Source organism: Misgurnus anguillicaudatus, chromosome 2 (assembly GCF_027580225.2).
Source record: "Misgurnus anguillicaudatus chromosome 2, ASM2758022v2, whole genome shotgun sequence".
NCBI classification, from domain to species: domain Eukaryota; kingdom Metazoa; phylum Chordata; class Actinopteri; order Cypriniformes; family Cobitidae; genus Misgurnus; species Misgurnus anguillicaudatus.
The window spans coordinates 2,980,084-3,052,172 of NC_073338.2; the positions used below are offsets into that span (position 1 = coordinate 2,980,084).

At 36.5% G+C, this 72,089-nt stretch overlaps 3 protein-coding genes and 2 long non-coding RNA genes across 6 annotated transcripts; 3 read left to right on the forward strand and 2 right to left on the reverse strand.

The window, feature by feature from the left end:
• The first annotated feature begins 5,240 nt into the window (after positions 1 to 5,240).
• Positions 5,241 to 8,878, forward strand: LOC129435321 (uncharacterized). Its single transcript, XM_073870980.1, has 4 exons — positions 5,241 to 6,080; positions 6,472 to 6,777; positions 6,971 to 7,130; positions 8,275 to 8,878. Exons 1-4 carry the CDS (start codon positions 5,982 to 5,984, stop codon positions 8,430 to 8,432), a joined length of 723 nt encoding a protein of 240 aa, XP_073727081.1. The 5' UTR covers positions 5,241 to 5,981; the 3' UTR covers positions 8,433 to 8,878.
• A 1,091-nt stretch (positions 8,879 to 9,969) lies between these two features.
• LOC129441422 (uncharacterized) lies at positions 9,970 to 21,515 on the forward strand. Its single transcript, XM_073871747.1, has 15 exons — positions 9,970 to 11,215; positions 11,893 to 11,978; positions 12,123 to 12,200; positions 12,304 to 12,514; positions 15,151 to 15,226; positions 15,319 to 15,677; positions 15,828 to 15,904; positions 18,940 to 19,028; positions 19,155 to 19,352; positions 19,460 to 19,546; positions 19,635 to 19,888; positions 19,979 to 20,107; positions 20,208 to 20,342; positions 20,849 to 20,975; positions 21,114 to 21,515. Exons 1-15 carry the CDS (start codon positions 11,201 to 11,203, stop codon positions 21,329 to 21,331), a joined length of 2,139 nt encoding a protein of 712 aa, XP_073727848.1. The 5' UTR covers positions 9,970 to 11,200; the 3' UTR covers positions 21,332 to 21,515.
• Positions 21,516 to 21,534: 19 nt separating this feature from the next.
• Positions 21,535 to 29,166, reverse strand: LOC129441470 (uncharacterized). Of its 2 annotated transcripts, XM_073871748.1 has the most exons (7): positions 28,612 to 29,165; positions 27,113 to 27,789; positions 26,351 to 26,396; positions 26,163 to 26,254; positions 22,714 to 22,824; positions 22,317 to 22,593; positions 21,535 to 21,903 (listed from the first exon to the last, which is right to left on the reverse strand). In XM_073871748.1, exons 1-7 carry the CDS (start codon positions 28,624 to 28,626, stop codon positions 21,697 to 21,699), a joined length of 1,425 nt encoding a protein of 474 aa, XP_073727849.1. In that variant the 5' UTR covers positions 28,627 to 29,165; the 3' UTR covers positions 21,535 to 21,696. The 2 variants fall into 2 exon arrangements, with proteins under 2 accessions (XP_073727849.1, XP_073727850.1); XM_073871749.1 differs by lacking the exon at positions 22,714 to 22,824 and having other exon boundaries at positions 28,612 to 29,166.
• A 7,881-nt stretch (positions 29,167 to 37,047) lies between these two features.
• Positions 37,048 to 40,768, reverse strand: LOC129441471 (uncharacterized). The gene is made up of 2 exons (XR_012371370.1): positions 38,490 to 40,768; positions 37,048 to 38,283 (listed from the first exon to the last, which is right to left on the reverse strand). It is a non-coding gene; the product is annotated as an uncharacterized lncRNA (long non-coding RNA).
• A 7,615-nt stretch (positions 40,769 to 48,383) lies between these two features.
• LOC129441473 (uncharacterized) lies at positions 48,384 to 49,289 on the forward strand. The gene is made up of 3 exons (XR_008643444.1): positions 48,384 to 48,678; positions 48,888 to 48,928; positions 49,045 to 49,289. It is a non-coding gene; the product is annotated as an uncharacterized lncRNA (long non-coding RNA).
• Positions 49,290 to 72,089: the final 22,800 nt, after the last annotated feature.

The following is a 72,089-nucleotide window of genomic DNA, read 5'->3' on the forward strand; positions in this document are numbered from 1 at the left end:
CTCCGTGTAGCCCGGTCACAGGGGATGTTGGATTTAAAAATATTTATTGAGAGCTGTTACTTCACATATTATTTGCAGCATTATCATAATATGCTGTATATAATATATTGTGAGAAAGCTGTTATATGTGAAATCAGATAGTGTGTGCACCCATATACGGCCAAAATTAAATGATCCTCATTTCATAACACATCTGCGACGATTCGACTGTGAGATTGGTAGTCGAATCAGGCTTCTCCTATCGATGCATCGAATCTTCGACTATTCGGGGTCACCCCTAATAACTTAAGGTGTAAAAGTGAGAAAAGAAATGCTATTAGAAGAATATTATAATCAAATCAGAGCAATATATACAATGAAGATATTTGAAGATCAAATAATATCGATTGGAGAATTATTTTGGATTGGTAGAAAAAGAAAATGCTTGACCTCATTAGGAGGGAGAGAAAAAGTACTTAAATATGATGGAGACAAGAAATCACTACAAAAGAAGGGTATTTAGAATCCTTATAAAAGGATGAACACAACAATTAATCATAAATTATATGTAGATTCTGTTGATCAACCAAATGGGTACCATATTAGATAAAGGGATGGGATTAAGCTAAATAAGGAATTTAATAAAGTTTTGTCAAAATAAAAATACAGAACAAATAAATTATGTACAGTACTACAATCAAAAAGTAGATTATTAAGTTTACAAATAAGGCATTAATTTATCTTAGGATAACAACTAGATGCAGCCATTAGAAAATACATGATAACATATACTGAATCAATTTTAATTAAAGGTTAGTGGGTAAATGAGGCGTAGGTGTCTGGTTAGAGAACCAAATGAAAGTTAAAATATCAGGATGATGGAAAAATTTACTTGAAATCAACAAGAATGTTATCAGGACTTACGTTACAAGACAGTAATGAATTTACAACTAGTAAACGAGAATTCAAGCACCTCTGATGAGGATGGAAAAAATTAATTTAAATTGTTATCAAGAATTATTATGCATGCTTTACTCAGTTGTATTATTGGTTATTTCCATTTACTAGTTTTATTTGAATTAATTACATTTATGTGTGTATTATGCAATCTTTACTTAGTGTATTATTGGTTATTTCCATTTACTAGTTTTATTTGAATTAATTACATTTATGTGTGTATTATGCAATCTTTACTTAGTTTATTATTGGTTATTTACATTTACTTGTTTTATTTGGAATACTTTACTTTCATTTGTGTTGCAATCTTTACTTAGTATATTAGTGGCTCACATTTTCTTATGTTATTTGAGTTAATCTACATTTATTTGTGTTTATTATGCCATCTTTACCTAGTATTATTATTGGTTATTTTTATTTACTTTGTTTATTTGAATCAACTTACATTTATACATGTTTATTATACTTAATTTTTACTTTTTATGATTCAATTCAGTATCAATTAGTTATATTTACTCGTTTTGAATTTGAACATTAATCTTTAACATTTATTTTGTGTTTATTATGCATACTTTACTTTTGTTTTTATTATTTTTTACTTGGATTCATTAACGTTGACTTTACATTTACGACGATTTTCATATACTCTTCATAACTATAATGATAACTGTAAGCGCAGAACCAATTGCGCACAAACTGTTTAGGGCTTAAGTTCTTTTACTTTTACATTCAAGACAAATTGAGAATGGAAAGACGTTTGTTCTTAATGTCCATAGTTCGAAGTGCTGTGGCATAATTTGGTAATTGGTAATGTATAGTGGCTTTCTTTAGCCACAAGATAGTAATAGGGAGACACTGAATTATGAAACAGCACTCCGGATTAAAATAAATAAACAGGAAAACTGAGGCTAGGTAAGCCTCAGAGCGGGGATTATTTTTTTAAGATTAGATTCTTTATTGTCCCCAGAGGGATAATTGTTTTCACACAGTCAGGTTGTCCAGGACAGCATACATTACAAATAATACACCCTTATACAGCAGATGACAAATAAACCCTTATTCCCACTTGTACAACAGATAACAAATAACAAATAAACCCTCTTCCCACACATGACAGATAACAAATAACCCATCCTCACACATATAGAAAAACATATGGAAAACATAGACATCTAGACAAGAATAAACATGACATGGGCAATATACAGAAATACCAGTGAAATCTACATATTCTTATTTAGTGCTATGATAGCTGTGGGGACAAAACTTTTTTTTTTTGAAATGGGCCTTTTTCCAGTTCAGTACTTTATATCGGCGGCCAGATGGAAGTAAAGTGAAGAATTGGTTAAGGGGGTGGTCCGGGCTGCTAACTATGACACGTGCCAGGCGTGTCATAGCTAGATCATTTATTTCTGACAGGCAAGGGGTGGGGAGGTTGATTATCTTGGATGCTGTGTGTGAGATTTTGAGTAGTCTGTTTTTACTGGTGACAGTAAGCAGGGTGAAGAAACAGGGGGAACAGTACATTAGAATGGGTTGGATGATGCTTTTATAGAGTAGTAAAAGGAGATGGGGGGCCACAGATAGTGCTTTCAATTTGCGGATGACATAAAGCCTTTGCTGTGCACGTTTGTGTGTGGTAATTGCATGTTCATTGAAGTTGAGTTTATTGTCTATAGTGAGTCCAAGATATTTTAAACTGTTGACCCGTTCAACTGTTTTTCCTCTGATGAGTGTGCAATTGAGTGTAGGTGGTGTTTTGGATGTGTGTATGACCATTTCCTTTGTTTTGTCAGTGTTTAATTGGAGGTAGTTGTCGGTACACCAATGTGAAAACTGTGTTATTGACTGCTGGTATGCTGTAATGGAATTGTTATCACTGAGTAGGCCTACTATGGCTGTGTCGTCTGCATATTTGTAGTATGTGGTGATAGGGGATGTACTGCTGCAGTCATTTGTGTAGAGGGTATACAGAAATGGACTGAGAACGCAGCCCTGAGGGGCTCCAGTGTTGGTAATAATGTTTGATGATATAGCTGTACCTACTTTAACTGCCTGTGGTCTGTTACTGAGGAAATTGTATATCCAGTGAATGTATAGTGGAATGATGTCCAGGTGTTGAAGCTTCTTGATGAGCTGGTGCCGCTGGATGGTGTTGAATGCAGAGCTGAAGTCAACGAATAGGACTGCTGCAAAGTTGTTAGGTGTCTGGAGATGGTGGAGGATGGAGTGGAGGAGGCATGCCACTGCATCTTCCGTCCCCCGTTTCAGCCTGTATGCAAACTGGTGGGGGTCCAGTTGTGATCCGACGGTTTGCAGAATAAGTTGAAGCATGATCTTTTCCATGCACTTCATTATTATGGGTGTGAGTGCAACTGGACGGAAGTGGTTGGGCTCTGACGGGCGGGGTTTTTTGGGTATTGGTACAACGATAGAGGTCTTCCAGAGGGTGGGCACAGTAGCTGTTCTGCATGATTCCCAGAAAATGGAGTGAAAAACTGGGGAGAGCTCCATGGCACAGAGCTTTAGCACCCTTGCTGGGATGCCATCCGGCCCTGGTGCCTTACCAATTTTGCACCTGGCCAGTTGCTGCTGTACATCCTCCTGAGTGAAGGGAGGGTGCTCGGGTTCTTCCAGGGGGAGCGCCTTGAGTAGCTCCTCACAGTTGGTGGTATAGTCCTGGGTGTCAAACCAGTTGAAAAAGCTGTTTAGGGAGTTGGCAAAGTTCAGTGGGTCTGTCGTAAAATTGTGTTGTGTTTGTTGACCGGTTAGTATTTTTACTTTCTGAAATGCTTGTTTTGTGTTCATATTACTAAACTCTTCCTCTAATCTGTCTCTATATTGCATTTTGGCTTTAATAATGTCATTTTTTGTCTGTCTGTTTAATATCTTAAGTGTTGCCCAGTCCTTTAGCTTGAATGTGTTTGGTTTCTCCTTCAGAGAGTGTTTGATGTGGGGAGTAATCCAGGGTTTGGAGTTTGTATATTTTGTGACTTTTTTCACAGGGATGGTGCTTTCAATGCAGAATTTGATATAGTCTGTGATTAGTGACACTTTTTCATCCAGACTGCCCTGGAAAATGTCCCAGTCTGTGCATGCAAAGGAGCCCTGTAGTTGTATCATTGCATCATCCGACCATTGAGTGGCGATGTACGTTTTTGGCTTGATTCGTTTCAGTTCCGGTTTGTATTGCGGAAGGAGGAGAATGACGTTGTGGTCCGATGAACCGAGTGGCGGGTGAGACCGGGCTCCGAAGGCGTTTGATATATTGCCGTAGCACAAGTCCAAGATGTTATCCTTTCTTGTGGGGACATCCACGTACTGATGAAAAGACGGCAGGACATCGCTGAGTCTACAGCTGTTAAAATCGCCCAGGATAAACGCAGGAGCCTCGGGATATTCAGCTAGCATGGCGTTGGTGTTGTCAGCTACTAACCCTGCTGCCGCGTTAGCGTTAGCACTGGGTGGAACGTAAACACAACTGACGATCACCGTGGGAAATTCCCTGGGTAAATAAAAGGGACGTAGGGTCACCGTTAGCATCTCCACGTCTGGTGTGCATATCCTTTTGTGGATTTTGATGTTTTCACACCATCTGTTGTTGACGTAGATGCAGATCCCACCACCTCTCACTTTGCCCGACTGACGGGTCCTGTCAGCTCGTACGATGGAAAAGTTATCGAGACTGACCTCGGACTCCGGAACTTCATCGTCTAGCCAGGTTTCTGTGAGGGCGATGATGCAGGCGTCCTTATAGGCCCTCTCCACCAGGCATTTGGCGTGCAGCAACTCCATCTTGTTCCGTAGAGAGCGGACATTCGCCAGGATGATGGAGGGGAGAGGGGGCCTGAATGGACGCCTCCGGAGTCTTGTTCGCACACCTCCCCGTCTGCCTTTACGTCTCCGTTGGATCTCTGGTGGAAGTGCAACTGGTGGTCTTTGGTTGCTGTGCGTGGAGGCCCGGAGATGTAGGAGATCTGCCCGGCTGTAGGTGAGTGATCCCGTGTCGCTGACTATTAGTGCCAGCGCCGGGCTGTTGTTGGTTATCCATAAGATAATAAATATGATGGCAAGTATTTTGTGTAGATCCGGCATTGTAGACATTAGACAGACAATAGACAGACAGGACACGGTTGACACTAGGACTAGGACTAGACTCACAATACGTGAATTAGAGACTATACAAACAGACCGACGAGAGACCGAGTGACGCTGCCGCCATTGAACACTGACTGACTGTGTGCCGTCGCAGCAGAGCGTGCGCCGAAAGCAGTCTGGTCTAGCAAACTAACCTTTCTATGAAGTAGTTTATTTTAATCCAAAAATGTGCATCATGAGTTTACTAATATAATCCAACTATGCAGTAGTCTAAAGAACCATCTGGACCAGCTGGGTGTATTCAGGTTTCAGGGTAGTTTAAAGAGCCATCTGGACAGGCACAAAGAGTTTTAGTATTAGCAAACAGCCAAGGGTCAAATAGGTCATGGGAAGGAGCCATTGGTCTTAGGAATGTCATGTGGTTCTTTAGATTACAAATCTTATATTGTTTTGGCCATGAGGGGAGGGAACCAGGACCTGTATATTTGCCAGGCCCTAGCTTGGAGGGTCAGACTGATTTGGAGATTCCTCCCAGGCCGGCAGACTGGTTTTGGGAGGATTCACCGGGCGGCCTCTGCTTTTTATTTTGTCCGGAAAATAAAAGTCTATCTCTTGAAATCAGAACCTAAGACTGAAGATTGTTTCATTTGAGGAAAAGGAAAACCACAACAGTTGCTGATGCAGTAATCATTAATTAATTGTTTAGTTCTTCATGAGTCATATATTAACACATGATTGTAAAGTATTACCAGGCAATTTCAATTGGAAAATTCTTCTAATGCACTGAAATATGCGGTCCCACAATTCACCTCAAAACCAGTTTGTTATTTTGATTTTATGTCAACCCTTATGCTTCTTGGTCCATATGTTGTGACGGTAACATTTTCTCCCTGTGTTTTAGACTCAGAGTTGTTGACACCGACTCAGACATTGAAGATTGTCCAGAAATGGTCGCTCCACCACCCCCAAGAAGGCTTCTAGTAAAAGGACTGGGGAACCATCGAGGCACTACACCCGCTACACCACCTCCACCTCATCTTCTAAAAGTCAAGTCATCTTCATTTATATACATTTTTACAATACAGATTGTTACAGTGAAAATAGGAAATTAATAGAACAGAGATTTAGTTTGGCTGTAAAGTAGTTCTAAAAGAAAAAGCTATTATTTCAGCTTAAGTAAGTTTTTTTTTTGTTGATTGATTTCCATTTTAAAAATGATTAACTTAAAAGCTTACACGGCATGGTTTTCAACAAACCCCCTTTACATGCATGTGGTTGATTTAGATGATTCAACGCTTTGGGACAATTCTTCCTCTTCTATTGCAGTGAATCAATTGAGTTTTTCCTCAATGAGACTAAAATGCACTGTCTGATGTGATGCTGTAGTAGATGGTTACAGAGTTATAATTTTCTCTCATCTTATTTTACTTCTTACAGGAAGCTCAAACGCCAGTTCGCAGCACTCCAGCACACACAGGTTCTACTAATACTCCCTGCAGACCAGTTCAGCCCAGTGGAATGGCAGTGAGGGATGGAATGTTTGTTCGTGTACTGACAATACTGGAAGAAATTAAAGAGTGTCAAAAGGTACAGGGTAGCATGATAAGGTGTCTTATGCAGCAGAGAGAACAAAACTGTGTGGTTCCTATCTTGCCTGAGGGAGCCTCCTTTCCATTGAAGAACTTTACCGAATTGGATGATCTGGAGTTGAAGCTCTGTGAGTCTGACTTCCAGAAAAATTTGGTACGTTTTTTTACTAGGGGAGTGTGATATGACTAAATTAAATCATTAACAATTAAAATGCCTCCATAATCTGCCTTTACAGAGAGATTGTTAGTGTTGTGATCTAGTGCACATTGATTCTATCAGTTGTAGTTCTATGGCTAGTCTAGGGTCTCCCATGAAGTAATCATCTTTCTTTTCATCTCAACTTCAGGTCTCAGTCCTTGGGGACATTGGAGGGAGGAGCCTTGATGAATGTGTCCGTAGAACTATGGCGTTTTTGATGACAAATGATCTTGCCCGTCAATTGAACCTCACAGGGCGACATGGAAAACGTTCGTTCAGGAGTCTACGTCTCTTTGATACTTTGCATGGTATATACATTTGAACATCCTTCATTTACATAGATTAGTAACACATAAACAGTTTGGGGTCATTTTGTGTCAAATCAACAAGAAGTTCCCAGCTCACTGTTGACTTTGTTAATTTTGTTTTCTGATGATAAAAATTATTACTTAAAGGGAATTCGTAAGATTTTTATGGTTTTTTAGATTACATCTGCGAATGTAAATTTGATGTACAAAAACCAGGGTTCCCACGGGGTCTTAAAGCCTAAAATTCTAAACTTTAAAGGAGTAGTTCACCCAAAAAGGGTTCCCATTGACATGACCATAGTAATATCTTTCCTGCTATTAAAAGCCAATGGGACCCATTTCAGGGTGGACTACTCCTTTGAATTTCAGGCCTTAAAGGGATAGTTCACCCAAAAATTAAAATTCTGTCATCATTTACTCACTCTCATGATGTTACAAACCTGTATACATTTCTTTGTTCTGATGAATACAAAGGAAGATATTTTGAGGAATGTTTGTAACCAAACCTTTCGTGAACCCCATTCACTTCCATAGTAGGAGAAAACAATACTATGGAAGTAAATGGAGTCCACAAACAGTTTGGTTACAAACATTTCTCAAAATGTTTTCCATTGTGTTTATCAGAACAAAGAAATTTACACAGGTTTGTAACATCATGAGAGTGAGTAAATGATGACAGAATTTTCATTTTTGGGTGAACTATACCCTGAAAACGTCTTAAAAACAGCCAGATTTCCATCCGAGGCAACGGAAAAAAGCTTTTACCATTGTTCATTTCCATAATTGCTGGCTGCAGAAAGTAATTAAAGTAGCAAAAAAGTATTGAGTCATAGCCTAAAAAGCGGAGCTCTACAGGGGTCTCCAACATGCCACTCACCAGCTACCAGTCGCTCGCAGGCCATCAGTAGCTCGTGGCGTGATTGGAGGTAGCTCACCAAGGGGCCGTTCACATATCATATTTTTTGTGCGCTCAAGTTCATTCACTTGTTTCATTTCTCTGTTTGATATTTCAATGCACAATAAAAACATGTTTATGTCTTTGCAAATTAACTTTTTACATATTAGGTGTATTGTTCTCAATATAGTGGTGTATTGCTGCAGTAACACCCTTTGCTTAAAATTAATTCATTATTTTGGTTCACAGGTAGCCTGAAACAGAACACTTTCTTGAAAACTGTTAGTAAGAAAGAGGTGGAGACAGCCCTTGGTAAATGGTTCACAAATGCTAGGGACAGAGATGGCAACCGTGCCTTGAGAGCCCAGCGAAACCTTGTGCAGAGAGCCGCACAGTCAGAGGTGTAAGTTACATATTTTATAACAAATAAAGGGAAAGCTAAATTGTTTATTTTTATACAATCAGTAGTCATTTTTAACATCTGTTAAGTTATCCCATTAGAATCAAATATTCCACAGCACTGTGGTTTTTTTTTTTTTTTTTTAGGGGTCAAACTGCAAAAGAAGACCCTTAATGTATTTGTTAGGCGCCAATCATCGAAGGCGCATAGGCACCTATTAATTTTGGTAGTGTTCTGTTGTTATTAATGTTAGGGGCAGGCCCGGAGTGGGTAATCGGGAGAACCGGGAGAATTCCCGGTGGGCCGCTTCCCTTTTGGGCCGGTCGAGTTTTTTTTTTCTTTACATTTGTCACGTTAGTGAGTCTGTCTTCTCTTAAATGACACTTCACACGTTTCGCATTGACACTGCATCGCGCAGCCTCTGTATGGGTTGTACCATGTGAAGGAGTTTTCCCCTCCCCTGATATTATGAGTTGGTTCGGTCCATAGCGCGTTTTTTCCAAAACTTTTCTCCGGTAGGCTGGGCTGGCCCTGCCGTAACAATACGCGTCTGAGAGGAGGAGGGCGTAAAAAACAGGTTGAAGAAAAAATCCATTGAAGGATGATGCTGCCAAATGTGTCAAACTTACAGATTTAAAGACTTAAGCTGTGTTCCAATTCAAGGGCTGCACCCTACTAAGCATGCGATAAAAGGTGAGCACTCGGTCTTTCAAGGCGCTCAGAAGTTCGCAAAGAGAACTGAAATGAGACGGTCTAACCTTCGGAGGACCCATAATTTGCGTCAGGACACTCCGCAGTCGAACCAATAGAGCGGCAAGATACTGACATAGGATTATTATTAACCAATCAGATGTAGGTTAGTTGAACAAAGAATGCGAGCCGCCAATAAGCTCAAAGAAGAAGAAGAAGAAGAAGGTTAGTTGAACAGCTGTTACACGGATTCAGACACGAGCTGCAGCGGAAGCAAGCAGAAGCACATTGACCATCGCCAATGACATTCTTTGTGTGATTGTAAGTATTTATTTTATTTAATTGATATCTATATAAAATGTTTGGTATGTACACTGGTTTGTTCAAACGTATGTATGCGTCTCGGTAGTGTCGTTTTACGGAGGCGTAGACTAACCGTTCTGTACCATGGTTCCATACAACAACGATGTTTTATGCAGATTAACTTTTACCGCCGATCGCTGAATAAATACTAATAACGTTAGGTCATACACAAAATATGTATGTGTGTCGTCTTCATTTCTCTTCCATCTCCGTCCCAGCCGGTTGTTCTGGTAATATTTCATTAAGTGCGCCCACTGCACTTAAAAATTGACTGTTTTGTGCTTGTAGCCATTTGCATATGTTAGTTAATGTTCTCGTGTTTTTGTGTGTTGATGTAACTTACCGGGTATAATCTCGATAGCACCCTTACGAAAATTAATCATGGTTTTATTGTAGTAAAAGTGTACTGTATTAACCAAGGGTTTTTTTGTTGTATTGATTACTATCAGCAAAACTATGGTTTTTGAAAACCATAGTTTTCAAAACAATAGTTATTTTGTAGTTACCATGGTTTTACTACAGTAACCATTTTTTTTAATGTAGAAAAACAATGGTTAATTTTTGTAAGGGCAGGTGAAGTGATACCTTGATTTATACTGTGTTAATTTTATTTTAACCCCTTTCCTGATGTTTTTCTGAACCTTTATACTTCTCATGTTTGCAGATAATGCATTGTACTGGAAGCAGGTGTGGGGCCTGCTTGGATGTGTAAAGACCATGGGCTTAAGACCTCAGAGCCTGTGTTTTTACTGGAGTTGCCTCGCCATCCTCTGCCTCTACGACTAAAAAAGTGCAAAACAATAGGTTTAGGTTCTGCACATCACTGATTGAAGAAAGATGATTTGTAACTTTCAGCTGTCAAAAACACATGCTACATATACACCGTGTGCAGAATTATTAGGCAAGTTGTATTTTTGAGGATTACTTTTGTTATTGTACAACTACAGAGCTCTTGCTCAATTCAAAATGTTAACAAACCCTCAAACCTGAACATTTAAGTACTGAAAGTGAAATTTTGGCTTTCTTAAGAGAATATTTCTATGTACATCATTATTAGGCAACTATTAGTGTGCAGAATTACACTTTCCTGAAGCAGTGGTACAGGAAAAAGTTTGCATCTTTCATGAAGACTTTTTTATGCAAGACAACGCACAAGCTCCATCACATGCATCAAAGTACTCCACTGCATGGCTATGGAGCTTATAATATGACAAAACTATTTGAATTTGAATTGTGTAAATTTGAATTATTTGCAAGTGTAATCTAATAAAACTGAATTTTAGGTGGTAGTTGAAATGGTTCTGAATTAGATTTTTTTAAACGAATATTTATTATTTGAAATTTAACAAATTGAAATGTTTTTAGGGCTGAATTTTATAGACATGTATTTTCAAACAGCTAGTTTTTTTGTTCTGAATTCGTATACTGCAAATATTCAGGTAAAAAAAATTCAGATTCAAGTTTTCAAGATGAAGAAAAAAGGAACTTCAAATTCAGTTTTCTAAAATTCAATGTCAAAAATTCAATATCAAAGATTCAGATCTAGGTCACAGGTCATCCACAGGGATGAGTAGATGATCTCAGAAAAGTCGAACTTGACCCATACTCCCAATAGGTGGCGGTAATGCACCTTAAAGTTGTGTGCCAACTGCCTTTAAAATAATAAGAAGAAGCAGCATTTGTTTTCCAGCGCGAACGTGGTGGTGTTTGGAGAGTCTGATCATGAATCGCCCGGAGGTAAGTGATTCTTTAACATAAATGAGTTTGTGTTTATATGTTAGGTTAGCGTTCTTAGCACGTGAGACATTTGTCTAAGCGGTCTCTGGTGTTTGTTTTAAAGTATATTTTGTGTAAAATTAATTAGAACGCCACCGTTTCTACTAATTGACGTTACGCGAGCGGCGCGACACAACACAGTGCTTGAAGCGACTGTGGCAAAGAGCTAGGACTAGGTCAGAAATAGGATGGGGAATCCGTGTGCTGTTGGGGATTTCACGGGTCGCGTTGCACCGTTCCCGTCCGGTCTAGACTGCGTCGTACATGTAAGCAGACGTGACTTTTTCACGAGACACCACTAGCCTTGTCAACCTTCCACTGGGAAGGTCCATGGCTGTGAGCAGTAGCGGAAGTTAAACTATTTCGTCTGTAATGTTAGATGGCTGCACAATATTATCACATGAGATTTATCGTCCAGACTTTAATATTGAAAGTACAATTGCATTATGTAAGCTTCTTGTAAGACATTTAAAGGCTAATTCACACTCCGAACTGCAACAATGAGTTGTCACAGACCGTTGTGTTCAAAGACTACCATTATTACCCTGCGCCCCGAACTGATATCTAGCTAATAGCAGTGGACTGTTAAACCAATAATGAATGAGATAAAAATTATTCTGCTTAAACTGTATTTACAGGACAGTGAAGTTGTAAGGTCAGCCAGGCACTTGTTGTCATTGCTGACGTCTGGAAGTACAGCTGGTCCCAGTCAGGAAAATGCCAGGTTTTTTGTGATTATTTTTTGATTGCATTAAGGATAGTTTGTGAGAAAATAAAACCCTGTTATATAAAGGAATTTGTGCATGCATGGTTATGTTAAAATTACTTAAAAAGTATATGCATTCATTTCATGATTCCGCCTCCATAGGCAGCACCCTGTTCAGCAGCACCCTGTTCAGCAGCACCCTGTTCAGCAGAGGGCCACCATCCAAACTGAGATGACCCGGTTTTGCAATTACTTTATTTTTTATTTAATACTGACATAAAGAAACATCCCATTATTTGATGGTAGTTGTTTTATTTTTTTAATTGTACTTTTTTGCCAACAGATCATTTCCTGTTTTTTTTAATAAAGGACGGGGTAAAAGGCGGATTACTTCAATAACCACTAGCAAACCCGCTAAAATATTGCCTGTGAACATTTATTTGCTGCCTCGCCTCTTTGACCGAACGCCTAAAGAGAGTGAGCAACTCATTCACATGCAAGCTGGGTTGGGCCGAAAAACGATGCATTTAGAGGAAAATGCCACCTATGAAGAAGTAAGTGTAAAGGATGTCTCTCTAGCATCTTTTAAAATTGTCTTTTGCTAAATGCAACAGAGATTAAGATTAATTCATTAGTACATCTGTAGTCCGTATACCCTTAGATAATTTGTTTTCTCGTTTTTGGCTTCTAAATGGAAAAACGAAGAAACCATTCATTTATCACACATTCAACCCTTCTCATGAACATAAACAAAGGCTGTCTTTTTATATTTTTATTTTCATCACACTTTGTTCTAATCCGACAAATGGAAAAACAATAAAACCAAAATGGATAAACAGCTTGAATATTAGATCTCTACATGGTTTGGAATAAAACGCGCCTTTTTGATGATTGGTCTACCAAAATCAAGCCGTGTTGTCATCAGTTCTTACTCTGCTCCACACATCAGAAGGAAATATAGTCATTTGATACAGTTGTACAGATTATTATAGTTTATTGCAAGTTGCAACTATATTTAATCTCTTTCTCATCAAACAGCAAGACTAATAAATGTCTCGACACAAACCATACCTGAACAGAGCTTTCTTCTGTGTACATTATATTTATTGCCATCTAAAAGATTTAAAACCGATTTTATAAATGCAAGAATTAAATTACTCAATAAAATTAGTTTGACACTAAAGTCAGTTTTAACCAAAGGCTTGGTGGCATAGAAGCAGCATCATTCTGAAGTTGCTTTTAGATGTATTTACATAATTAATGGTACTGTGACAGGTCAGTAAAGGCTGTAACACTTTGCTGCCATGCTTTTCTCCCCTTGGTTGGTAAGAACAAAAGTGGATGTTCAAATGACATTTTCCGGTGAACAGTTGCAGTTCTGGCTCCTCCCGTCTGAACTTACTGTACAAGAGATGTACATTTTCATCACGCGTTAACGCAGTGGTAGTATGCTCATGTGACACTGCAGTTTTTCGCAGTCATGAACGTTTATAATTTGCGTGTATAAATAAATGCATAACATTTCATTTGTTTGCTGTTCTGAGCATGTACACACGAAGCGCGTGCAATCTACAGAAGCCTGCAGCACGTGAGTACTGTTATCTTATGCGTCTTATTTGGCTCAAACTGTCAAATACACAAATTACATAAACACAGTTGGTTCTGTCTAAAAAAGTAGGCTAGGGGTAGTTGTGACAGCAGATGCAATGTAAATTAATATTTAATACGATAAACTAATTTCATTAGGGCACACAAATGTGTATTTATGCAGAAGAAAGCTCTGTCTATGCTATATCCCCCAGTACGGTTTGTGTTGAGCCATTCATTAGTTTGGTTGTTTGATGAGAAAGAGATTAAGGGGCGGTTTCTTGGACGGGGATTAGACTAGTCCTAGACTTAAACACTTTTAAGAGCTCTCCAAACTGAAAACAACTTGCACTGACATATCTTAAAATACATCAGTGCCCTCTGTTTTACTTCAAAATGCACACAGGTAATGTTTTTAGTAAGGCATGTTTGTTAAAACTAGTTATATTTCCAAATTAAACTAAGGCCTAGTCCTGGATTAAGCTAATCCTAATCCGGGAAACCGCCCCTAAATATTGTTGTTATAGTCCTGACTACTACAGATGACTACTATTTTTCTGTTGCGTGAAACTGAGAACTGATGACGGTACGGATTGATCTACACTGTTCACAAAACCTGCAAAAACGACAAGTAAATAAATATACAAATGGTAAAAAAAAATATATATATAATACATAAATCCACATATTCCTGCAAAAAAGCTATAAATAATGAAATGTGCTAGGAGACAAATAACTAAAACCAATGTTGGAAATTAAAGAAAACAAGTTAAAGGAAATTCTAAACTGAAAGGTTTAATTTTTCCTTTAAGAAATTTATTCATTTTTGAATGTATCTCCGTATTTATTTTTCCTTGGTGCAACATGCAAATAAAGGGTGTCAATGAAACATCAGAAGGCATTCTATATTCCACCATTGGCTGACAATATTGAAAATAGTAGTAGCTATGCTATCTGCTGATTATATTGTCTTTAGAGTGGATGCATCTATACAAGCTTTAGGTTAGTTACCAGCTACATTTGATGTGGGTGTAGATCCATTTGTTTGCTAAAAAAAGGGCAGTAAAATTATTTCAGTTTTGATATTCACTGCATATATGCTTAGGCTGCTAAAGGGGCCATCTGCAAATTCCAGTCACAGTCCAAAAATATAAATGTTCAATCATTCATTCAAATAAATGATATTTGCAAAATTAGTAAATGCCTTGTGGGCAGGCTGACTTGCTGTACATGAGCTTCTGCCACTATCTCGCTTTTACAGTAAACTTTTAATATAACTTTCAGCCAATGGTTACACAGAGACCGGATTATGTTTGATTAACACCCTCTTATTTGCATGTGCCTAGGAAAAATAAAAATATGGAGCTAGATTAAAAAATGAATAAACGGTTAAAAGGAAGAGAGAACTTTCAGTTTAGCATTTCCTTTAACATTTTTTCAAATTTCCCCCAACATGTTTTATTTATGAAATTATTTATCTCCTTGCCCATTTATGTGGAGATAGTGGATTTCTGTATTTATGTGAACACTTATTCCAGTGTGCTAAAGTGACAATAAAAGCTTAATGATAAGGCTACCCTGTTTGGCGTTTTTGTATTTTTAGATATGTGCCCAACTGAAGGAGATGTACCCCAAATTTCAAGAAATAAAGGGGGGTTGGCTTCTCTATAAATCTTCAGGTAATCACCAGGGACAAAACATTTAGTAAAAACTGACCCTGATCTCAAAAAACAGATAGCAATTTGTATTTTTTATTTACTTTTATTTTAAGGAGGATGGGGCTCTCGGAAGCTCACGCTTATTCCACCGGATGAAAGTGGGTACAATGCCAAGAATTTGAAGACGGCAACAAATGGATTTAAAGGGGTTATTTACATTGCTCCACTACAAATGGAACTTAACACCTCTGCTCTGCCACCTGAATCTGAATCTTTTAATGAAATGCCAAAAGAGAAATGCCAGAGATGTGGAGTCAGTTATCCACTTCTGATTCTGACTACACACATAAATACCTGTGCGACCAATGAGGATGCTGAACAGACTGGTGATGAAGCTGAACAGACAAATGATGCTGACCAGACAAATGATGATGCTGACCAGACCAGTGATGAAGCTGAACAGACCAAACAAGTAACGTATATTAAAAATGGTTAATTTAATAAATAATTTGCAATTTTAGTAGAGTATAAATAAATATACATGTTTGCGTGTTTTCTATAGATGCTTTTTTTACTTGATATATAATATTCTATATACCTTAATACTTTTTTTTTACTTTAGGCAACTTGCCCAATATGTCAAAAAGAAATGTCTCTCGATGTAATAGAGATTCATGCAAGTTTTTGCATGGGTGACAGGTGAGAAATTATTTTATTTGATAGTTTATTTTTTGATAGTGCAAAAAATACTTATTTCCAGATGAATCAGTGAATGTTAAACTTCAAAATTAACAATGATCAATATTATATCAGCATGTAACATTCTCTGAGAAATCTGTAGGAACGTATCGCTGGTCACCAATTGGTCTCACTTGGCTCTTTTTAGGGGGTGCTTCAGCCCTGTATTAGGCATAAGATCAAAAATTCATTCCCAATGTACATGTGCAATGAACTACTTAATAGTGAGAATTGGACTCTAAAATAGTTCCTTTTTTAAATCATACACTTATTGGGGGCTGAGCCCCCCTAAAATGAAAATCATAGAATCGCCTCTGCTGTTCACATAATGTATACTTTTATTGTGTGTGGTGTTAGGATTGTCTCAGCTCCTCTTCACAACAAATATCAATTGAATATAAGAAGTACAAAAATAAATTAACTGACATTATAAGAACAAGTAAACAGTTATATTATCAAAAAAAACTATGTGAACATAAAAACAATATAAAAGGAACTTGGGATGTGTTAAATAGCTTAATTAAACAAGGATCCTCAAAGCTGACATATCCTGATCATTTTATTGATGAAAATGGTGAAGATTACAATATGAGGAATGTAGTAAATAAGTTCAACAATTTTTTTGTAAATGTTGGCCCTAAGTTGGCTGCTGATATTTCAGGAAGCGGGGTCGAAAAATCAACTATTGAACGGAATCCCTTGTCATTTTTCCTCTCAGCTACAAATGAGCAGGAAGTGACAAATATTGTGTGGAAATGTAAAAGTAAGTCCTCCACTGACTGTCATGATATCAGCATGACATTGATTAAAAAAGTTATATTGAATATTGTAAAACCATTAACCTATATTTGTAATTTGTCATTCCAGACTGGCTGTTTCCCACGCAAAATGAAAATTGCTAAAGTAATTCCACTTTTTAAAAATGATAATACACATGCTTTTACTAATTATAGACCAATCTCTCTCTTGCCCCAATTCTCAAAAATTTTAGAGAAACTCTTCAATTCTAGAATTGAAGAGTTTCTCGAGAAACATCATGTAATTAATGATGGTCAGTATGGCTTTAGGACAAAGAGAACTACCTCTATGGCAATAATTGAAGCTATTGAAGAAGTCACTAATGCATTGGAGCAAAAGAAGTATGCAGTTGGTATTTTTATTGACCTAAAAAAAGCCTTTGATACTATTGATCATTCAATTCTATTAACAAAGATGGAAAGATATGGAATTAGGGGGCTGGCTGGAAATTGGTTAAAAAGTTATTTAACTGGAAGGTCACAGTTTGTTAAAATGGGTCAGTATTTATCAGATACTCTTGGCATTTCTTGTGGTGTACCCCAGGGGTCAGTATTGGGGCCAAAACTGTTCAATGTGTACATAAATGATATGTTTGACGTATCAAAGGTACTTAAATTAATTTTATTTGCAGACGACACAAATATATTTTATAGTAATGATGATTATAATGAGCTCGTAAATACGGTAAACAGGGAACTAAAGATAATAAAAAAGTGGATGGACGCAAATAAATTATCCCTGAACATAAATAAAACTAAGGTAATGATGTTTGGGAGTTGCAGAAAAATGTATGAACAGAAAATAAGTATTGATGGTACCCAAATTGATCTAGTGAATGAGAATAAATTTTTAGGAGTAATAATTGATAGTAAATTGTCATGGAAACCCCATGTAAGATATATAAAAACAAAAATCTCTAAAAGCTTATCAATTATAAATAAAGCAAAACTCTATCTTGATAAAAATGCACTCCGTATTTTATATTGTACCTTGGTATTACCGTATTTTACTTATTGTGTTGAAGTGTGGGGAAATACTTATCAGAACACAATAAACCCTTTGATTATATTGCAGAAAAGAGCTGTGAGGATCATTCATAAGGTTGGTTTTATAGAACATACTCACAATCTGTTTACGCAGTCAAAGTTGTTAAAATTTGATGATCTTGTACAATATAATACAGCAATGGTCTTATACAAAGCATTTAATAAATTATTACCCCCTAACTTACAACGTTTTTTTAAAACTCCAGTGCGAACTCATAATTTGAGAGGTTTTGGACATGTTTCCATACCGAGAGCCCAAACCACACGTAAATGTCACTGTGTGTCTGTATGTGGAGTGAAACTTTGGAACAGACTGGACTTGCTATTAAAGCAATGCAAAACTATTCATCAATTCAAATTCTTATATAAACACTGGATCTGGTCAAAATATAGAGATGAGGGTCTTTAACTTAGATTGCTGTTGTACTCTGTCTCATAGTGTGAACATGTGCTCAGTGTTTCCTTACCATCGTTGCTATATTGTCCATTACATTGTTGGCATTGTTTACTTCTATTATATTGTGTCATGTGTCTTATAGTGTTAACATGTGCTCAGTACCATTTACCATCATTAGTATATTGTCTTTTATCATTGTTGGTATATTGTCTATTATTATCGTTGGATATTATCCGTTAATCATGGTTTGGATTGTATGTTTATTATTTTGTTGGAAACAATTGCTGTTATATAAACTAATTTGTTATTGTGGTAACGCCACCGTGATATATATTTTTTTTTTTTATTATTATTTTCAATCTGAGAGCACAGTAAATATGAAGCCTAAATATTAATTACAAATGGTGACGTAGGGGTGGGATTAAATAAGTTGTCTTCTTCCCACTCCCTTTCAGGCAGAATATGATTATTATATCTGTATATTTGAATATTGTATATTTGTTTGATTGTTATTTTTTTTTTCTCTCGTCGTTTTTTTGCACTATATGATTTACCATATTGTCTACTGCCTGGAATAAAAAAATCAAATCTAAAAAAAAATATTGTGTTTTATGTTAAAATTATGAATGTTTAATTTAAACTTTTTAGGTAATTCATTCTAAAGGAATTTTTGTTATTTTGTTGCACACAAGTATGGTTATGAAGTATGTGTATTTTATTATAAGTATACAACCTCTGGAATTAAATCTGTCTAGGGAAGAACCATCTACATCTGGATTTTCTGTGCCGCTGACGTATACTGCTGAAGCTTCAAATGCAGCTAAAGCCACAAGCATGAGTCCTGGTATGTGTTTTTTAAGTTTTGAAATATAATTTATAAACGTAACACATTTCTGAGATGTAGGCTAACACTGAAGTGTTGGAGTACAACTAGCTTCAACTGAAAGTGTTGCTTCTATGCGTTCTGCAGATTGGAAAATTGAACCAGACAAAAATAAAGCAGCATCCTTATACACTAAGGAAATAATTCGCCAACACGAGACTGGAAAATCCCTCTTGATGGCCATGGATGTGAGAATGGACAAGGAAGATCAAGACAGAGAACTTGTTGCATTCTACAAACAAAATGGCATAGAATGGGCATGCCCTGTGAGGTGCAAACTCCAAGGTTGTATTAAAAAAATATAAATGCATTTATTTAGTGGCATTCTTAGCTGGTTTTATTGGCCATTTTCTTTTCTTTATGGACTGTTGATTTGAATCTGTTACAATCAGGGGATGCTGCCATAGGTGAAGGTGTGACAAGACACTTCTTTTCAACTGTAATACAGAGGCTTCAGCATGGTTTCAATTTTAACATGGGTATGTACTATTTTTATGGAACATTGATTGGCATTTTGTTTCATCTTTAAATCCACAATGTTAATTTAACCCTATTATCTTAAAATAGGAAATACTGCAAGGACCTGTCTCTTTGAAGGTGAACCAGGCCATCTTGTTCCATCATCTTCACAATTTCTCATAGAGAGTGATCTGTTCCTAGTTGCGGGACGCATGATTGGACATGCATTCCTACATGGTGGACCTCGGCTGGCTGGAGTCAGCCAAGCAATAGTCCATGTACTTCTAGGGGGTTCAGCTGAGACTGCTACAGTGCAAATCGAAGACTGTCCTGACCATGATATTCGTGAAACCATAAAACTGGTAAGTACATTGGTAGTATAATCAGTAACTTAAACAATTCATAATTGTTGCGTTATTTATTTTTCTTCATTTATACTATTCTACATGTAGCTTGATGGAGAGGCAGAACTCAGTAGTGAAGAATATCAAGCTGTCCTTCACCTGAGTCTTGCTTGGGATCTTCCTGGCCCAACCAAAGAAAACAGGAAGTGGCTTTTTGAGCGCCTATTATCACATGCGGTAGTGCTCTGTTATTTTCTGAGCTTTTAGTTTTAGCATTGCTGTACTGTAGCATTCTTTTTTCATGTAACCTAATAATCTAAAATATGCAATACTATAGGTCATTGGAAGGAGATTACGGCAGTTGAAACAAATACGTAAAGGACTTAAAGAAACCAGAGTGTGGCCACTGTTGATTGAAAGGAAAGATGTGGAAATCTTTCTGAGGGAAAATGAAAATTCACTCACCCCATCGGTAAATTTAATTGTTATAAGGTGGTGTGTGTATATATATTATACAAATGTACAGGTGAAACTCAAAATTTGAATATTGTGCAAAAGTCAATTTTAGTAATTCAATTTAAAAGGTGAAACTTATTATATAGATTCATTACATGCAAACTGAGTTATGTCAAGCCTTCGTTATCATTTAGATTATTATGGCTTACAGCTTATGAAAACCTTTTCACAATTTTTCTAATTTTGAATTTGTGCTTTTTATAAGCTATCATCCAAATTATAACAAATGAAAGCTTGAAATGTCACTGTGCATGTAATGTGTAATCTATATATTAGTTTCACCTTTTAAGTTTTATTACCGAAATAAATGACATTTTGCACGATATTACAATTGCTCTAGTTTCACATTTGTATGTATATATACATAAACATCGTTTTTTTTTTAGGTGTGTGTGTCTATCTATATAAATGTATATAAATAAATGCAGACCTGTTGCAACAAAAATATGTAATTGTTTCCAGATGCTGCTTCAATGTATCTGCTGGCCCTCGTATATCAGTGAGAATGATGACGACAACGACGACGAAGATTGTTCGCTAGAAGATAGACGTCGCATCTCGTGGTATTTGCGTCACTTCATTGAGACGGGTATAACAATTTTTTAAATACATTTTCCTACGGGGTTTTACAATTTGAGTACAATAAAGCATGTGGTAAACTACTTGATTAAACTTTTTTTGTTTGTTTGGAATGACTTTTGGTGAGTAATTGTTTTGTTTTATTTAGCATCCAGCTCAGACCTTAAAAACTTGGTGAAGTTTTGGCTTGGGTGGGAAGTGCCAGAAGGAAATATGGTAGTGGAAGTGGTTAACTCTAAGATGCCGAAGTCCTCCACTTGTTTCAATGTGCTACGCCTCCCTGCCCACTACATGGATTACAGCAATTTTAAGGATGATCTCCTTATGTGCATTGGCACTTCAGAATATGGTTTTGGCCTTGTTTAGATCTGTGAAATCCCAAACCGCAATGGTAACACCATATCTATAAATTAGATACATTATTAAAGTTTGTCCTGTTTTTTGGACATTGAAGTTAAAGTAATACGTTCATGTATTATTGGCAATGGTAACACCATATCTATAAATTAGATACATTATCAAAGTTTGTCCTGTTTTTTGGACATTGAAGTTAAAGTAATACGTTCATGTATTATTGCAGTTTTATTTTGGAGAAGGGTTAAAAACCCATTACAAGAGTTAACACACCTGCTCTAAAGCAATCCATAGTTATATGTATTCAAACATACACATGTAATTGTATGGTTTAATTTTCCAGCAAATAAATTCAAATTGTTTCAGCAGTTAATGTGTCATTCAAGTGCTTGGCAAAACTGCACTGCAGCCATGTAAATGTCTATCCCATAGAATTGTGATGGTGACCTAGGATCCACTGTCTCCTTCAGTGCAGTAAGTTGCTCTGGTGTAAGTGGACATTGTACAGTCGGAACGTTAACACCAACGTTTTCATCAGGAGGCAACCCACTGCTTTCCCAATCAATCTCGGCAATGTTCATTTCCTGGGTATACAAAAGACATTTCATGTATGTGTGTATATGTATACATGTACATGTGCATATGAAGAGTTCAGAGGTAAGTGCCATCTGAAATTTTCTTCTAAAATGATCATTTTGACTAAGCTTGTATGTTTAAGTTCAGTAATTTCACTTAAATGACAAATAATAGGTAATTTGCATTGCCATTTAAGTGTAATTACTGAACTTAAATATACAAGCTAGATCAAAATGATCATTCTAGAAGAAAATTTCAGATCTCACTTAGAGGCTTTTGCATCTGAACTCTTCATAACTATTTTAAATGCATCTATAAATGTTATGCATTCTCAATTCCTATAATAGTTCCAAATAAAACATTTGTATGATTACTGGAATGGTAATTAGGTGTAAACATGGCTGTACATTTGCATGAATACCTCTTCGTTTGGGGGATCATCAACTGGATAGTGAAACTGACCCAATTCCCAGAGCTGGTTTGGAGACATGTTGTGTTCTGTTCTCAAAGGGTGATTATCCCACCCATCTCGGAAAAAGTTCAGATCATCTTGTAGCCTGGGTAGGACTGTATAGTGGCAACAGAAGGGATGTGTTTGGTCTGCAATATTAAGGTAGTTGTCCTCCTCAAGATAGTGTAGCACATTATAGTACACACTGGTCACTGCAGTCCACACATCTCTCCACAGTCTCTCTATTCTATAACAAAGCATTACAAGAAAACACATAAGCAATTAGGTGGTTCCATAAAACACTTGAAGTATAAAACACAGTGTTACATAGGAGATATCTCTGCCACACAGTACTTTCTTTAAATACCTTTGGTTGTGGACACTTTTTCCTGAAATGAAACTGCTTGTCCCTGTTCCACGAATTGTGAACATTAAACGTGCAATGTCCACATTCTCCACCCCATGGTCCCCTCTGACCCTATAATGTTACAAAGTTGGTCAATGTTTTAATACTTAACCCAGTCCTCATTTCCAAAGGTTAATTTAATGTTCCTGGTGAAAATGCCTAAATGCCTGCTTGTTACATATGTGCAGTGTTGGGAGTAACGCATTACAAAATATAATATATTACAGTAATATATTAGTTTTTGCTGTAACGCAGTAATATAACGCATTACTCGTAAAATTTTGGTAATATTTTACTCGTTACAGTCTTAGTAACGAGCGCGTTACAACAATGCATTTCAAAATTAGACCGTGTTATTTTAAATTTTTATTTTTGACCAATGCGCGCGACCAGCATCCACACATGAAAAAGCTGTGTAAATGGCTGCGTCCCAAACCGCATACTTCCATACTATATAGTGGGCGAAAAGCACTGCTTTTCGTACTCTTTGCCTACTATATAGTATGGAAGTAGGCGGTTTGAGACGCAGCGTATGTCTATTTCCACGTGCTGTATGCAACAAGTTCTTTAACTTTGTATTTGAAATGCGATTTGGACGCGGTGCGCGTCAAATATAGAGATGTTTCTTAAAGAGCCGAATCTGGGAAGTCCGCGGCTGAATAACATTGACTAAAGTGGTCGCAATCAGGTCCGGTAGCGCCGCACACGCATAATTTTGCGAATAAGAGCACTAAGTAAGAGCAACAGAAAGTTTCTATCGGTCTCCTGTGCTGCTTGAACCTCAGAAGTAAAGAGACTTTTACATGTTGCCAGTAAAATCCATATCACACCAGCAATGACAAGGTAAGCTTTGCTATGATTACAGTCCATATACATAATAGATTGCTAGGCTATTCCTATGCTATCTACAGTTTTATTACAAACAGCAACCTAAACTACAACATAACATTAGTGAAGACTTAAACATGGTTATCTAAATAGTACATTTAAACATCACTGTTTAAAGTTTTTACCAGCCTTTGTATGGGAACCTATATTCATTGTTTGGCAAAAAGCAGTGCTGCTCTGTTTGTCTGTTTTATTAAGCAATGATATGTTAGCCTACATGTAATCCTATTGGACTGAAATGAGCTGTATTCCTTGAGGCCTAATCCTCCAATAGGACTTTTTGGATAAGTTGTGTCAACCCAGTGCATGCCAGGTTTGTGCTGTGAATCTGAATTAAAAGTGATCAAAAGAATAGAAATGAAAAGAGGTTGCGTGTCTTACCATGTTATTAGGCTATAGGTTGCATTATAGTGGGCTCTTTTGTGTTTGGTATGTGTACCATAATTTACCAGACTTTTACCAGATCATTTGTCTATGTTTATGATTATGACAGTAATTGTTACTGTATTTTGCCATAAGTCTTCACTCAAAGCTCGAGGGCCAACACATAACTTCTAGATTTATAAGCAGCAACAAACTACATTTTAACATTTTATAATGCCTAGTCATACTTCTGTTCTTTTGATGAAAGTAACTCAAAAGTAACGCAAAAGTAGTGTAACTCATTACAGTTCAGAGACAGTAATATTGTAATGTAACTAATTACTTTCAAATGACAGTAATTTGTAATATATAATGTATTACACTTTGGAAGTAACTTGCCCAACACTGCATATGTGCATGGACAACATTTAACATCACTACACCATACTTCTGTAAGGAATAGGCTTTATGCCCAGCTGCACTACTTCCTGAACTTCAGCCAGCTCCTTGTTTCCTGTCTGACATTATTGGACAAACAGATTAATCCAGGTGTGTCTGATTATTGTTGTTGTGACTACTGAGGTCAGGCACACCTGGATTAATCAGTTTGTCCAATAATGGCAGACAGGAAACAAGGAGCTGGCTGAAGTTCAGGAAGTAGGGCAGCTGGGCATAAAGCCTATTGACGAAAGGCTGTTGAATTATTAGAAAAATAATCCACAGCAGAGGTATAATGGCCATTCCGCTTCGTGACTGCATTACCACCTTGGGTGTGCTATATTTTTCTAATAATTATTCAGCTTATACAATCGTCAACCAATCATATTCAAGCATTCAACGGCCCTGTAGCATAAACTTTAACAACTTATTTATGTGCTATTACGGTTGTGGGAGACCCCAAATGATGTTAAAGAAGTGACACCACAACACATCCACGATGGATAACAGATGCAAATATACACACACACTTGTGTTACATTTGTATTATGTTACTGTCAAACTACTAAATTAGCATTGTAATGTTATACTTATTCAAATTTCTTTTTTTCTGAAATGCATTAACACATATGTTGAAGGGGAGGGGACATGTTTGGTTTCTCAGAATTGGGCATTTTCCTTTTATTTTTTTATTTTATATTATTATATCATTCTGCTGAAAAGAACAAAATGACTCAAAAAAAAAAAATTGTTCATTTTGATGAACGTGTTTCAAAGATCCGAGTCAGTGAAATGATCCGAACTTCCCACTACTTATTGTTATGAGATCCTCTCAGCCCGTGCAATAAAGCATATTCAAAGGCATTGCCTGAAGTCTCTCCGAGTTATCTGCTGTGCAGCAATTTAGTGGGACACTAAAGACCTTGGCCCGGTTGCATAAAGCACCTTAAGTGTAATTTTCCCTTAAGTTGTTTCCTTTAAACTTAAGGGTGTTGCAGAAAAACCCTTAAGTTTTTTCTGTTGTGTCTCCATGGCAACAATAGTATTTTATAACAACAAACCGGGGTCACTGTCATGAAACACTTAACGATTACTCTTACCTAAGAGAACCGTTTAAGGGATTATATGCAAAACTCTTTAATTATTATCTTACAGAAGTTAAGGGGAATTTACCCCTTAAGTGTCATACTTAAGGAATAAACTTAAGGTGCTTTATGCAACCGGGCCCTTAACCATAGGAAATAGTGTTCATAAGGTGTGAGACATCTTCTGACTCTGCAGTGTTAATTGGTCGTGCACTAGACGACAAACATTGTTATTTATTAAATGCCCCCATTTAATTTAAAGGGATAGTTCACCCAAAACTGAAAATTCTGTCATAATTTACTCACCCTTGAGTTCTTCCAAACCTGTACAAAATCCTTTGTTCTGATGAACACAAAAGATGATATTTTGAATGTTTGTAACTGAAAGTTAATGGTGCCCCAAATTTTTTTATAGTATTTTGCACATAGTAGTACAAAAATAATATGGAAGTGAATGGTGCCAGACGACTGTTTGGTCACCAATATTATTCAAATTATCTTCTTTTGTGTTTAGCAGAACAAAATAATTTATACAGGTCATGTGCATACTAGTGGGGAAATTTCAACCACAATACCCCACGATTAATGTAGTGAATATGTATAAAAAAATCTTTATTACTCTGTACCAAAACTTACCTGAGAGGAAAGCCATATCTTTCCACAGACTCTTGGAAGAAGGTCAGTGCTGTTAATGCTGTATTGTTTGTGGCAGCCCCAAGGTACATTATCTGTAAAATTTGAAAGTGTTAGTTATGTTTATCTGGTACCCTCTACATAATTGCACTGTTTCTTTACACTGTACAAAAGAAGAAAAACAATATCACCTTTCGCGAAAAGCCATCCACCCCTCCAAACAAGACGATGTTATACCTAAAAACACAGGCATTAGACCAGGATTCTCAAATGTGGCTCTTGAGTTCCACTTTCCTGCAGAGTTTAGCTCCAGCCTTGAATAAACTCACTTGCCCATTACTTTCTAGTAATCCTGAAAACATTGATTAGCTTGTGTAAATGTTTTTTTATTAGGGTTGGAGCTAAACTCTACACCTGCATATCATTATTAGTACGTTTATTAGTCTTTGCCAGTTCGCTTTGCAAACAAGCCTTGCATGACCAGTCTAATGTGCTGAAGTAATATGTGGCGCATTTGAGATGGTACAAGACAGGCATTTGTTGTTAAAAAGTATATAATTATTTTTTTAGAAAATTACTGATCGTTTCACTAGATAAGACCCTTATTTCTCGACTGGGAGACGGACATGGGCCTTCAAACCATTGGTTTAGATTGAAGCCCATTATATTAAGAAAAATCCTGGAATGTTTTCCTCAACAAAAAAAAAGACATGGACATCTTTGATGACATCAGGGTGAGTAAATTATCAGCAAAAATGTTTTAAAAGTAAAATAATTCTTTTAAGATTTTTTTTACAGGAAAAATACAGTGTTTAAATATGTCATTTTGGTGAACAAAAATTACTTTTAAGGGATGAGTTTCAATAAATGATTAATTACAGGGGGACTTTACAAAAGTTTCCATCTTAAGACAATTGAGTTGAAAATTATAAAACCTTACACAGAATATTTACCTTATTAATTTGTGATTCGTGTCAATGTGCATCAATGATTTGGGACCTGGGACTGAATATCTCCTCCGTACAACACAACCCAGCTCTGTCATCCTGGATAAAACTCCCAGTGTGTCCACTCGATGAAGTGATGCCCTCACCCGCTCATATTGTACCTTGTGCCCTTCAGATTTCAAAGCTCCCTTCACTATCCTGTACCCAGAGTTTGGCATTCTGGACTTAATAGAAGACACTAATGTGTCTAGTTCACTGTCTGTTAGCGAACTATACAGTGATCTAACTGATAGGTTGAACTCTGCCAGTCGTCTATGTACAGTCCGTTCAGATACCCCCAGAAGAGAGGCAATGCACCTCACTGGTAAGTTCATCTCAAGCAAACTGGTGAGATATTCACAACCAATGACTGCTTTTGGTCGTCCACAACTACCTTGTTCAAAGTGCGCTGTCACAACATGCGTCTCATTTCTTTGCCTTTCTAAAGTAATTGCATGGTGCAGACCGGTCAAACCTTCCCATATATCAACAGGAATGATGACCTGGGGGGATATGGCACTGAGGAACACCAACTCCTGAACACATATATATTCTAAAAAGTCCAAATCCACAGGCATCCTGGCAAGTGCATGCTCCAAACGCGAGCGAAGTCTTTCCCATATGAGATCTAGAAGTATCTGTTCCTGTAACAATAAAGGCTTAAGTTAGCTACAGTGCCAGCACTTGGGTAAAGGACTGCATAAATTACATTTTCAAAATAGTTAGTGCTAATGGGGGACTTCACTTGGAAGACTTAGTAGCTAACCATGTTGTACATAATTTATTAAACATTTTTATAAGGGCAGTAAGTTAACTGTATCATTCAGGACAACAGATAGCCATTGTTTGAACACGACGGTCTGTGACAACTCATTGTTGCAGTTCGGAGTGTGAATTAGCCATTAAATGTCTTACAAGAAGCTTACATAATGCAATTGTACTTTCAATTTTAAAGTCTTGTCTACTGACTGATGACTGACTCGGTAATAAAGACTGTCTTTGCAGTAGGGCTGGACGATAAATCTCATGTGATATATTGTGCAGCCATCTAACATTACAGACGAAATAGTTTAACTTCCGCTACTGCTCACAGCCAAGGACCTTCCCAGTGGAAGGTTGACAAGGCTAGTGGTGTCTCGTGAAAAAGTCACGTCTGCTTACATGTACGACGCAGTCTAGACCGGACGGGAACGGTGCAACGCGACCCGTGAAATCCCCAACAGCACACGGATTCCCCATCCTATTTCTGACCTAGTCCTGGCTCTTTGCCACAGTCGCTTCAAGCACTGTGTTGTGTCGCGCCGCTCGCGTAACGTCAATTAGTAGAAACGGTGGCGTTCTAATTAATTTTACACAAAATATACTTTAAAACAAACACCAGAGACCGCTTAGACAAATGTCTCACGTGCTAAGAACGCTAACCTAACATATAAACACAAACTCATTTATGTTAAAGAATCACTTACCTCCGGGCGATTCATGATCAGACTCTCCAAACACCACCACGTTCGCGCTGGAAAACAAATGCTGCTTCTTCTTATTATTTTAAAGGCAGTTGGCACACAACTTTAAGGTGCATTACCGCCACCTATTGGGAGTATGGGTCAAGTTCGACTTTTCTGAGATCATCTACTCATCCCTGTGGATGACCTGTGACCTAGATCTGAATCTTTGATATTGAATTTTTGACATTGAATTTTAGAAAACTGAATTTGAAGTTCCTTTTTTCTTCATCTTGAAAACTTGAATCTGAATTTTTTTTACCTGAATATTTGCAGTATACGAATTCAGAACAAAAAAACTAGCTGTTTGAAAATACATGTCTATAAAATTCAGCCCTAAAAACATTTCAATTTGTTAAATTTCAAATAATAAATATTCGTTTAAAAAAATCTAATTCAGAACCATTTCAACTACCACCTAAAATTCAGTTTTATTAGATTACACTTGCAAATAATTCAAATTTACACAATTCAAATTCAAATAGTTTTGTCATATTATAAGCTCCATACTTTTTTAGATCGCTTGGATTTACCTCAGGCAACAGTCTCAGATCAACAACTCATTAATAAAAACTTTACAGAGGAAGAGGTGCTGTCTATAATTAATTCACTGTCGGCAAATAAATCACCAGGCCCAGATGGGTTCTCGGGAGAATTTTATAAAAAAATTTGGCCACAACTTAAAGTGGTATTTATGTTAATGATTAATGATTTCGCTAGTTATAACATTATCCCTGCATCTATGAAAACAGCTAGAATTTCTGTTATTTTGAAAGAAGGTAAAGATCCTCTGAGTTGTGCCTCATATAGGCCTATAAGTCTACTTAACTGTGATTATATAATATCTCTTGATGCCAAAAAGGCTTTTGATCGGTTAGAATGGGATTTTTTGTTTTTAGTATTAGATAAATTTAAATTAGGTCATAAATTCATTCAATAGATTAAAGCAATATATGATAAGCCAAATGCAACTGTTTGTACTAATAAGGTGGAATCTTCTCTACTGTATTTAGGAAGAGGCACCAGACAAGGCTGCCCTCTTTCTCCATTATTATTTGTTATTGCTTTAGAATCGTTTGCTGAGTTGATTCGAAATAATCCTATGATAAAGGGAGTGACCACTGGTATACAACAACACAAAATTTCACTGTATGCAGACGATACTTTACTGTTTGTCACTGATCCTTTGTTAACGTTTTGGCGGATATTTTAAAGTTCTCTAAGATCTCAGGGTATAAGGTGAATTTACAAAAATCTGTTGCTTGCCCTCTTAAAGCAACACTAAAGAACTCTGGCGCTTTGCTCCCCCTACAGGTTAGAAGCGTAATTGTTCATTACCACTGTCGTAAATACTGCAGCATAGCTGGCTCTGATTGGATTGTAGGTCTGCCGTAAAGCAAGTTTTTGTAGTTTTCACTCGAACTACAGGACCGCTACCCGACGGTTGGAAACTTCTTTAGTGCGGTTTTGGCCGATAGAGGGCTGCAAAGCGAATGTGAAAGTGCCATTCACCCTGTTTTGTGTGGATGAACCACTGAAACTTTTTTGGAAACGTTATTTTAAGGTAAAAAAAACTCTTTGGTGTTGCTTTAATATTCAAAATGAAGAAAATGTTAGGAAAGAATGCCCTATTTCTTGGTCTGTAACTGGTTTTAAATATCTTGGAATACAAGTGACACCCGTTTTGGATAAAATATTTAAAGATAATTATATTCCTTTACTGGAGACTTGTAAAAAGAAACTTCAGACCTGGTCTGTTCTTCCACTATCTCTTACTGGGAAAATTGGGGTTATTAAAATGAGTATACTTCCTAAGTTTATTTATGCTTTTAATATGTTACCATGTTATATCTCTTCTTGTTTTTTTTAATTACTTAATCAATGTTTAACAAAGTTTATATGGAACAATAAGACCCCACGAATTAAGTTATCTACTTTAACAAAACCATGTCAAAAAGGGGGCTTAGGACTTCCAACTTTTCAATGGTATTATTGGGCTTGCCAAATTAGAAATATTATAAGCTGGAAACTGGAAAATAGTTCCCTGTGGGTATCTTTGGAATCAAAATTATGTTATCCTTTGGAGATTACAACAACACTTGCAGTTTCTGATGAGTGTAAAGGGCCCCCCCCCCCCCTCCTTACAAACCACATTGAAGGTTTGGCAGGATTGTAATAGGTATTTGAACACAAAAGGTCATATGTAGTCAGGGGGCCAATTCTGAAAAGGGCTTCCGTTAAGACTTTTGCGGACATGTTTTGGTACAAGCTGTCACCCTATTTTTTTTGTTAGAAGACACCTATAGGTAAGAGATTAGGGTGGTTGTCAAGCTGAATTATTATTTTTTTTACTTGTGCAAGCGATTTCAGGACAATTTTTTTGGTTTCCAGCTCATCTCGACAATCCAACAATAAATTTTAAAATCTCCACAACCACAAGGCCCATATACATAAAAATGGTATCAAATGAAAGCAAACACTCATGGGATGCCTGCTGAAGTGTCAAAATGAACATTTATTGTACAATTTAAGAGAAAACAGAACTAGAACATGAAAAAAACAATCTCCGCCTAAAGAGAACCAGTTTTCAAAGTGAATATCAGCTTGGAAACATAACATAGTATCCCAAAAGTTCTATCTATCAGTACCCCTATCTATGGGAATGAGTCAAGTCAAGTTTAAAGCTTGTAGGGAGAGACAGTGCAATGATGCACAAGTTATAAAACTTTAATGTCAAGCCGAAATGTAGAACTGTAGATGGTGGTCTATGGTGCTATTTGACTTCATTAATGAACCAGGTTGTAACACATACTATATTTAATTGACATATCACTATAGTTAATTATTCTATCCTAACATAACTGCTCTCTCACTTCTGGGGTTAGGGGTTAGTAACTAGTTAGTAGTAATACATGGTAATGAAGAGCAGCTCGAACATTAAAAAGTAAAGTTTGATTTAAGTTCAGATTTAAAGACTTTACCGCATGTCTGGATTTTAAACTTTATACATACACACGTGAGGAAGATCTTCATTTATGTCTGGACATTGAGGAAGCATTTATCGTTACCTAAGAAGAACAATGGAGGACGCACTGGAGGAGGATATTGGAAGTAAGTAACAGTTAATTTATACTATTTATATTTGCTATCATGTAATATGCTCATGGCTTGTGCAGTTCAGCCTACGCACAGTAAGCATCAGCAGACGACACGCTTCGGATTGAAAAAGTTTTGCATTGTTTACAAACGAGGACGCGATCTCATGTAATGGCGGATTTCACTGTTGTATGCTGTACAATGTTAAACACAGTTATTCACTTATATACTTCATGGCAACTTTCAGTAAGCCTGCACTGCTGTATCTTTTAAAGGGATAGTTCGCCCAAAAACGACACTAAACCCATGATTTACTCACCCCCAAGCTGTCCGAGTTGCATATGTCCATCGTTTTTCAGACAAACACATTTTCGGATATTTTAGAAAATATTTTAGATCTTTCTGTTCATTAAATGTAATGTTACGGGGTCCAGCAATAGTCCACGACCTTCAAGTCCAAAAAAGTGCGTCCATCCTTCACAAATTAAATCCAAACGGCTCCAGGATGATAAACAATGGTCTTCTGGGGGTGATCCGTGCGGTGTTGTTGTGGAGATATCCATATTTAAAATGTTATTAACGTTATAAACTACCTTCCGGGAGCGCCGCCATCTTAGACTCAGGAGTATTAGCGTAGTGTACGCACTTTTCTTAGTGACGTATGACAAATTCGGAGGGCGGGGGGACAGAGCACCAGCAGAGAAACTCTGTACGCTGCGTAAGCGCTCATCCTGCATGCGGATGACTCTAAGATGGCGGCGCTACCGGAAGGTAGTTTATAACGTTAATAACATTTTAAATATGGATATTTCTACAACAACACCGCACGGATTACCCACAGAAGACCTTTGTTTATCATCCTGGAGCCGTTTGGATTTAATTTGTGAAGGATGGACGCACTTTTTTGAACTTGAAGGTCGTGGACTATTGCTGGACCCCGTAACATTACATTTAATGAACAGAAAGATCTAAAATATTTTCTAAAATATCCGAAAATGTGTTTGTCTGAAAAACGATGGACATATGCAACTCGGACAGCTTGGGGGTGAGTAAATCATGGGTTTAATATTGTTTTTGGCCGAACTATCCCTTTAAGTGTGTGCTGTAATATGATTCCATGTTTACATGCTTATTTACAAACAAGTACGCGTGACCTCCCGTAATGGCGGATATCTGTTACATGTTGTACAGTGTTAGACACAGTTATTCACTTTCGTATCCTTCATGGCAACTTTGAGTAATGCTGCACTAGAGGGATTTGCTGTAAAATGATTCCATATTGTTTACATGCAAGGCAATTCCATACATTGCGCTTTACACGCGACACCGTTTTTATGAGTGCCGCGTTACACGGAGACGCGAGCCCGCGCACATGGCCGCCATATGCAATGTGTTTTTAAAGTTCATTCGCGCTTACAGAAACACGTTTAAAACAGAAGCTAGACGATAAGGGGATGGGCATCTGAAAACAGCTTTTTATATAACTAATCACTGCAGATGTTTATCTGAGATGTTCTGAATTTAGTTTGTGTACATGATAGTTTATATGAATGTACTATCAGTGATATTTACCCATCAGTTATATATGTAAGGGTATTTCTGTGGACAATTTATGCTAACAGCTGTCCATAACTCTATTACAGGTCTGCATCCCTCTCATCAGTACAGAAACTATGAAGTGGAAAAACACTTTTTGGAAATAAAGTTATATGGTAACATTAGCCACATGACCAGCTCTGTTGTTTATCAGTTTCTTATACAAGTTAAGTTTTTGAATTGAGTTTGTTTCTAAATAAACTGAAAATGTCCTACTGACCTTCATCTCTATTTTTATTATATTGTTAACTTCTTAATAAACCTCAAACAAACATGTATACATTTGTCCTCACATTCTTTACTGTAGTTCCCAACATTCCTGCCTCATTATGCAGCTCATTATGCGAGCCTTTGTTTGCTAGCTGTAAATCAATCCTTTCTCGCATACGGCCCCTCTAAACAAAAACTGTCTTACAATTTCTAAATCAATATATTGGTTTATGTGAATGAGTAAGCAGAATGATTTTCACATCATTTTAATGAGAAAACTCTTGACGATTAGATTCAGTTTAGGAAAGTCTTGTTAAAACATGTTTAGTATGGGTTTTGTGGACTTATATCAGTGACTTAAATTTTTTTAGCTTTTTTAAAAACCATGCATAAACATTTTTCTCTCAAAAATACAAACATGTACATACATGTAGCTCATATAATATTTTAGCCCAGTTTGTGCTGAACGCAGTGGTATGAGACACTTGCCATTAATATGTTTAAAGCAACTGAAAAAAGACCAAATGTAAGAGCATGTCAGAACCTCTGACAGTGTCCCAAAATGGTCGGACCCCAGAGGGTTAATGTCCTAATGATCAGCATACTTATTTGTATGTCCCACAGCTGACATGGAACGTTATTAACCTGTTCGGGAACTTCATTTTTTTTTGCTCTAACCGGTTCAGGAACGTCAGTTTTAGGGTAGAATTGAAAACCGGAAACTTTAAAATACTGCTTCTGTTCGGAACGAACCAATTGGGAAAAAACCTGTTCAAAGCCCTGGTTTGCAGACAAACTGTTCTTCATGTGCAGCCCCTATGTGGGCAACATTAATTGTAAAGCGCTTTGGATGGCCATAGGTCTGTTAAAAGCGCTATATAAATGCAGTCCATTTACCATTTACCATCATGATTAGAAAGTTTGGTTCAGACTGTTCACTCTGCTGTGATCATCTTCTCTGGATCTGCTGCCTCATGTCAAATCACAGCTAGGCTGACACAACAGTGCCCAATGTGGTGTGGTACTCTTGTGGTATTTATTGATTATTATTTTTTAATGATCATGCTTGCACATAAATTGGATTATATTGCACATTTGCCCAAAATTACAGTAGGACATAGAAAATGGAAGCACTTTGGGGGGGGATCCGCTTTTACAACTTTTAAGAATATAATGTTAAAATGGTCAAAAAAAACATTTACTAAGCTGACAACCTGGCTAGAACACATGTTGAGGGGTTAAATATTAATACTGGATAGGTTGTATGCTTGTACCAAAAAGTGTCCGACAAAGTTTTAATATCAGTTTTGGCCTCCTGACTAATGTGTAAAAACTCTCCTATTGCTTTTAATTCAGATTTTTTTAGCACTCTCTCAAACTGATTTTCGAAATTGGTCACTTCAAGGGTTAAACATTTTTGCACATATGTTTGATGATGATTCTGAGTCTGTTAAACCTTTTACTGCTATTTGTGTTGAATATAAAATCCCTAGAACAGATTTTTTTAAATATTTGCAGGTTCGTCACATTATTACATCTTTATTTAAAAAGGGACAATTTAGATTATATCCTACTGAATTGGAACAATTTATTACTTCTGCTACTACGAGGAAGATATCTTATTTGTATAAAATCCTGTCAAATAGTTCCCAGAATTCTTTTTCTTTTTTAAAAATAAATTGGGAATTTGAGCTTAAAAGGAAATTTAGTGAAGAAGAGTGGTTAATTTTGTGTAATGATTTGACCTTACCCTTGAGTGTCAATATTAAAGTTAAAGAAACTAACTATACATTTCTGTATAAATATTATATAACCCCAGTGAAGCTTAATAAATTTAATGGCACACATTCACCTACATGTATGTGTAAAAAATGTGGAACTGAATTAGGAACATTTATGCATTTATTCTGGTATTGTAAAAATGTTTTCTCTTTCTGGGAGAAGATCCATAAAGTAATTCAAGATATGTATAACTGTATTTTTGAGCTATGCCCTATGTTATATTTACTGAATTATGATTTGGAAAATAAGTGTCCTTTTATAAGAAAAGATGTGTTTACAATGTTTTCTTATTTTGCAAAAAAATGTATACTTACTGTATGGATTTCTCAGTCAGGACCTAGATTGGATCAATGGTTGGAACAGATAATAGATTTTTTGCCCATTGAAGAAATGACAAGTAAACGGCATTCAAGACTGCAAGAGTTTCATTCTATATGGGCATTAGTATTAAATTATATAGATACTATAACATGATAAACTTAAATGGAGTAATTGATAACCCATAGATTTTGGTAGAATACGTTTTGTTACGTGTGTGTGTGTGTGTGTGTGTGTGTGTGTGTGTGTGTGTGTCGGTTTGATGTCTTTGCTGTTTTTTTTGTGATTGTATTGTGTGTGTAATATGTATTAAAATGTGAATAAAAAAAAATTAAAAAAAATCCTGGTGAACAATACATTAACTAAAACTTATTTCAAGTAACTATGAATTAAATACATATCAACAGTCACATACCAATAAATAAAGTCTGATCCTGTAAACTTTTTCTGCGTGCCGCCCCCCTTTGTGTAAGGTGCACCCCCCCCCCCCGAAATTCTAAAACCTATTAATTTTTTATTACACAAAACATATTAAAATCTACAATTTGGTGCTGTTGGTTAGTAGCCTTATTTTTCTGAGGTTTAATTACACAGAATTAATGATAATGTACTTTACAAAATTTTATAACATTTGGGGGCCCTATTTTGAGAACCACTGTTGTAACTATAAATAATACAATCTAAAAAAAAATGTTCACTTAATTAATTGGAATTACTCATGTTACCTATCATCACTGAAATGGTAAAATATGGTAACTCTTTAGGATTCAATTCTTATATTACCATATACATTGATTTTTTGGCATTTTTGTTTTCTATCTTATTGATTTAACCATAAACAACCTAAGGAATACACCTCTTAATCTCTAACTAACTTACCTCACAAAATACAGATTCCATGTTTTCAACCTCTGTTAGATATATCCCTCCGAGTCCTTATTGATGTGTATAAGTGTGGAAGACTGACTTAATATTAAGAAAATCATGGTAACCCATTAGTAATTATTCAAGTATTACCACGCTGTTCTTAATGAATTACTTAAAATCTTGACCATTATTTTAAAGTGAAAAACACGGTAACTTATTAGTAATTACTCAGGACTTAAGACACACTCTAAAAAACAATGGGTTAAAAACAACCCAAATTGGATTGTTTTTAACCTAACTGCTGGGTAAATATAGGACAGAACCCATATGGGGTTAAATTAACCCAAGAAGTTGGGTTAATAATTTTAACCCAGCCAATGGGTTGTTTTTTCTACCCAAAACTTGGGCTATTTTTTACTAAAATGATGGGTTAATTTGACTTCATAAATGGGTTAAAAATGTATATAGGGTTATTTTTATTCCTTTTAAGATTATCATTTAAAATTAAAAACCACAAGATAAACAAACAGGTCAACATTGTATTAACTTTATTTTTCATTAATATTTTTTAGCATATTACACTTTGTGTAATGTAACAAATACAATGTGTGTAACGTACACTTTGTACACAATAGCTCAATCAAAAATTCAGGAGCTCATACAAAACTATAAATACAAAAAATAATAAAATTCAATTTTTAAACAATTTTAAACACTTGCCTCTAATTGCAAAAGTGTAAGGGGTGGTTTCCCGAACAGGGATTGGCTAGTCCTTAGTTATTAATTAGGAAATATAACAAGTTTGAACAAACATGTCTTAATAAAAACATTACTTGTGTGCATTTTGAGGGAAAACAAAGGGCACTGCTGAATTTTAAGATATGTCAGTACAAGTAGTTTTCAGTTTGGAGAGCTCTTACATTTACTTTAGTCTAGGACTAGTCTTATCCTTGTCTGTGAAACCGCCCCTATATGTTTTAACATTTTAAAAAAATTCATGAAATTCATAAAATACCTTTAAGAACAACTGTTTGTTACAAAGCAGTCTACATTATGAACACACACACAAAAAAAATGAAATACAGCATTTTGCCAGTGTAACATTTCATAAACATGTCATTAATATTCATCAAGTAATACTCTTCCTTAAAGGTGCTGTAAGTGAATTCACGCGTTTTAGACCATAAAACATTTTTTGTTACATACAAAAAACATCTCCTCACTATCTGCTTGCTGCCTGTCCGCTGATCAAACTGTAAAAAGCGCGATCTCTGTAGACAGCCCAGGCTCCACAAACTGCAATAAAAACAAAGTGGCCAAACCTACCACCAGAAAGGATAACAAAGTGTTCCAGCCAATTAACGACAAGAAGGATTTGGGGGTGAGGGTTGGGCGCGTTCATGAAAGCACGGAAGGGAGGGGAGGAGTTAGCTACGCTCCGTTTGTTTGAAAACAGTTCAAACATCAACAAAAAGTAACGTCACACAGATTCGCTTAGAGCACCTTTAAGTCTGTAAAAAAAAACGGATGATAACTTTAAAATGATAACTCTTGTACCTGAAACCCAGTCTATTAAAAAAACCTCTTTTCATTTACTTGCAAGAATGTAGTGCTTCTACTACCCCAATCTAAGTGCCTTGTCCAAAGTTTCTCCTCCAATGATGACGAATGCCTGGGACTCATGTGTCCATTTTCAAGTGACAGGAAATAAGGGTAAAGTCCTGATGCTTCAGCCTGCTGGAGGTACTCCATCATATTTGTTCCAACCTAAAGGACACACAATGCAAATGAGTTAAGGTGAAACTTGGGGGGTGTCAGGGTGTGGGTATGGGTGATGGGTTTGGGAGTTATTACACCTTGATCTTGCCCATTTAAAGACAGCCACTAACATAATGTCCCAAACTTTTGAATGGTAGTTTATTTAAATACCTGGTAAATAAAGTATTAAAGTAAATTTCTTGATTTGTACTTACAGGCTGAATGTCGATTAAAGCTTTTTTGCCATCATCAATGCTGGGCCGGACTTTTTCTGGCAGTTTTGAAGGGTGGAAGCAAAACAGGGAGCAGCTTTAATGCAAGTTATCCCTTTGCATCTGTAGCAGCAGAAATTGAAAAGCAATATGTTCAGATAATGTCGGTTAAAGGGCCATTTCACCGATAGGAACATTAATCTTTATGGAAAGTGAGTCATATTTGTTGTCAAAATGTAACATAAATGTAGAATGTTGTGCCTATTTGACCGAGAAAAGACAAAATGTGACTTTAGAGCACATTTGTATGAAAAACTACAACTCCCACTATGCACCACAATGCACAGCACTGCAAGCCACTCCCATTAATCGGAACACGGCTCAGATATGATATTGTGTACATAAATGCCACGTTAGTAAAACAAAGAAAATAGCCACCACCACTGTGTCTGACAGACACCAATCATGACTTACTTTTAAACGTGATGTTACATTGTGTTACATACAATAACACTCTGGTCTGGTGTGTAGCAAAGTCTTATTCAAACAGTAACGTGCGGTTTCAGATCCGCAGTACAAATGTCTTTTCAAGTAGTTAAAAGGGGTATGCATTTTAAATGTTTATTTAGTTTTACCAATTTTCTTTTTGTCTCGTGTTTACTGTAATTACATCTGTGTTATATTGGCCTCACTGCTCTCACAATATAGACATATAAAACCCCGCTCAGATATGCTATTGTGTATATAAATGCCACCTTAGTATAACAAAGAAAATAGAAACTACTTACTTTAGTTAGACGTCCGTTTATCCCTGCATCCTCCACACAAACGCGTCCCCTGCACAATATCTCCAAAGACGCGCTGCCTCAGCTCTTGGAGCTTGTGCTCATAAACCGAAACACGTCTTTGAAATAAGCACGCGACCAGAAACATTCACAAAACAAACGTTCATATCCTTATCTGATCCAGAAATCTTACACCGAAAGCACACAGCGCAAGTCTGTCCAAGCTCATATAATCCGCAGCGCGTTTGCTCGGAAGCCGAAACGTGTCTGTGAAATAAACATGTCCAAACGCGTGCAAAGTTGCCTGAAAACCTTTACCAAACGAACGTCCATATCCTTATCTGATGCAGAAATGTTATAAAGAGGGCACACAGCGAGAGAACAGGCAAGCTTCTCTACGCAGCAGAGGCCGATGGTTGCTGTGTCTTCCCCCGGCTCCTCTACCCAGCCGACGCCCAGGCTCCGGCCTACTCCTCGGGCTTCTGATCTGCCTCAGCTCTTTGCTTGTATTGTGGCTCATAAAGGTGCAATGAACAGCGGATTAGAGCATCACGCTTGTAAAATCACCCTCTTCTATATCATATTGATTAACTTCCACTGTTATTGTAACATGAAGTCTGACTCGCTCCACAACTTCTGTTTAGCTTAGCTTAGCATAAAGATGGCGGCTGATCGTTTTTTTTTTGTCTGTGTTCGTATATTTTCGTAAGTCCCACCCACTGATCTGTAATTGGTCTGAAGCGTGAGTGGGTCCCACCCATAGCCCCCACCTTGGAAAAATGAGGAATGATTGTCTGTAGTCTTTCACACTCAATAGAGATACAGGATTTCCTTCTTTCAATGACGCAAAATGACGATTTTTACATCATTGAAAGAAGGAAGTGCCTCACTGCAGAGGCGCACCTTGTCAACAGGCAAGGCAGGCAACTGCTTGGAGCCCCGAGCCACTAGAGGGCCCCCGAGTTTGTTTCTCGGATGGCCAGCTACACCCGGTAGATGAAAATAGATACTCAACATGACTGCATATCAAAATTCTGGGTGGATGGAATGTTGATTGACATTGGCTTAGCCCAGTCAAAATCCAACCCAGGTGGATAACTTGCCAGTTTTGAAAATGAGCGTAGCGAATGGGTGACGTTGTATCGTTCAGTAGTGCTGTCGCAGTTGATCCGTACGGATCACGACCCATGGTTCGGCATGCATGTGATTCCCAGATTTATACGCAAATTTAAATAGGAAAAGTTTAACATTTGCACGTGTTTCAAAGGCTTGCAAATGCTAACACTCAAGTGATTTAAAACAATTTAACCGCAAAAAGGCGCTAAAGTGAGCAGCCCTCTTACTTAATGTGTCCGGTCCAGCTCCAGTCAGGCACGTGCCCAAGTGTAAATCTTTTGTGCCCCGGTGTAAATCTCAAGTTTAAATTTTAGCAGTTATAGTTCAATCCTTTACAAAGACGGATCTATATGCAATGTAGTTACCCAATTTATTCTTGTTAAAAGCGACGATGACGCGTGCACGCACGTATTCATGTCCGCGCGCGTCTTTGCGTTCATTCGCGCACAACCGCAATCAATAGATGCCACACGAGTGAGTTAGCTTATGAAAACATGACGAGACTAAAGGAAGTTTCTAAATAGCAATGCTTATCTTATTTTGACTCGATCACTATTGGCTTCTGTAGATGTACATCAGAAATGTTTTGTGCAAAGCAGGGAAAGGGAAGAAGAACGGAGAGATGATGAGTTTAAGGGAGGTAAGACAAACCACATCCTCCTCACCCTGTCAGGTCTCAAACATTATCAAACAAATCTCAGGAAAACCTTTTGTCAAGTCTATAAAATTGCATTGTTGCTGAGAAAATCAACAGATGTATGTGTTAGACTGTTCTGTATTTTCAGATATGAAATTAATTCAATTCAATTCAATTCAATTTTATTTATATAGCGCTTTTCACAAGTGTTAATTGTTGCAAAGCAGCAGAAGATGTAGAAGATGTAGAGGAGAACACAGAAAATCAATAGATAATATAAGAAGTAGAGATAGCGGTTAAACCGTACAAGCGAGCATATTAATAATGTAACGTATACAGTAAAGTGATAAGTTAAGCCAAAGTTGGCTGACTCTAGCTGGGATTAAAAACCCTCTAGGAAAAAAAACCCAATGGGAAAAAGTCCTAGAAGGACAAAAACCCTTGGGAGGAATTAATATATATTTATATATATATATAAAAACGGTAGGGATAGGAGGCGGGTAAGCGAATTAAACTGGTTTAGCCGGTGGTCATTGGTCGGGCATCGGCTGGTCATCACGTTGAAGGACAGCCAGTGGATCAGTGATGCAATGATCTTCACAGCAACCGGAACTGGGTCTGTTTGTCTCATGGTCCTCGTGGTTGAGGACGAGACAGGGAGAGAAAAACAGAATTCTATTAGCGTAGGGGCCGTTCGCATGCAATGCAAGTGTCAAACATTATAGTGGTTCAAGTCGGCTCGGTTCCAGACAGGCTAACTATTGCGGCAATAGTATATTACCCATATGAGGTATGTGAGTGCTTTGTTCTAGACAAACTAACTACTGCGGGAAATGTACATTTACTGGACATTTTATGTGAATGCTTTGTTAAAGAAGAATGTCTTAAGTTTAGATTTAAATTGATCGACTGTGTCTGATACTCGAACATTATTTGGTAAATCATTCCAGAGCTTAGGGGCTAAGTAGGAAAAGGATCTACCACCTTTAGACACTTTTGATATTCTAGGGATAATTAAGTGACCAGAATTTTGTGAGCGCAGTTTACGTGATGGATTGTATTCTGATAGTAGTTCTTTAATATACGAAGGCGCTAGGCCATTTAAGGCTTTGTAGGTGATTAGTAATATTTTAAATTGTATACGATATTTAACTGGTAGCCAGTGTAAAGATGCCAGAATTGGACTGATGTGGTCATACTTTTTAGATCGAGTAAGCACTCTTGCGGCGGCGTTTTGAACCAGCTGTAGCTTGTTTACCTGATTTGCATGGCATCCCCCGAGTAACGAGTTACAATAGTCTATTCTAGAGGTCATAAAAGCATGTATAAGCTTTTCTGCGTCTGATGCAGACAGCATATGGCGTATTTTTGAGATATTTCTAAGATGGAAGAATGCTGTGCGGCAGACGTTGGCGATATGACTGTCGAAGGATAAGTTGCTGTCGAACATTACGCCTAAATTCTTAACCGTGGAAGATGGCACCACCGTGCAGCCATCTATGGGCAACTTGTAATCTGACATATTATGTTTGTAGCGATTCGGTTCAATAATAAGTATCTCTGTTTTATTGGAGTTTAGCATAAGAAAGTTTTGTGCCATCCAGTCCCTAATATCACTAATGCAGTCTGTTAGCTTAGAAAACTGGTGGGTTTCGCTAGGATGCGACGAGATGTAAAGCTGGGTATCATCCGCATAGCAGTGAAAACTTATGTTATGTTTCCTGATAATGTCTCCTAGAGGTAACATATATAACGAGAATAGGATAGGGCCTAGAACTGATCCCTGAGGTATGCCGTATTTAACGGGGGAGTGATATGACTCTACCTCATTTACATAAACAAAGTGATATCGATTGGTTAGATACGATCTGAACCAGGCTAACGCCTGACCACTGATGCCAACTAGTTTTCTAGTCTATTGAGTAAGATTGTGTGATCTATTGTGTCAAAGGCTGCACTAAGGTCTAGTAATATAAGGATTGAGATTTCACCACGATCGGATGTTAATAGGAGGTCATTTGTAACTCTAAGCAGCGCTGTCTCTGTGCTATGGTGGGGCCTGAATCCTGATTGGAACTTTTCATATGTATTATTATTTTCTACGAATGTGCGTAGCTGGCTTGCCACTACTTTTTCTAATATTTTTGAAAGAAAAGGTAGATTTGAGATTGGTCTAAAGTTATTAAGATCTCCCTGGTCAAGGTTTTGCTTTTTAATGAGCGGTCTAATAACTGCTAGTTTGAAAGCTGTTGGAACGTATCCTAATTCTAGAGATGAGTTAAAGATATTAAGTACCGTGTCTGACACAACATGAAATACCTCTTTTAGTAATTTTGTGGGAACGGGGTCTAGTATACAGGACGATGATTTGGATGACGTTACTAGTTTAGAGAGCTCTTCTATTGTAGTAGGATTAAATGACTCAAGATGTTCGTTTGGTAATCTAGTGGAAAATGTACTATTGGGTAGAGTGATGGCTGCTTGCGTAGTTTCTATGTTTTCCCTAATAAACATAATTTTGTTAGTAAAGAAGTTCATGAAGTCATCACTATTGTGTTGGAGTTTACTATTGGTTTCTGTTTGTTCTTTGTTTCTAGTCAGTTTCGCAACTGTGCTAAATAGAAAACGAGGGTTGTTATGATTTTCTTTAATAAGCGTACTGAGATAGGTAGATCTGGCAGTTTTAATAGCCTGTCTGTAGTGTTGAACACTCTCTTTCCATGCTGAACGCCATACCTCTAACTTTGTGCTTCGGTAGTTTCTTTACATTTTTCTAGCTAATTTTTTAAGGGCTGCAGTATGATGGTCATACCATGGAGCTGGCGGTTTTTCTTTGATTCTCTTTTTTCGAATGGGAGCAACGGCATCCAACGTGCTAGAGCAAACGTTGTTCAGGTTTTCTATTATAATATCTAGATCTTCACGATTATCTGCTACATGTTTCATTTGAGACAGGTCTGGAAGAGTGCTAATAAAGCTATCTTTAGTGGTGGAAATTATTGTTCTGGCTAATCTGTAGCATGTTGTGGACTGAGCGGTCCTATCTAGAAGTATTGTGCATGACACAAGGCAATGGTCTGAAACGGCATCGCTCTGGGGTGATATTTCGATGTCATTAATATTGAGTCCGAGCGACAGAATTAAGTCTAGTGTGTGATTACGAGTATGCGTGGGCCCTGACACGTTTTGTTTAATGCCGAGAGAATTTAGAACATCCATAAACGCACGTCCTAATGCATCATTTGGATTATCCACATGGATATTAACCCTCTGGGGTCGGACCCTTTTTGGACACAGTCAGAGGTTCTGAGATGCTCTCACATTTGGTCTTTTTTAGAAATGTTATGAGGAATAATTAAACAAATTTTGCCTTACATTTTACCTTAAAAAAAAATATATATATATAAATTGTATCACTTTATTTATTTCGGGTTCGTTTCTGCATGCCCCCGTGCGAGTAAATGATGATGAAGCCACGTTACTAAAAAAAAATTAAAAACATTATTTGTATCATGTATTTTCGGAAAATACAGATATGTTTATATATATACATCTTGTATTTTCCAAATTACTACGCAAAACATCAGTAACAGTCTACTAATAAAACAGAAAAGCCCGCAAATGTGACTTACCCTGTATGAATGTCCGTCGCATTTCTGCAAATGCCCGCTGAAGAGGAGAGTGATGCTGCCACATTCCTACAAAAGTTTTTAATAATTAATATAATGTATTCTCCACAGTAACAAACTTATAAAGCAATACTAAGGCGGTAAAGCATAGTTGAGATAAGATAATTGGCGGTATATCTTTGTTAACGGGCCATTACCGGACATATTTATGGCTAAACATTAACACATTACAAATCTCCGGACACATTTACAGCACATCGATACTACATCGATACATTTACACCCGAACAGATAGTCGCGTAAACAAGACTGTTGAGGCATAAACACACTAGTCAAAATATATTCTAAATAGTGATATTGTTTTATGACATATTGAATATTTACACCATACAATCATACTGTTTAACGCATGACATATCTTCGGGCTCATTTACAGCACAATGTTACACCCGAGCAAATAAAGAAGGCTTATTGATAAGTCGGCATGGACACTATAGTTATAGTAGTGATATTGCTTTATAACATTCACATTACACTTATCAGCATACGGTTTAATGTAAGAACTATAATTTTAATGTTAATACAAATTGCCAATTACGAGACGTTTTTTATAAAGTCATTATGAATATCTGCTTGCAAACAGTCAGTATACAGTATATAAACGTTACACAACATTTAAACAAATGTAGGTAAAACTTACTCTTCAGAAATTATATCCTCAGCTGGATCAAGTCGCTCTTCAAAATACAAACGTTCATCGTCGGAGTCCTGTTCTTCGTCTGAAGAAACAGTGAACTCTTCTTCCTCGCTGTCCAGGAGCATAGAGCTTCTCACCTGTAAAGCGTGTCATCTTCCGAACGCGTTGATAAGTGGATGAAACTGTCAAAACTCGCTGCTTCTTAAAGCATTGTTTGGGGGCGTTGATCTTGTTTGCATAGCCCGCATCAGGTAATTTCCATATGAATGGCGCGCAGAAGGGAAGGTGGGATTACATTAGCGCTAATGAGGTCGAGCCAGAAAAACTGTACCTCTCTTTACTTACATGTCGATTACACAAACAGACAATGAGTTCTTCAGATTTTAATTACATCATGTAAAAGTAGACATTTCAGGCTTTCTTTAGACATATGTATCATGTTCGTGTGACAAGTATTGGCGGAGTTATCAGTTCATGTTTGAAACGTGTTTGAGGAAAATGGTCAAGGAGACAGAGATGTCGAAATGCACTCCCTGTTTATTTTCTTTATTTGCCAAAAGCACACAGTTTTGTTGTTATTATGAAGGCACTCACATTAAAGTAGAGACTTCACAGTTTCGAATGATGTATTACATGTATGTGTATGATTATGAATGATGGAGTATTTTAAGTGGATGTCACAGGAAACAGGAAAAAATGCGTCAAAACGCGGCCCCGCGTTTTTGGACCCCAGGGGGTTAAAATCACCAACGATAAGGGCTTTATCTACAGTGACTGTAAGCTCAGATAGGAAGTCTGCTATTTCATTAAGAAAATCTGTGTGGTGGCCTGGAGGCCTATATATGGTAGCTAAAATGAACGAAAGTCGTTTGTTGTTGCGATCAGTTATTTCCATATTTAACAGTATTATTTCAAACGAATTAAATTTTATGTTGGATTTATGGTTTACTTTGAATATTTTATTGTATATTGTAGCTACACCACCCCCTCTCCCTATTAGACGAGGAACATGTTTATAATAATAGTCTTGTGGGGTGGATTCGTTTAAACTGGTGTAATCGTCTGCTTTAAGCCAGGTTTCTGTTAAACAGAGTGCATCTAAGTTTTGGTCAGTAATTATTTCATTGATAATTGGTTCTTTGTTGGTAAGTGATCTAATGTTAAGAAGGCCGAATTTTAACATTTGAGTTTCATCTGTTAATGTATTATGTTCTAGTTTTATGTTAATAAGATTTGTACGAGACGAGGTAAACGGTGCTCTGTATTTATTTGTTCGAGGAACAGACACAGTCGAGATGTGTTGGTACTCTGTTAAAAAAGGCTCTATGTGCTGGGATATATGTGATCTTGACATGTCAAGGCAGCTAACAGACTGATGGGTAAGCCGATCTGTCTGTTTCCTGACCTGGGCCCTGGATAGTCAGACAATATCAAAAGTAAGACTATTGGTCAGATTTCTAGAGAGTATAGCACTTCCTTCCGGAGACGGATGGAGGCCATCTCTCTTTAGCAGGTCAGGTCTTCCCCGGAAATGCTTCCAATTGTCTATAAACCCTACGTTATGCTGAGGGCACCACTTTGACATCCAGCCATGAAGAGACACTAATCTACTGTAAGTTTCATCCCCCCGGTAGGCGGGGAGGGGACCAGAGCAAATTACATTGTCTGACATTGTTTTTGCAATTTCACACACCTCTTTAATAGTATCTTTGGTGATCTCCGACTGGCGGAGTCTGGTGTCATTCGTGCCGGCGTGAATAACAATCTTAGAAAACTTACGGTTAGCATTAGCCAGCACTTTAAGTTTGGATCTAATGTCAGACGCTCTGGCTCCCGGTATACAATCGACTATGGTGGCTGGTGCCTCAATGCCAACGTTCCTGAGTATAGAATCTCCAATAACCAGGGCACCTTTAACAGATGTCTCAGCCGGTGTATTGCTGAGTGGAGAAAATCTGTTTGATATTGACAGTAAAACGTGGGTGTTGCCAGATTGAGTGTTTTTTTCCGCTTTTCCATTTTTTTCGCCTGGAAGACTCTATAGAAATCTGGCACCTTATTGAAAGACGTTAAACTGAGACAGCGTGCCGTTCTAAAGCCCCAGAATGAACAAGTTCACAGTAACGTTCATCAGGCAGTAATACAGTACGTTCAGTTCACGTTCGCCCAAAATAAAAACGAGTTCATGAACTTTCGTTCAATGAACTCGTTCAGGCACAACTCTGCATACATTACGTAGCTTTCTGGGCACGTGTCATATCTTGGTGCTGTCACTGGAAAGTGAGGCTGTTGGCATGCAAAATGATACTGCAACTGAGGGCCAAGGGGTGGCAAATCAAATTGCTTCCAAATGTCCCAGGACAAAGTGTCCTGATTGTACTAATCCACGCACCAGAGCTGAATGTGAATGTGGTGAACAAGCACTTATGATCTGTATCCACACATCCATCCAGTAAAACCTTTAACAGAAGCTGCCAGTGAACAATAAATACAATAACTGTAAAAAAAAAAAAAACGAATGTTATGCTGATAAAATATGTTGATTTTGGCTTATTTATTATTATTGATTTATTTATTATATTTTTACAAGATTTTTTTTCAAAACAGATTACAGTACGGAATATAATAATAATAATAATAATAATACATAAGTCTTATATAGCGCTTTTCAAAGGACGCAAAGACGCTTTAAATATATTTAATATATATGACATAAAGTATGGTGACACTTTATAATAATGTTCTGTTGTAAAACATTTATATAAGTTATAAGTTAATAATGAACTAATCATTTACAAAACATTACTATACATTTATAAATTATTAGTAAGTGATATTCCAACATTTCATTAATGTTTTGTTAATGAAGTTGTAAGTAATTTATAGATTAATATCTAATAATGAACTAATTATTTGCGAAGCAGTATAAATGATTAATACATTATATGGTAACATTTTATTAATGTTTGAAGTTATCAGTTAATGATGAAAACATTTTTATGAATAATAATTCATATGCTTTCATGACTCTGATTGGTTGTGCTGTTTTGTTTCCCTCTATGTGTTTATGTTTTCACCCAGCACGTGTGCCTCATCATCTCATTTGCGCTCCTCAACTGATCCTTGTTTTATGCTCTCGTTTGCTATTTAAGTTGTCATGCCCTTTCCTCCTTGCTGGTTCGTCATTGTTTTTGCCATGATTTAGTTCTAGCCATTCCTAGTGTTGTGATTTTTTTGTTTTGTCCGAGTTTCGTTTAGTTATTTTAGTGTTTGTTGTTTTTGCATTATTTACCTTGTCTCTGCTGTTCACTGACGCTCTCTCCGTGAGGTATGTATTCTCGGCAAGCTTTCCTATAATAAAGAATTTGACCTGCAACTGGATTATTGTGTCTGTCATTCCCTGACCGTTGCAAACTATTCATGAATGCAAGTTCTTGTTAGCTGATATGGTACAGCACTTATACGTAACTGAAAATTAATTTCGAGTGAAAAAATAATAATTCCAGTGGTTTATGTTATATTTTTCGACCAACACAGACTTTAATTCACTTTACGAGAGACACATCCTGTTTTTAAAGGTGATGTATGCATGTTACTTTCAATCCTGGCATTAAAACAATAATATTTACTGTTTAAACATTTTGTAAATTGAGGTTTTGCGTGTTTTTGATGTACTTTATTTCTTTTATAACAGGTCAACTGTAAGCTTCATTCCCTTTAAAGCAGGTAATCTTCATATTGTTTTAAATGATATATTTCAGGGACTCTGCTTTAACAATGACTTAGGATAATGATTTGTTATAGTGTTTGTTATAAAGCATATACATGTATATTTTACATTAAGTTTATTAAACTAATTATGAAAAGAATGTGGTACAATGATGGTAATAGGGTGCTGAAGTTGTGCCAGTCCGAAAGCCATTTCTTTTGTTTTACTGATGTTAAGTTTGAGAAAATTATTTCTGCACCACTGTGTGAAGTGAGAAACTGTGTTAAGATACATTATAAACATCCCATTCATTTGTATTCTATCTCATCGATCTGTTTGTGCTAAAATGTATACATCTGAAAGTAATGTCAATAATATGTTAATATTCAGGATTTATTATCATTTGCATGTTTTGATGTTGCATGTCATGATTTTATTGATTTCATGTAATTGTTGTCTATTTAAAATGATTTTAATTGCAAAATGTTATTGTTAATTTATTTAATATTGAAGCTGTTATTTAACATCCATATTTTATTTGAGTAGTGATTTGTTATATTTGCATAATAAGTAATATATTTATTCTGATTGTCATTTTAATTAACATATTTATTATTGTATGACACCTCAAGTAATGAAGTGAAAATAAAAGTATGTTCTGATGTCTTGCAATTCTGTTTTTAAACTGTTAAACCTAATAACGTGCTATAAATAAGAAAAAACAAATAAAAAATAATCCTCCTGACTGCTGAAAAATGAAAGGGTTCTATTTAGCACTTTTTCAAGGCAAGGTTCTATATAGAATGAAGTTATATGAGGATGAGGATGACAAGTAAGGGATAATGTAGAGGCAGCCGGTAGTTATTGGGAAATAAGCCCCGACAGTGTGATCAGGACCCGACGCGAAGCGGAGGGTCTTGTATCACACTGAAGGGGCTTATTTCCCAATAACTACCGGCTGCCTCTACATTATCCCGCTTATTACACGGCTACTTGCCACATAAGAAAAAAAACTGGACATGAATATGAATGTGAAACATTTTATTGGCATATTTGTTTTAAATTAACATTTTTATCCTTCCGCGAAACTTTGCACAGATGCATAAAATGATCGTAATACCTTATTAAGATCCGCTGCTTCATACATGTCTGTCTCCATTTTTTTCTCTTTTAGCCAGTCTTTGAGAAGTTTTAATGCCCATTCTGTTTTTTTGTGTGTGTTGGCTTCGTAGCTGTCATGCTCTATTTTGTCAAGTTCAGTCTCAGTAAGCTGTCTGTGTCTTGTCGTGGTTGTCGAGTGTTTGTCACAAGATGGCGCCAAACAGACAGTAATCTTTATTGATCTTTATTGGCGCGGAGCGATTTCACTCATGCAAGTAGTCCGGCTATGCGTTATTAATTTGTAGCGGTTATTATTTGAAAAGAACAAACCTGCAAATGTCTCAACTGACCAATCAGAATCAAGCATTCCAGAGAGCCGTGTAATAATAAAGAATATACAAGGTTCTATGAAAAGATATGAAATATATAAATGTGGGGTGGGTGTACAACATTTAAATTGTAACACTTATTTATTGTGAAATATTAAAATCAGTACCCAAAGTGGTAACACTTTATAATAACTGCACACTATGATGCATTAGTAAAGCATTAGTCAAGCATTACTAAATAGTCAATTCTTCATTTATTAAACATTAATAGACATTCGTAAGTAGTGTGTGTAATTCGAATGTGTTAGAAAATGGGCTTTTCATACTTTATTAATGATCAATTCATAATTTCTAAAATAAGTATTAGATTATTTACAAACCAGTTACATGTTACATGTTGTCAGGCGTTCATAAGATCATTTAGGAAATGTAAATAAATCATTTATAAACTATTTAAACATTCATTTATACATCTTATTATTTAGACATATAGTAATACGTTAGTAAGTGTGTTAATAAATTAACACATATTCCTACTGTAATTCATGATTAATTCAGGTAGTTATAAAACATTTAGAAGTGGTGAGTTAACCATTTTTGTGAGCTCATCTAAAGTGAGGACTTTATGCTTTGTAAAGCTTTTATAAAGTAGATTTAAAGTCTCAGTTATCTTTTAAAAAGGCAACACAGAGTTATACAGAACATATATATATATATATATACATATATATATATATATATATATTAGGGGTGGAACGGTACACAGAAGTCCCGGTTCGGTTCGTACCTCGGTTCAGGCGCCACGGTTCGATTCACTTTCGGTACAATGGAGGGAAAAGCAAAAGATTTTTTTTAGTACTTAAGCTAATCTTAAAAACATCGGTGTCCTTATCAGTGTTATTTTGAGATGTCATGAATATGAACTGAAATGCATTTAACATACTATCTCGTATTTCAAAAATGTATACCACTTTAAGTAATCTTGTACTCATCTTTCATACAAATATGGGTTCAATTGTATTACAAGTGTTACCTAAATACATTTTAAAATTACATTTTGGCCTTATTCCATATTAATGTACTAAAGAACAAAAAAAAGGCTCTTAGGATGAATTAATAGGTGTGTACGACTTCACGAGGCGCTGCAAGAAACGACAAGTGGATGACGTCAGAGTAACGCGAGAGCGATTTGAAATCAGCCTCCTCGGCAAGATTTCTCGCGGTACTCTGACGCTGATGGCGCTGCGTAAAGTTGAGCACGCTTAAAAAACTGAAAGCAGCTGAACTCGACAGAACTGCCCTGCGTATGCCTGTTGTATATAGCAGGACAATTTATCTCCTACTTCTCAGCCTGAGAAATACAAAGTGTGGCGTTTGAACTGACTGAAATGCGTGTTTGTCAAGGTGAATGCGTGAGACTTGAGAGCCCTGATTAGATGTATTTCCACTCACATACCTAACAATTGCTGAACAACGCCGATGCAAAGTCCTCGTCTTTTCCTCCACTCTCTCGCCTGTACTATTGTAACTGACTGGAAAACTGAAGTTTTGCCAAACTTGCGATCTTAAAGAGGCTGGCGGAGCGTCTAACTCTTATGGAACACCACTTGCCATTCGCTGCTCACTAACTGACTGGACCGGCGTCGACGTGACAAAAAACTGCAGAGTGCCAGAATGTAGACGGGCTCTGATAGAGCGCATACATAGGCGGAGCTCGGATGCATCGGCGCCAATCAGAGCTTCAGAGCTAAAGCGGGGCAACAGATTAGCTGTCCATAAAGAACCCGCGGATCTAACAGTAGTTCCGCATTACATTAATTATTTTGCACGCAAGTTTTTTTATTTTCATACCGTGTATTCTCCGTTTAAATTCATGCACCGAACCGTGACCCCCGTACCGATTCGGTTCGAAACGAATACATGTATTGTTCCACCCCTAATATATATATACATATATATATATATATATATATATATATATATATATATATATATATATATATATATATATATAAGGGGTGCACCGAATCCAGATTTTTTAGGTTCGGCCGAATCCCGAATCCACCGCTTAAGATTCGTCCGAATCCGAATACCGAATCCTACTTGCATCCTTATTCCACCAACACAGTAAAACACATTAATGAAGTAAACAACCTCCACAGCAATGTATTTTTTCATTTTATTTAATTTTAACTGTAGGCCTACATTATGCCAGGATGACAAGTTGGAAAAACTATTTTGACAATAACCATAAGCCTATGCATAATAAAAGCGATGCGTTGCGACACGCTCGTTTTTCCAATAAGCAAGCAGCTCGGCGCTGAAAACTATATTTAACTTTGAGTGAGAAGCTCCGCTCGTCAATGTCAGTTTTCACACGGCCGTCAAATTACAGTGGAGGAGGGGCGGGACATTACCACAGCAACCAACCGGCTCACAGCTGAAGCGTCACAGCTACCAAGCGCTCGGCTGAAAAACAGCTGGCATTTGGGGTCCTCAAGGCGTTTTCAGCCGTGTTTAAAAGTTTTGGTGTGTCCAGACCCTAAGGCTCACCGAAAGAAAAATCTCATCTCCACGTCAGCACCCGATGTGTGTAATCAACGGCCGCGTGACGTCGACCAGCGTAGAGCAAGCCTAGGGTTCGGTTCGGTGGGAAAAAAATCTAGGATTCGGCCGAACCCGAACCCCGTCAAAAAGCCCAGTATTCGGCCGAATCCGAATCCTGGATTCGGTGCATCATTAAGATCCGGGTGAAAGATCCGAGTGAGTCACGATTCAAACAGGTCTATTTGCAAGGAGGCTGATAAGTTGAATCGGGTGTTTTAAATAAGGAAAATGTAAAACTTTCTTTGAGGGGGTCCTCGAGGACCAGGATTGTGAAATACTGTTCTACATCAATATAGCTGGTGGCGATGTTGAGCAGCACAGTGACCATTTTTGGAAATGTGCCATGATAAAGTTAAAAGCTAATATAAGCCGCATTTTATGTGATATCAATCTCAAATTTAAAAAAATAACTTAGACTTGTGGCTTTAAGACCATTGATTTTCTAAGCAGCTATTGGACATCTATTTTTTATTAAATGGGAAAAGTTTTGCGCATAACATTTCAGTCCCACTATACTTAAAGGAACAGTATGTAGGATTGTGGCCAAAACTGGTATTGCAATCACAAAACTTGTGGCTAAAACTGGTACTGCAATCACACAGCTGGTGGCCAATACACAAAATGACAACATAAACATCAGTTGAGGGCTGCAACTCCACTTTTTAAATGACAATATCCTGGCCATACCACTGTTGTCAGTGATATAAGTATTTGAAATGAAAATTATTTCTTAATGTTTAGTGACATATCAGGACCATTTTGTGATTAATTGATGTACATTTCTTACATACTGTTCCTTTAAACATTTATAACTTTAAGTCTTCTTTTAGAATATATCACAATCATGCCTGTATGTAAACTATCTAGTTTAGGAGTGAAGAAGTTTTATTTTAATCCCAATCTACATTAATATGATGAATATGAGTTTACCATTATAATCAAATGCAATTTGTTTACAGTTTAAAAGCCATCTGTGTGGTGCATCATGAGTTTACTAATATAATCCAACTATGCAGTAGTCTAAAGAACCATCTGGACCAGCAGGGTATATTCAGGTTTCAAGGAAGTTTAAAGAGCCATCTGGACAATGGACAGGCACAAAGGGAATAGCCCAGGGTCAAATAGGTCATGGGAAGGAGCCATGGGTCTGGGGACTGTCATGTGATTCTTCAAGTTACAAGCCTGAACAGAAACATATTGTTAAAGCATATGGAGGGGAGGGACAAAGACCATATATATTTACCAAGCCCGGTCTCACGAACTTCAGACTGATTTTGGAGAATGTCCCCAGAACTTCACTCGGGTTCTGGGGAGATTCATCAGGCAGGCTCGGCTTCTTGTTTTGTCCGGAAAATAAAAGTCTATCTCTTGAAATCAGAACCTAAGACTGAAGATTGTTTCATTTGAGGAAAAGGAAAACCACAACATTTGGTGCCGAAACCCGGGATAGAAAAGAGCTGGACAGTCACACCGCCTGGGCAAATCTGACGAGCAACACAAACAACGTATGGCCATAAGGTAAGCACTTTTTGCTTATTAAATTAGGTTTGTGTTGTTTGGCAGACTTTGCTCAACGTGGTGAGAAATTTAAGCTCTTCTAAATTTAAGAACCATACATGTTAACTGGGTTTTGATTTCAAGGGTACAATCTAATTAAGGCATGCATGCATGAATCTGTGATAATTACTTTGGCTTTGAGGATCAAGGTGAATTGAAACAGATTTTAAGTGAAGAGAACGCGTAAGAGTTTCCTGTATCTGTCGGTGTAAGTGTATGATACAGAAGTCTATACCAGTGGACGGAGGTGTATGGTATAGAGGTCAATTTTGTGTGGGTGTAAGTGTAGCAAAATTGACAGTATACCATGTAAAAGTGGTATATTTTATTGTTTTAGTTAACGACCATGTTGTAGGAGGTGTAATGGTCATTCGATTTGGGTATATATAAAGATAGACTTTTATTTTATTTGATATCAAGAGGTGGCATACAAGGTTTTATGTATGAAAATATATGTACTCTGTGTGTTTGAATTTTGAGTGTGTATGCAGCTGAAAAATGTTTGATAGTGAGAGAAATGTGAACGTGCATCTGGCAGGCCGGGAGAAAGTTTCCCTTAGGCAGTCTCTGTGGGCTGTTAAGGGGGGTGTAAGTGCTGTCCTTTGTGTGTATGGGGGATGACTACTGTGTTAGAGTGGGGAAGAATGAGCCCTAAAAAATAAATAAATAAATAAATAAATGCTAATGGGTTATTACTGAAAAATGGTTGGGTTAACAATTTGGTTTATAAGTTATCAAACATACATTTGAAATGTAAGGTTTGGTAAAAACAATTGACACCAGATGGGACATCAAAAGGAGCACAGAACCTGAGACCACAGCTGGCTTTCTCAATGGACAATGCAATCAGGTGGCCACCTAAAGAGATGAGCAGTTTTGCTTGTTAAAAGATTGTATTGTTCACCTGAGATGGCTCGGGGTGGTCAAATCACAAGTGCTGGTCAAATCACAAATGCTCTTCCAAATTTAAGAATAAAAAGGGGAAATTAAAGATTACGAGATTAAATTATAAGAATAAAGGGTTTCATTTTCAAAAGGAATCTGTGCTAGGACAGATGATGGTTTGTTGTGTGAATGAGTTTTATTGTTTTATTTTTGTCGTTGAGTGGCTTGGATAAAGATTTAATGTTAAGTTGAGAAAATGCCTTAGAAGTTTCGCGAACCTGAGTGTTACCGTGTCGGGGCAGACACGTTGGGGTTCGGAGAGAAGAGTTATTAAGTCCTGCAGGTCAGGTAAGGTCTATGTGTTATTTGTCTTGTTGTTTTGGAAGGCCCGGGCTGATGAGAGATATTGTTTTTGTTTTATTTGTCATGTCGGATTGGTAAATTGTGTAAGTGAATCTTTTTCACGTTGATGGAAGTGAAGTGGAATGATGAACTTGGCCAGGTAGTCTAGATAGAGTTGTTTTATTTTATTTGTGTGAGAATGTAATGTGTCTGTGATATAGTAAGTCTGTGTGTGAACGTCTGAGATGGAAAGAGTGGGGGCTGAGTGAGTAGTGGGGGTGTCTTTCTTCTGTTGCTCTGTAGAGAGCACAGAGAGGTGTTGTGTTACAGGAGTGAAGATTGTTTAAAACTATAAAAAAAAGGGAGATAAAGTTTGAAAATATGAGTAAGAGTATGAATAAGAGACAGTTGTAAATGCTGGGTATTAAAAATTAGATTTGAAGACATTGTGGTTCTGAGGTATTGTAGCAAAAAATATTAGTTATTACAGTGAAGTATAAAGCTAATTCTAGAAATTAAATAATTCGTTTAAATGATTGATTAAAATAAAAAAATTGTGCTCAATAGGAAAAGATTGCCAGTCCAAAAAAGGACAGATGTTGGTGAAGGTATTTGATTCTATTTGACAAAACACTACAAAATATTATAAAGGAAATTTTATTTTAAAGACACATTGGAAATCTAAGTAACAATTTGGGGAATATATAAATTGGATAAATAAAAACAATAAGTTTGTGAAGTGGTTAAATGAGAAATAATTATAAAATATAAGGTGTGTTATATTGCAAAGAAAAGATTATGGCAGTCACATTAATGGAAAAATAAGGATTAAACAACTGTTGTGTGGAGAATTAGAAAATAGAATAATTGGATGTTCAAATGAGGAAACATTTGATGTGGCATTGTGTGAGGAGAAGTACAACTAAATAAAAATATAAACTAATGAAAGATAAGAGGAGATAATTAACAGACAAAGAAATGCTCAAAGGGAGAAAGAGAGAGAGAGAGAGAGAGAGAGAGAAAGGGAGGGGGAAAGCCATAGCTCAAGGGAATTGTGAGATTAAAATCTAGCAGGAAGACAGAAGTAAAGCCTTGAAAAGAAAAAACAACAAATTAGAGAAAAAAGTAGAGACCAAGTTATTAAAGGTGGAAATAAAGAGGAAAATTAAAAAGGTCAGAAAATTATTAAAAGGTGAATGACACAGATAAATTTTACAAAGATAAATTATTACCAAATGAAGAGGAGTCTTCATCTGATGATGGAAGGTGGTCACAAAATAAATTTTATTTTAAATCAAAAGGCAATATTTTGCATAGGTCAAGCTGAAACATTGAGGGGCTGATCATTCCCATCCTTTGACATTCAAGAAAAGTGAATAAAAGCTGGCAAGAAACAGACAATGAAAAACTGTGTGCAACAAAGTGTTGGAGGAGCAAAGAGGACTATGTGAAGCAGTGAAGGGGGGCACTGCGCTGACAATTACAAAGACAAACACCAAAAAGACTGAGTGGAATCCAGAAGGAGACCCACAAAGACAATAATGTTCTTGGAGACAAGAGAACAACTGGACTATACTTTTTCTTCTTCATACAAGCCTTTGAGTGAAAGAGGGGAAGAGTGAAAGCAGCCGTCCAATGTTTAGTTTGTAATTATAGGGACACAACAATCTTTAGGGGAAAATCAGCTAGACAAATTTAAAGGCTGATCAAGAACTTATGCTGATAGGTGTGACTACCTTTTCTGAAATCAAATCAGACTCCTATTAATCTGACAGAAAGAAATGCATAATGAAAATTGGGGTTATTTCTTAAATTTGGTATTCTACAAGAGGAAGTTAGAACTCCAATGATGGTACTAAGCTAAAAAGCAAATATAAATGGCATCGAACCGCTATGGCAGAAAGGAAAATAAAATAGATAAAAGAAATAAATTGAAAAAAACACCATAGGATACTATAAAAGGTAAACAAGAAAAAGCTGTGAGAATAGAAAAAAGAAATAACTAATTATTGTAACAAACATACGATTTAAGGAAATAAATCTAAATTGTATCTAGTCACGATTTAAGAGCAATTAATGACAAGAAAAGATTGATGATCCAAAAAATTACATACTTTGCTTACAAGTGTTTCTCCATTTGATAAACATTTTTACTGTGAATTATGATTAGCATAAGAAGTAGATACTTGCATTTACGTATTTAATTATAAGGGAAAATATTATACAGGTTTAGAATGGATGAACTACTATTCCAACATGCGGAAAGTTAATTTGGTTGATTAATGCTAAAAAGTTGATAAAATGATTGGTTGTTATTGAGTTTTAGGGACACAGGAGAACAGTTGATTTGCCAGCATGGGCAAACAGATGTGGAAGCTAAAAAGGGTCTCAGAGTGTCAGGAGATCTTTTTAGATTGTATAGAGGTGAAAAATCTCAGTCATAAATATTATTATCATAGATGTACATGGGGCAAATAAGTGGAATGAAAATAAATTATTTGATTCATGAGAAGAATAAGGATTTTGAGTTGAGATAAGAAGGGAAAAACTGATGTGACGGGTAAGAGAGAAGAAAAATTTGACTATCATCTATAATCACAAAGGATGGTGGATAAAAAGGTATAGAAAAGGAATAATCATCAAAGCCATAATTAACAAAATGTGTGAAAATACTAATCATAACAGAATTGATGTTTTACCTTGTATTAATTAAACTAACAACCGTACACCTTTATCACTGCATGAAATATTCGCCGATAGACCTATGCGTATTGTAAAAACATCTGGAATTAAGTGTTATATGAACAAACTAATTGTCTATGTATTGAGTTATTTGTGTACAGAAAAAGCTGAAAGGAGTGGAGGAGGAGATGAGAAACATGACTCCTTGTGCGAGATGATCTAGCTTATCTGAGGTTCGAGAGGTCGGAGGAGGCCAAACACGGCCACAGGGCGCCTAACTGGGGGAGACAAGATGAGACCAGCTCCAGAATGTCCAAGTGGGAGGAGCAGCCACTGTATAGCAGAGCTCGTAGGAAGGAGAGAAGGAGAAAGAATGCCAATGATATGAAAGAAGAAACATCAAAACCAAATCAAAGTTAAAGCAATTCAAGTATACCGACGGATGGAGAGCAAAGTTTTGAGCACCGAGAGGAAAAAGTGAAAAAGAGAAATTGTCAAAAGAAATTGAATTGAAAAGAACGAAACTTATTACTACAGACGATTTGCATTGCTACAGTCAATTAAAGAATGAAACCGATAACTACAGAAGATTTGCATTGCTAAAGTCAAATAAACTTCCTGGCGATGGACTTTTGCCTTAAACGAGGCACAGTGAAAGATCTGCAATAATTTCAAAGGAACAGACTCTGAAAGAAAGACTGAAAACATAGAGACATTGAACAGACATTTTATGGGAAACATCCCAAAGATAATGATACAAATGGGGAATATTTAAAGTTAAGGAAATATGCTCACAAAGTTGCTTTTTATGATTTAAACTAAACCAGATTTCAATAATGCAATAACATTTTCAAGCCCACATAGTTTGGGGTGATAAGTTCAACAAGAATTCTTATGGATTACGAGAAAAAGTTTAAGGTCAATTTATCTGGATAATATTTAGGTCTTTTGGGAAATTCTGAGTTTAAAAATACATCTTATAGGCCACAATTTGGAAATTTGTGTCAATGGAAGTAAATAACAAAACACTAAAAATAAAAAAGGAAGGATAGATATTTCAGAATGGTACAGTAAAAAGTCTAAATGGTACAGTAAGATTACAATCAAGAAAATATAAGCCTTATGGAATTATAGACTTAAGGAAATTAAATAGGAAATGTTTTATAACAAGAATTTTGAATGAATCAACTAAGAAACCTCTAGATCTATTGTGAAGACATAAGTATAACTTAAGGTGTAAAAGGGAGAAAAGAAATTCTATTAGAAGAATATTATAATCAAATCAGAGCAACATATACAATGAAGATATTTGAAGATCAAATAATATCGATTGGGAATTATTCTGGATTGGTAGAAAAAGAAAATATTTGACCTCATTGGGAGGGAGAGAAAAAGTACTTAAACATGATGGAGACAAGAAATCACTACAAAAGAAGGGTATTTAGAATCCTTATAAAAGGATGAACACAACAATTAATCATCAATTATATGTAGATTCTGTTGATCAACCAAATGGATACCAAATTAGATTCAGGCATGGGATTAAGCTAAATAAGGAATTTAATAAAGTTTTGTCAGAATAAGAATACAGAATAAATAAATTATGTACAGTACTACAATCAAAAAGTAGATTATTAAGTTTACAAATAAGGCATTAATTTATCTTAGGATAACAACTAGATGCAGCCATTAGAAATACATAATAACACATACTGAATCAATTTTAATTAAAGGTTAGTGGGTAAATGAGGCGTAGGTGTCTGCTTAGAGAACCAAATGGAAGTTAAAATATTAGGATGATGGAAAATTTACTTGAAATTAACAAGAATATTATCAGGACTTACGTTACAAGACGGTAATGAATTTACAACTAGTAAACGAGAATTCAAGCTCCTCTGATGAGGATGGAAAAAAGTCATTTAAATTGTTATCAAGAATTATTATGCATGAGTTACTTAGTTGTATTATTGGTTATTTCCATTTACTAGTTTTATTTGAATTAATCTACATTTATTTGTGTTTATTATGCCATCTTTACCTAGTTTTATTATTGGTTATTGCTCTTTACTTTGTTTATTTGAATTAACTTACATTTATACTTGTTTATTATAATTAATTTTTGAGTTTTTATGCTTCAATTCAGCATCAATTAGTTATACTTACTCGTTTTGAATATTGAATCTTTAATATTTCTTTTGTGTTTATTATGCATACTTTACTTTTGTTTTTATTATTTTTTACTTGGATTCATTAATGTTGACTTTACATTTACGATGCTTTATCATATACTCTACATAGCTAAAACGATAACTGTAAGCGTAGAACCAATTGCGCACAAACTGTTTAGGGCTTAAGTACTTTTACTTTTACATTCAAGTCAAAATGAGAATGGAAAGATGTTTGTCTTAATGTCCATAGTTCGAAGTGCTGTGGCATAATTGGGTAATTGGTAATGTATAGTGGCTTTCTTTAGCCACAAGTAATAAGAAGACACTGAATTATGAAACAGCACTCCGGATTAAAATAAACAGGAAAGGTGAGGCTAAATTAAGCCTCAGAGCGGGGATTATGAAGAAGTTTTATTTTAATCCCAATCTACATTAATATGATGAATATGAGTTTAACATTATAATCAAATGCAATTTGTTTACAGTTTAAAAGCCATCTGTGTGGTGCATCATGAGTTTACTAATATAATCCAACTATGCAGTAGTCTAAAGAACCATCTGGACCAGCAGGGTATATTCAGGTTTCAAGGAAGTTTAAAGAGCCATCTGGACAATGGACAGGCACAAAGGGAATAGCCCAGGGTCAAATAGGTCATGGGAAGGAGCCATGGGTCTGGGGACTGTCATGTGATTCTTCAAGTTACAAGCCTGAACAGAAACATATTGTTAAAGCATATGGAGGGGAGGGACAAAGACCATATATATTTACCAAGCCCGGTCTCACGAACTTCAGACTGATTTTGGAGAATGTCCCCAGAACTTCACTCGGGTTCTGGGGAGATTCATCAGGCAGGCTCGGCTTCTTGTTTTGTCCGGAAAATAAAAGTCTATCTCTTGAAATCAGAACCTAAGACTGAAGATTGTTTCATTTGAGGAAAAGGAAAACCACAACAGGAGCTGCAAACATTTTAGTGTGGGCATGTCATTTTCACGGTTAGTGCTAAAAGTGGGGGGTATTTTAGTTTAATTTCAGCACTGCTTTTGTTGTGGCAAAAAGTCTTAGCTTGAATCTTCATAAGAAAAAATACTCAGGAGACAAAGGTTCCAGGTGCCAAACAAAAATTACTTTATTCGCTCGAGCCAACAAAGTGAGACAATCAATACCCCTCATAGAGGCGCTAAAAGATCATCTGCCCTCCCAACATCTGACTCCATTTTTATACAGTAAGATCAAACACTTCTTATCTGAGATGACGTATGTTCTTCTCATTGGTCTCAGTCTGCCACAATTAATTTTATTCGTTTGATGCAGCAGAAGTGCAGCTGCATCCTGCCTCATATCTAAAATGATATATTCTGTTTATTGGTTTTCATGGCCTTGGCCTAGCTTGCACAGATACCTTATTGTTAATGTAGCGAAGTACAGCTGGACGAATTCTCTAATCTAAAATGACGTACTCTTGTTTATCAGTTGTTTCGACCTTGCTTCTCAAGATAATCGTGGCGAGAACAATCGGGGTATAGTCGCAGGATCGCACCTGGATTCTTTTAATTAGGAAACGAAAGTTAACTGAGAAAACGAAAGTTTAACTGGGTGTCTTATAGCCTTGTGTAGAAACAACAGGCCTTAGGCCTAATATAATATTAATACAGCATATGATCAGTTATTTACCCAACAAAAACTACTATACTTTCTGACAACTAAAGTACATGTAGTACAAAATTTGTTATTCTAATTTAGTAGATGTATACCAATTTTAAGTGCACCACAAATACATTTAGTTAGGTACCTAAAATATAGCTGCCTAAAAATAAAATCTCACTTACTGAAATGTTAATAAAATAACATTTAATTAGTGTAAAACAGTGACTATAAACAACAGTCTAACAGTGCTTCTAGACTCATGCATTAATCTATAAAGTTATGTGAAGTAAAGCCTCATTTTGACCCCATTTTCACAGCACCTCCAGTGTCTCCTATCCAATGCCAGTGCAATGTAAAAATATACAGAAATATTTAATATTTTTTACTTTTTTAGACCTCCGAAGATTTGGTTGCTGTCTGAAGAAGTATAAAGGGAACTTTGAAGTTTAGTATTTTGAGATTATCAACACTGACTAGACTTTCTTGGCCTACAAAATTTCCATCCTTTACATTAATCCCAAAATCTATTGACAAGCTTGTCAGTGGCTAAAGCATAATTGCTTTTTTCACTTATACAGTAGCTATACATATTTTGTATGGTAAGTTTAATTGTGATTAAACTTAAATTATTCTGACTGCTCATTTACAATATGGCGTACAAAATATGTACAGATGTGGCCTTTAAAAATGCGCGTCTCAGAGAGCAGAATCCCGCAAGCACTTCCAGAAGTTTTACATGAACTCTGCCAACACGACTCGCTGTCAGCAGTCTGCCTTCATTCAGAAACAGCTCAAATAGCAGCAGTGTATAAAACCTTTAAGGGACATTATAACGATAATTATAACGATAAATATATTAGTGACCACATCATAATGATAACTTCATGCTATTCGCTCAAAGAGCGCAGCATTACCTAATTGGATATTTCTTGTAATGAAAACTTTTTTGGAATTGTTTACATGTCATTGAATGTATGCTGTTCTTGTTGCATTTACACAGCGGGAAACCAGCAGATGCCCTCAACTCGCTGTGTTTCGCGTAACTAAACAATGAATGTAGTAGGTTAATATCTTACCTTTTGGCGTAGTCAGTGTGGTAGAAAAATTTCACAGCAACAACTGCATCAGCTCTGGATACCCAAGGTAATTTTATGTTATAACCTCAGCAATGAATGAGCTTTCTACTGCATTTAAGTGCGCGTGCACTTCAAGTTCAAATAGATTTTATTGGCTGTCAATAGTTTATCGTTCATCATGTGCCAAAATCACTATCGTTATAGTTGTTGTGTGAACTCTGCTATTATCTTTAATATAAAAAGATTTTTAAAACTATATTTTTATATCATGTGAACGCCCTTTACAGGCACTGTCATATTTATATCTTCATCACGGCACCGGATAATGAAATACATCTATAACAACGTGTTTGTCATTTAACGTAAGTAAATTAAAACAGTGGACCATATATGTGAGTTCATCATTTGTGCTCTGCATTGGGCTATGTGTGAATAATCCGAAAATAAAAACTGCATGTAAACCAGAGTGAAGAGGTTAGCTCCAGTCATGTAAACATCTTACTGCGATTAAGACCTTACTAGCATTATTGGAAATAATCGCATTATTGGTGTGCATGTAAACGTGGTCAATAATGCTGACAGGACAGTAGGAGGTGACATTCAGGTTAGTGACAGTACATCAGGGCCACCATTTAATTTAATGTTAATTTGTAGGCTTCCAAAATCAATACTTGACAAATCTTTAGAATTATATTTGCAAAGCTGAATTTCTCATAGGTGGATAAAGTATGACAGCAATTGTGAAGACCTTAGAAGTCGTGCAGTATATGGTTCTTCTCATAAATTGTTGTTTACTCACTCCTCTTTCATTTATATTGATTTGATTTCATTTTCTTGGTAAATAATAATGGGGATATTCCTAATATTATATATTTTAAGTACATGCTTAGAACATATCTCATTTGCTCATTTGCTTTGTATCTAAATGAAAAGTACCTCTTTAAGGTCTAAGCTGGTTCATTTTATTTAGACATTCAGCGCAGACATTTTCATCCAAAGCAACTTGAGGAAGAAAACAGAAGCAGTTCATCCTTAAAGGTTCATCTTCTAATTCTCTATCTAACTGTCTGTTTTGAAGTATATTTTTATGCTTTTAATTACTTTATTATATGGCTTTTGCTTCATAACAATTATTGATTTGCATCTGTTTTCTTTTATATAACAGTGGGCTGCTGTAATGTTTACATCTATGGAAAGAGGAGCTGAGAAGAAAAGAGACGCTGGAAAGTAGTACTTCTTGTTGGGGACAATCCTGAATAGGAACACTTTCTCATACACCTAGATTATTATTAGTGTTTGATTTTTTTTTTCATTTTTATTAATTGTATTGTTTTAATTTTTCATTTTATTCAATTCAATTCAATTTTATTTATATAGCGCTTTTCACAACAATTATTTGTGAAAAGCGCTATATATGTGTGTATATACATGTATATCTCCCAAGGGTTTTTCCATCCTAGGACTTTTTATTTTTTATTTCCTCAGCTAAACAACCCGGGGTTTTTGTTTTTTCTCCTAGGGGTTTTTTTAACCCGGGGAGGATTGTTTCAAAGCAGCTTTACATTAATAGAAGCAGTAAAAGCACAGAAAAACGACAGATAGCACAACATAATAATAAATAGCATAAGCAGTCAAATTTGCTGTGGCTATGACGCGACATTATGAGCGAGCGTATTACTAATGTAACGTCTAGAAGAAGAAGCTAAGTTAAGCGCAAGCAGGCTACCTCCCCGGGTTAAAAAAACCCCTAGGAGAAAAAACAAAAACCCCGGGTTGTTTAGCCGAGGAAATAAAAAATAAAAAGTCCTAGGAGGGAAAAACCCTTGGGAGATATGTATATACACACATATAAGCGGATAAGGAGATTAAGCGGAGAGTAAGCGGGTTCTGCCGGTGATCGTTGGTCAGGCATCAGCTGGGCATCACATTGAAGGACGACCAGTAGATCAGAGGTGTGTCGACTTTCACATCTACCGGAACTGGGTCTGTTTGTCCCATTGTCCTCAGGGTCGAGGACAAGACAGGGAGAGAAAAACAAAATCATATTAGCGTAGGGGCCGTTCAAAAGCGCAACCCGACCATACGTGCCACTGTCGTCGTTAATGCAGGTTTAGTGGCAAACGGGTCTGTATGGCATACTATTCGCAATACAAAGTAAGTGCCAAAATCACAACCCAACCATACGTGCCAACCCATTTGACTAAGGCTGGAGGCCCCACTGTCGTTGTTAATGCAGGTTCAGTGGCAAACGGGTTTGTATGGCATACTATTCACAAGACACACGAAAATGCCAAAATCACAACCAAACCATACGTGCCAACCCGTTTGACTAAGGCTGGAGGCCCCACTGTCGTCGTTAATGCAGGTTCAGTGGCAAACGGGTTTGTATGGCATCCTATTCACAAGACACACGAAAGTTCCAAAATCGCAATCCGACCATACGTTAAGATAAGGTTTTTATTTATTTATTTGGTTGGTCTGTGTTATGACCGCGAGTGCTTTGTTCCGTACAAATAACTATTTCGAGTTAAGTACCTTTACTAGACAAATTATGCGAATGCTTTGTTGAAGAGAAAAGTTTTAAGTCTAGATTTAAAATTATCGACTGTGTCTGTTTCTCGGACATCGGTTGGTAAATCATCCCAGAGCTTGGGGGCTAAGTAGGAAAAGGATCTTCCACTTTTAGACACTTTTGATAGTCTAGGGATAATCAAGAGACCAGAATTTTGCGACCGTAGTGTGCGTGATGGATTGTATTCTGATAGTAATTCTCTAAGATATGAGGGTGCTAGGCCATTTAAGGCTTTGTAGGTGATTAGTGATATTTTAAATTGTATGCAATATTTAACTGGTAGCCAGTGTAAAGATGCTAGAATTGGGCTTATGTGGTCGTACTTTTTAGATCGAGTAAGTACCCTTGTGGAAGCGTTTTGAACTAGCTGAAGCTTGTTTACTTGATTTGCATGGCATCCCCCGAGTAGCGAGTTACAACAGTCTATTCTAGAGGTCATAAAAGCATGGATAAGCTTCTCTGCGTCAGATGTAGACAGTATATGGTGTATTTTCAAGATATTTCTAAGATGGAAGAATGCTGTGCGGCAGACGTTGGCGATATAACTATCGAAGGATAAGTTGCTGTCGAACATCACACCTAAGTTCCTAACCGTGGAAGATGGCACCACAGTGCAGCCATCTATGTGCAACTTGTAATCTGACATATTATGTTTGTAGCGATTCGGTTCAATAATAAGTATCTCTGTCTTATTGGAGTTCAGCTTAGCAGTGAAAACTTATGTTATGTTTCCTGATAATGTCTTCTAGGGGTAACATGTATAACGAGAACAGGATAGGACCTAAAACCGATCCCTGCGGTACACCGTATTTAACCAGGGAGTGATATGACTCTTCCTCGTTTACATATTTGAAATTACCTAAGTTAGATTCATGCTAATACTTTAACTGAAACTTGTATCTTTGCTGGCTGGCTGTAGAGTTGGTTTCAAATACACATGAAGTTTCTTATTAACTAACTTTTAAGTTCAGTTTGGTTTAAACTTGTATTTACCCATGGTAATTCATTTAAATTTCCATTCATGATAATATATTAATTTCAATGAAAACTTCTGTATTTGTGTATAGCTGGTAATTTGGGCAAACTACATTTCACACATCAATGTAACTGTCACAAAGGTTTTTTTATTATCAGTTTGTTCTAAACTTTTGTTTGTTTACTAAGGATGAAATTGCAATTTAAGTTGTTGGTGTTAGATTCAAACTAGTATTTTTGTTTATTGCTGGCAGTTTATACTAGAAGAGTTTTAACACATACAATGTTGTAGTGTTATTGACTTGTGTATTATTGATTAATAAAAAGGCAAACAATTTGAAAGTAATTTTTCGTGTGATTTATTTATTAATATAATTTGGGCAAGATTAGGCTGAGTTATGGCTTAGTTTTGGAAGTTCGGGTTAAATGCTGGTTTTAATATAGTTGACCTATGGCTGAGAACTGGTACCGATGTTAGAACCTGTTCTGGCCCATGTGTGGCCCTTGTCTGTAATTCCGAACTGGGCCACTGTAGGGCCGTCATATTGTTGTATGTGGGCCGAGGAAAAACAGGTTGTGTGGGCCGGAGCTGGGCCGGTACAAAATTACTATCTGGGTACTTACAGTAGAAGAGACGTGAGGTATGATAATGGAGTCTTATGACAAAATAATTTGCAAAGACCTTTTAAGAGACAGAGAGCATTTACGCAATATCATTAACTAGTTTAGCTAATTTTACATTTAGTTCATTTTTGCATCTGAACGTTTGAATAGCTTTAACTGTAGAGTAGGCTACTTTTTATATTATCATATTTCCCTTTACATGGTATGAAACACGATAAAAAGTATGCAATGGTGTTGAATAAATTTCACTGAGAATTCAAGGAGTTTCTGAGGTGTTTGTCATCGGCAAAAGGCGCAGTTTATTTGTTGCTGATTAACCTGTTAACCTTTTACATTTTCTGAACCCCCCACAAAAAATGTCATAGCCAAACTAAAATAGATACAGTTTATCAAGTAGTATTTTTATCAATGAGCGCGGCTGAGGGTTATATTTCAAATTAAAGGTATGTACCGTTTTTCCTTTTCATTACTCCTGACCAAAATGAAGAAATTACTGTCACTAGGATTTTCAGATTAAAATAAAGGTCAAAAACTAAATCTTAAGTCAAAACACTTTTTAATGATGCATAGTTGTTTAATGTAAGTACATATAAACTAACAGTAATTTAAATTATGTAAATAAATAGCTCTTCAGTGCGCTCACGCCCTCGCGCAGGCTATCAAGTTAAAAACCGTTGGCTATGGGATTTTTTTTTAAATTAACATTTGTTCTACTTATTATTAATTTATTTTGTGTCTACATTTACTCAAATAATATCAATGTAAAAATATAAGTAAATCATACTTCAAGTTAGGCGTAAAACTTACACATTTATGTACATTTTACAAAAAAAAATCTGTTCTATTTTTTAGTAATTTATTTTGGTTTGTCCAACTAAAAAAAATCACATAACTGACATTAAGAGATTTTATTAAGTTACTTTAGTCATGTATTTTAGAGATATTTACAAAGCAACTGAATCATTTTCTACAGTGTGTACATTATGATCTTATGGAAGCCTATTATTAAATGCATATAAATAAAAATATGTAAAACTAAATAAAGAAGATACTATAAGCATACGTTTTCTTGTTCTGTCCATGTGGGTTTAAACACCGTTTTTCTAAAGAAGAATTTTAAAACTTTATTGGTGGTAGTTGAGAAGAATTCCTCTTTCCATATCTAAATCATTTTGAGCAATATAAATGTATTATATTGTTATATAAGAATACATATTTTTTACAACATTTTTAACATATAGAAAATATAAGTTAAGCGTGTTGTGTGTATTTCCTAATTATAAGCTTTTGGTGAAATTGCACCAAAACTAAACGTGCATAAAAAAGTCATTTAAATAAGCAAAAAATCTTTTTTATAAGCTCAAAAATTTTAATTAGAATATAATGTGCTATTGCTGAAAATTACCCATCTCTAAAGGAGAATATTCATCTTTAAAGTTGACGAAACAAAAAAGTAATGTGCTGATAAGCATGTAAAAAAAGTAGTTACATATTCTGCAAGCAATCATTTCTCCATAATGATGTAATTTATTTTTCAATAACATATTGTAGATGTCGGGCAAAGATAACCTCATATGAATTTTGTGAACATTTAACAAATTGTCAAACTGTTGGCAAGACATCTAGCCCCCTGGGCTATTCGAGGACTAACGTGAAAAAAATATGTATGCTTAAACCATTAAGACAGTTCAATTGAAATATACAATTATTAGTAAATCTTATAAGGGCAAACAGGTGCGCCCAAAATATAAACCCAACGAGTTTAATCTATAGATTAAATTACCCATAAAATGCTTTTAATCGGGCAAGCGCATTAAATGCATCTGAAACAAAACCCGTGTTTACAGCGAGTCAGACTGCGGGAGCCAGTCTTTAGGCCCAAAAGAGGTGCCGGTACTCTATTATTTTTTTTATTTTTGCTGACTTGACTCCCCCTATATTAAAGGGGTTTTATATACAGCAGTCAACAGACGAAATAATAAATCCTTTTTTGGAAGTTTGCGGATTTGCTTGAGCTACAAATAGCTACTGAACATAAATAAAATGTGCAAAAGGTATAAGTAAAATTTTCAACATGGTTAAATGCTGAAACTAGTTGTTAAGATTGAAAGAGCTTGGAAAAAAAACTTTAAAATGACATCAGGACCATGTTTGTGGGTTCAAAAATAACAAAATACTGGCCATTTGAAACTCGAAAGTCATCACTTTGTCCCATTGTTTTACATTTGCGGGTGGTAAAACTCCTGTGCACGTCGTTCAAATTCATTGAAATTTCGTTTGTAGTTTAGCAATTAAACTAAATGTATATTGCAATTTCAATAATGTTTTACTCTACACGTCGTCTGAGAAAATCCGAAGTTGTGTCGAGGGGAACCAAACTGACAGCGGAGATTATTACCCATCTCTAAAGGAGAATATTCATCTTTAAAGCTGACGAAACAAAAAAGTAATGTGCTGATAAGCATGTAAAAAAAGTAGTCACATATTCTGCAAGCACTCATTTCAACATAATGATGTTGTCACGGTGATCCTTGTCATGTTTTGTGTCTGTTCTATATTGTCATCACCTGGACACTTGTTAATTATCACATCATTCATTCCACCTGTGTGTCATTAGTCTTTGTGTATTTATACCAGTGTTTGTGCTACTAGTGATGAGCGAGTCACTCGAAACTCGGATCATTTAACCCGATCCCTAAAATGACTCGAGAACCATAAGTCCTTAGTGACCATTAACCCGAGTCAGTTGAGTCCTCTCAGATTTTGCTTTAAAAATGAGAAATTGGATAAAACACAAAGCTCTTCAAATGTTTACAACAGAATTACAACACATAACTCTACATAAGCTGCCATATGTTCTATAACTTGCAACAACGAGTTAATTTACATCACAAATGTCGACTGGGGGTACCGAGTGAGCCAAAAGCTCACTCGTAATTTTCTGCAGCTCCGAGTCCGAGTACAAAGGGATGCGTGCGCGCGACAATGAGTTGGTCGGCGGCTCGGGGATTCACACAGAGAGTGACTGAACTCAAAGAGCTTGAATCCGACGAGCCTTGTTCGTGTTATTAACCCACTGATTCATGTAGGCTAATCTGTTGCAATATTTGACTGGCACAATGTTTTAGGTAGAAGCTGCAAATGTTTAAACATTTTAAATACGAGGACTGTTGCAGCAGTGCTGCTGTAAAGATCCGCCACCGACGGACGTACACGGCTCCTCTTGTTGACTGAGTCACTCAGAGTGACGTGAGTGGTTCACTTACAGGACCCGTGCAGGAGCGGGCGAGCGGCTCTGTCTGGGACTCACTCACAAGATCATGTTCTTGCGCGGATGAGTGACTGTGTGGCTGCGTTAACGGAAGCCTATCGTGGATCTTGAAAGTCAATCTGAAACAGGACATGTTCCTCTCATGTCCCAATTCAACAAAGCCTCACATCTTTTAAACGTGGTGTTGATATATTTGTCATTATGAAATGAAACTAAACACACACACCGAACTTTTACAATTATGTAATTGATAATGTTACCACGGACATGCATGTTTACAAGTTCCTCAGGTCACATGAGCCCTTTTTTGTGAGCAGAGGAGTCGTAGACTTGTGGCTGCATGCGTGATCTGAGTTGCTTGGTTGCATTAGTATTAGCGATTTTGACCAAGTGATTCAAGTGACTCAAGTGACTCGCACAACCCGGATCATATTAGTGAGTGACTCAGATTAACCCGAATCCTTAAAAAGATCCGGGTTGACCATCACTACATGCTACAGATTAGCCAGAACAATAATTTCCACCACTAAAGATAGCTTTATTAGCACTCTTCCAGACCTGTCCCAAATTAAACATGTAGCAGATAACTGTGACGATCTAGATATTGTAATAGAAAACCTAAACAATGTCTGTTCTAACACATTGGATGCCATTGCTCCCATTCGAAAAAAGAGAATCAAAGAAAAACGCCAGCTCCATGGTATGACCATCACACCGCAGCCCTCAAAAAGGCAACTAGGAAAATGGAAAGAAATTATAGAAGCACAAAGTTAGAGGTATGGCATGCAGCATGGAAGGAGAGTGTTAAACACTACAGACAGGCTATTAAAACTGCCAGATCTACCTAACTTAGCAAGCTTATAAATGAGAAAATGAGAATCATAATAACCCTCGTTTCATCTTTAGCACAGTTGCAAAACTGACTAGAAACAAAGAACAAACAGAAAACAATAGTAAACTTCAACACAATAGTAACGACTTCATGAACTTCTTTTCTAACAAAATTACGGCTATAAGGGAAAACATCGTAGCTACCCAGGCAGCCACCACTCTACCCATTAGTTCACTTAACACTAGACTACCATACGAACATCTTGATTAATTTAAACCTACTACAATAGATGAGCTCTCTAGACTAGTTACATCATCCAAATCATCGTCCTGTATATTAGACCCCATTCCCCGTTTTTCCCTCC

Bases quoted from the DNA above. Each gene is read 5' to 3' on its own strand.
- LOC129435321 (XM_073870980.1), top strand. From the start codon at position 5,982: ATGGTCGCTCCACCACCCCCAAGAAGGCTTCTAGTAAAAGGACTGGGG. The intron at 6,778-6,970 runs GTACGTTTTTTT...TCTCAACTTCAG, and splicing joins CTGACTTCCAGAAAAATTTG to GTCTCAGTCCTTGGGGACAT. The intron at 7,131-8,274 runs GTATATACATTT...TTTGGTTCACAG, and splicing joins TCTCTTTGATACTTTGCATG to GTAGCCTGAAACAGAACACT.
- LOC129441422 (XM_073871747.1), top strand. The intron at 15,678-15,827 runs GTAACGTATATT...TTTTTACTTTAG, and splicing joins AAGCTGAACAGACCAAACAA to GCAACTTGCCCAATATGTCA. The intron at 15,905-18,939 runs GTGAGAAATTAT...AAATCTGTCTAG, and splicing joins AGTTTTTGCATGGGTGACAG to GGAAGAACCATCTACATCTG.
- LOC129441470 (XM_073871748.1), bottom strand. The intron at 22,825-26,162 runs GTAAGTTTTGGT...GTAACATTATAG, and splicing joins AGATATGGCTTTCCTCTCAG to GGTCAGAGGGGACCATGGGG. The intron at 21,904-22,316 runs GTATTCATGCAA...TTGTATACCCAG, and splicing joins ATGATCCCCCAAACGAAGAG to GAAATGAACATTGCCGAGAT.